The sequence below is a fragment of the Dipteris shenzhenensis genome, chromosome 27 (assembly GCF_047967505.1).
Source record: "Dipteris shenzhenensis isolate YYH24624 ecotype China chromosome 27, Dip_SZ_1.0, whole genome shotgun sequence".
Lineage (NCBI taxonomy): Eukaryota > Viridiplantae > Streptophyta > Polypodiopsida > Gleicheniales > Dipteridaceae > Dipteris > Dipteris shenzhenensis.
In genome coordinates, this window is record NC_141622.1 from 34,078,677 (window position 1) to 34,150,765 (window position 72,089).

The window sequence follows — 72,089 nt, forward strand, 5'->3', positions numbered from 1 at the left end:
AACCAAATGCAATTTCAAATCAGCAAACTCTGCCATCAATTGTGAGATATTATGATCTAACTCAGAGGATTTTGGTACCTGAGGAGTGCCCATTACCTCCACCTTAGAAGTTGAAGCTGTTGAAGACACAAAAGAGGATTCGATCTTTAGAGAAGCTTCTTTCTTGGTTGCAATGCGAAGCGCCTCCACGTATGTTGTTGGATCTTTACTCATTACCTTTGATCAAAGACGAGGCTCCAAAGCCATAACAAATTTGCTCATCTTTAAGTGCTCCATCCCTGAGAGACTTTGAGGGGCCGATGATGCAGATGCCACAGCTCGCAAAGCTGCCCTTTCATACTTTGTCCATAAAGTTTCATATCGGATTGCCAATGCAGAGACCAACTCACCCTCTCCTTGATGACTCCACTGCCCCAAATCTCTGCTTCATTGCTGCCACCACTTGGTCCGTGTCCTCCTTGGTAGAGTCCGGCAAGGTCTCATGCCAACTCAAGGCTACACCTTGAAGAAAATCAAGCAAAATATCCGCCCGATCCTTCATGGATCATCCAGAAAGCCGGCATCCTCGAACAAAATCCCAAAGATAAGACTCCGGGTCTTCCCCTTGGGTCCCTCGAAACACTGGAATCTTCACCATGATGAAACACAAAAAGGAAACACCAAGATCCAAATAATATCCCAAACAAGATCCGAACAAGATCCCACAGAGCCTTAGTATACCAAGACCAATTGATTATGCATAACCACTTGTTGAAAACCCTCCACAATGTGATCCTCAACAAAATCTTCAAAAATAAGTGACCAACCAGTACCATGAAAACATTGTGTATACATGCATTCTAGAATCACCCTTCTCACAATAGGAAGTGCACATAAAAGCTTCAAGATATTGTAATATTCATCATTTGCATAGCAAAAGAAGTCGAAAGCATTAAGAATCACCACTCCACTGTTATAGTCAAAAACTACCCAAAGACTCAACTCTTCTTCACACCAAGCTACCAGTGCATGGAACAATCCCCAATTTATCATTGTGCCTGCTGTCGACGTTGTCGATTCACCAACATATTCAACAGTGCAAACATAAAGGATATGATCATGGTGACTGTGCGAATGGCTTGAGCATCACCTTCACAATCTGCAAGTTCTCTTAAACGGGCTACAATCTCTTCAAACGGAGTTCTTCTAGGCATCTTCTTTATCACATCAGAAAACACATGCTATACTAGGCATAACATGCAATCAAGTACACCCGAGATCGTTTAGTAAGGTGGGATGAATCCAATACCAAACGTACCCGGCGTCTCCACCAAAAGATGTGACATGAAGTTGGGGGTAATAAACTTCACGCACCTCTTCACTTCCTGCAGCATTCGAACTGACTGCCAAAGATACTTATCATTGAGAATGAGACATTAGAAAAAAGATTTTATGCCAAGATACCACACCATACTTTCCTCCCTTAGATGAGAATGAAGATGGTAACATCCCAAGTGATGTTGTAGTCAAGCATAGGGAGAAGGAAAGGATCAGCAGAGGCCATAATCTCAACGAGCCGGTCTGCACCAAAGAGAAGAGCGATACGTTGTTGAAAGAAGATCTTGCGGCTCAACATGACATGAACTGATATATATCGAGGAGTTTGAAGGGGCTGATTAGGTCGGATGGGTAGATTCCGAGGAAACATTGCACCTCCTTCATAGACACCTTTATACTTAGCTCTTAACACTCTACAAACTATCATTAGACACAGAGGCCTATAACTTTCAGTAGAGACATGATATCAAAGATTCAAGTACACAAAGAGATGCGCCTTGAGATGGGCTTTGCGCTGATATAAGTTTCATTGAAAACAGACAGACGGTTGAAGAGAAATCACTTGACCATCAATGATCACATCAACCATAGGTACATCATCACCAACATCTATATCTACCTTTTGAACAATAGGATTGGCACTTTTCTTCTTTTTCTTCTTTGACACCCTTGTGCTTGCTAGTTTTCCCCATTCCTTCTGTAGTTTTGGAGACAAAGCAAGTAATTGACCAAAGGTGATATGAGCTTCCTTTTCTTTAAGGTCGGACAACAAGTCATAGCTTCCAATTCCTTGTCCTAAAGGAAAGTCTGACTGGCTAATTCTCCTTCTAGATGCCTTCTTTTTCTTACTACGGTGTTCCTCTTCCTGATGTTCCTCATCTACTTCTTCCTTGCTTTCTTCTTCTTCTTTTGGTTTACCACGCCCCCGTTTAGCCATCATTACCTCTCTTTCCTCATCCCCTGAAGAAGCTTCTAACAAGGATACTTGTTTTTCTTCTTTCTTTCTCAATCTAGGACACTCGGGGCGATAGTGACCTTTTTCATTACATTCATAGCAAGTGACCCCACTCCTATCTCGAGGCCTATCTTCACTCTTTGGTGCTCTAGGTTGTCGTGCATTAACCAAATGCAATTTCAAATCAGCAAACTCTGCCATCAATTGGGAGATATTATGATCTAACTCAGAGGATTTTGGTACCTGAGGAGTGCCCATTACCTCCACCTTAGAAGTTGAAGCTGTTGAAGACACAAAAGAGGATTCGATCTTTAGAGAAGCTTCTTTCTTGGTCGCAATGCGAAGTGCCTCCACGTATGTTGTCGGATCTTTACTCATTACCTTTGAGCGAAGACGAGGCTCCAAAGCCATAACAAATTTGCTCATCTTTAAGTGCTCCATCCCTGAGAGACTTTGAGGGGCCGATGATGCAGATGCCACAGCTCGCAAAGCTGCCCTTTCATACTTTGTCCATAAAGTTTCATATCGGATTGCCAACGCAGAGACCAACTCACCTTCTCCTTGATAGAACCGGTCCAACTGCAACATCAAAGCATTTGGCGACTCCACTGCCCCAAATCTCTGCTTCATTGCTGCCACCACTTGGTCCCAGTCCTGCTTGGTAGAGTCCGGCAAGGTCTCATGCCAACTCAAGGCTACACCTTCAAGAAAATCAGGCAAAATCTCCGCCCGATCCTTCATGGACCATCCAGAAAGCTGGCATCCTCGAACAAAATCCCGAAGATAAGACTCCGGGTCTTCCCCTTGGGTCCCTCGAAACACTGGAATCTTCACCATGATGAAACACCAAAAAGGAAACACCAAGATCCAAATAATATCCCAAACAAGATCCGAACAAGATCCCACAGAGCCTTAGTATACCAAGACCAACTTATTATGCATAACCACTTGTTGAAAACCCTCCACAATGTGATCCTCAAGAAAATCTTAAAAAATAAGTGACCAACCAGCACCATGAAAACATTGTGTATACATGCATTCTAGAATCACCCTTCTCACAATAGGAAGTGCACATAAAAGCTTCAAGATATTGTAATCTTCATCATTTGCATAGGAAAAGAAGCTGAAAGCATTAAGAATCACCACTCCACTGTTATAGTCGAAAACTACCCAAAGACTCAACTCTTCTTCACACCGAGCTGCCAGTGCATGGAACAATCCCCAATTTATCATTGTGCCTACTGCCGGCGTTGTCGATTCACTAACATATTCAACAATGCAAACATAAAAAATATGATCATGGTGACTGTGCGAATAGCTTGAGCATCACCTTCACAATCTTCAAGTTCTCTTAAACGGGTTGCAATCTCTTCTAATGGAGTTCTTCCAGGCATCTTCTTTATCTCATCAAAACACATGCCTCTTCTAGGCATAACATGCAATCAAGTACACCCGAGACCGTTTAGTAAGGTGGGATGAATCCAATACCAAACGTACCTGGCGTCTCCACCAAAAGATGTGACAAGAACTTGGGGGGTAATAAACTTCACGCACCTCTTCACTTCCTGCAGCATTCGAACTGACTGCCAAAGATACTTATCATTGAGAATGAGACATTAGAAAGAAGCTTTTATGCCAAGATACCACACCATACTTTCCTCCCTCAGATGAGAATGAAGATGGTAACATCCCAAGTGATGTTGTAATCAAGCATAGGGAGAAGGAAAGGATCAGCAGAGGCCATAATCTCAGCGAGCCGGTCTGCACCAAAGAGAAGAGCGATACGTTGTTGAAAGAAGATCTTGCGTCTCAACATGACATGAACTGATATATATTGAGGAGTTTGAAGGGGCTAATTAGGTCGGATGGGTAGATTCCGAGGAAACATTGCACCTCCTTCATAGACACCTTTACACTTAGCTCAAAACACTCTACAAACTGTCATTAGACACAGAGGCCTATAACTTTCAGTAGAGACATGATATCAGAGATTCAATCACACAAAGAGATGCGCCTTGAGATGGGCTTCGCGCTGATATAAGTTTCATTGAAAACAGACAGACGGTTGAAGAGATATGGACAATTTACTGGAAGGGGATAAAAACTGTCATGAAAACAAACTGTCAAACACAGAGACTCATAACTTTTTGCAGCAGTATTTGATTCAAGATTTGATTATATAGGAACATGCGCCTTGAAGAGAGATTCGCGCTGATATAAATTTCATTACAATCGGACTGTTGAGTAGAAAGTTATGAGCAAAACACTAACAGGGGGTCAAACTGTCATGAAAACTACCCTCCACCCAGGCTAATTTCGCCTGAGCAGGATGCTCCCTCAAGACTCTACCTTCATCAACGATCCACACCTCATAGATTTTGCCTAGAAGAGGGGAAGAAGTTTGCATAGTGGCTCAGGAAACAAATGGACCATGTGTGCACAGTGAGCAGCCGAATAGAAAGAACTTTTAAGGCTTTTAAAGAAAGAAAAGGGAAGAGACACTCAAGAGAGAGAGAGAACCTGAAGTGACCATTACAAATAGAGTGAGAATCCACCTCAACACTACAAACACAAGGGAGAAGAAGAGGTTTCATACATACAAGAGGGAGCGGAAGCTCCAAGACTACTCATAGAGAGAATAAACTAGAGAGAGAAGGACTCAAGAGTCTACATAAGAGAATATCTACAAGAGGAAGAGAAGGCTCATGGAAGAGGCTTGGGGAGACTAGAACTACAGCAACATAAGGCCCAATGGTGGAAGAGATTCTGATGAACAAGGGAGAGGAGGGCTCCTTTTATAGAGATTTTGTTACCCTCCTTCACCCATTTACAATTGCTGCCTGTAGATTCCTTTCCCCATCAATCACATAAGCACGTATGTCACCATCCATGTCCTTTTTGGCTACTCTTGCCATGTGTCCCATCAAAAGATGCTCAAGACTCTTAAAATATTGAGAAAGTCAAGAGTCTCCTCACTTGGAGCCCATAGGGACCCTCTCTTTTCCACATGTCCACATCCTTCTTATTCCACATAGGAGTTCTAGAAGGATTCCTCTTGACTTCACACTCCTCCACATGCCTTCCACACACTTGGCATGTGGCCTCTCTTATATTATTGGAACACATGGACATGAGCCCACCTCTTTATATGACTCACTCTTTCTATCTTCTAAAAAACTCATAATATCCCATACACAAATAACTCTCACCCCATACCAAGGTATTTATAATTCATACCTTTGGTATTTACAATGAGCCATTCCACTCATCCTCTCAATCCCATACAATATCATAGAAAATAGAAATAAGTGAGAGCCGCTAGGCTATCACTTGATACTCAAACCCTTATCAAACATAGAGAAAAACAATATCAATGCCAAGTTAAAAATATCAATTTTTGGCATCACAATAGCATGGTAGTAGTGTAGGATAAGTTATCCCCAGCGTGGTGGTTGGTTTGCACTAGGATATGAATAGCCACCTATGAAGAGAGTGGGAGAGAAGTAAGGAGTCTCACTTGCAGCTTTCTCACATACACAACAATGGGGGAATATACACAAAGGTGGAGGCTGAAAACGGTTTTCCTCTTCTTAGTTTTGAAAGCCAAAAGAACTCTCTTAGTACAAAAGGAATAGGTGAACCCTATATGTGGGTCTCAAACCAAACTCAGCTAACCTAGGTGGCATACTAACTGAGCCACTAACTAGAGTACATAAAGATAGCTGTCATCTAGCTATTATTCATGGGCGGTGTACCAACCGCATCTGCAGCTAACAAGTCGGTGACATAAATGCACAACGGTCACCGTGGCATATCATGAGTGGAGATCGAGATCTCAACACTCCCCCTCGAGTTCAATCCCAATTCCTGCACACCAAGCAAGTCTCAGAACTTGCGTAGCTTCTCTATGCCCAATGCCTTCGTGAATATGTCAACTACTTGATCCTCTATGCTGACATAAACTAGATCAATAAAACCTGCTAGAACCTTCTCCCACACATAGTGATAATGCACCTCAATGTGCTTTGTTCTAGCATGATAGAATGGATTATTTACCAAGTGTATACTACTCATGTTGTCACAATAAATGACAACTGGCACATCTATAGATTGATGCATATCACAAGTAGCTTACGCAACCAAGCTAGAGTCACATGCAGCCATTGTTGCACCCCTGTACTCAGCCTCTATGCTCAACAAGGCAACTATAGGCTGTTTCTTGTTGCTCCAAGTGATTGTAGCACTCCCAAAACAGAACACATATCCACTGGTAGATTGTTTATCAGAAATACTACCAACCCAATCAACATCAGTGTATCCATGCAATTGTATCTGAACACCAAGTACTAGGGAACATTGAAGCTATGAGGAGGGGTAGTGTCGAAGAAAGAAAAAGCCAGTGGTGTGTAGCATAAGGTACGAGTAGAAGTAGCAAGAAGTAAGAGCAATGCACACTGAAGAGTTGCGAAGCTAGGTGAGGCCAAGATAGAATAGTAGAGAGGGAGGTTGGTAGTTGAAACACTAGATGTAGTAATTGGAAAAGATACGTAGGGAGCTGGCAGTTGCTAAGAATAACGAAGACCATTCAACCAAAGACAAGGAGATGGCAGTGCATAATAGCATGGGTTGGCTGTGAGGGGTGGTGCAAAATGGCACTAATTGGTGGTTAGGTGGCAAGACACCAATTAGCATTGTTTAGGGGTTTTGGTCTCATGATGGTTAGAATAGTTCACAGTAGGGTTGGGAGGGTTGGTTTTAGGTTAGGGAATGGGGTTAGGTGACTGGGGTTAGAAGATACAAATAGAAAATTTACTTAGGGACAAAAAGGGGGGGAATGGGGTTTTGGGTTAAACAAGTAGTAAGTGTAGAAACAAAGGGGGAAGGTTAGTTTAAATAGTCAAAGGAAAGAGGGGAGAGAGAGAGAGAGAGAGTATAGAAAGAGAGAGAGAGAGAGAGAGAGTAGAGAAAGAGAGAGAGTATAGAAAGAGAGAGAGGGAGTACAGAAAGAGAGAGAGAGTATAGAAATAGAGAGAGAGGGAATATAGAAAGAGAGAGAGAGAGAGAGGGAATATAGAAAGAGAGAGAGAGAGAGAGAGAGAAAGTACACTTACAAGTCATATAAGCCCATAAAAACTCTTAGCATATTAACAACCAGGAAATCGAGCAGTAAGTAATAACGAGGCTTATTAATCTAGGGATTAAATACTACTTAAAATAAAAATAATAAGGAGGAGGAAAGTTTTGACTAGGGAAGTGTTGACAAGAGAGGTAACAAGGGGGGGGAGGGATTTCAATAACTAAATGTCAATAACTACATGAATGTGTGTAAGAGTGTAGAAAATGTGTGTGTGTGTGTCTATTATCCCTCACCTGAGGGGACACAACAAGATGGGGGCAGGACATGTGGTGTCTTGCCTTGCACCAAAAAGGTCCAAAGAGGAAGCCTCTTTGTAAGTGTTTGTAAAGGGGATTATATCATAATTGTTTCCAAGTGGATAAGACACATAGCAAAATTTCCATAGCTATCTAGACACAATCACATACCAGGCACCACGGTTGTGTAGCTATATCAATTCCAACAAAAAGTAAAATGTGGAAGGGATAAGTCATTCCTGAAGTAAGGTTGTACAAGAACCTCATTCTTGCATAACCCGGTAAGAGTTTAAAGAGCAATGTGGCACATGGCATATGTCATGTGGCTAACCCAACCAAGGATTAGCAATGTGACACATGGTTAACCCGGCCAAAGGTTAACAAGGTTTGGTGTGTGTGTGTGTGTTTAAAAAAATAAAACCTTTTAACAACACGGCACACGATGCTCAAATAAGGGTGGATAATAAATTTTCCATATTATGAATGCACATAAAATATGAATATAAATGGTACAAAAAGTGTCGAATCCATTCGGTAGTCCAAGCTCCAAGGTCAGGGTCCACTTACTTGCCACCATCCAAACCAACCAATTGTTAGAACAATGAAGTTGAATTTGGGTAGACAGATAATGCCTATATCCCCTAGTGGTGGATCAGAGCACTAAGTCCATCTAAGGACCAAAAGAAGTGAATGTGTAAAAAGACCCGCCACCATGAAGGGGTGGGGTAAAACGATGTAGGCAAGCATCATGATGCCAGTAGAAAGAAGAAGGTGGGACATTAAAACTATGCGTGTAAGGACGCCATGCATCACGATGGGTTCAAACACTTACTACTGCATTGGGGAGCAAGGAGAGGCATAGCTAGGCACAGCAATGATAGGCGATCAACACAAGAAGGAAGTGAAGCATGTAAGTTGAATCAATGAGCGAGAAACTAGCGGCCATCAGTAGATCACACGAGTTGTGTCCAATCCAAAGGTAAGGGTAGTGCAAGTAAGCTAAAAGGTCATCAATAGTAGAGAGTAAGTAGGAGAGCAAGAAACCAAAGAGGTTGAAGATGTTAAATTACACGACACAATGGAACAGAGATTGAACAAAGAATAGAGAGTACACATCAAACTGGAGAGGAACAAACTTTTCCTTCAATATTGATGTAGTACAAATGATGGCTCCGTCCACCTGTGCACTCCCACAGTGGAGCTTAGATGGCGATCTAGACAGATACTAGGTGAAGAACTACTAGTTGGAAGGTATGATATAATCTAAAGTGATCTGATACAATGGACTGGGGAGGTGGCCTCTTTATAGCTATGAGGGCAGTAGACAGATCAACGTAGTCGATGGAGTCGACTAGTCGACCTAGTCAGTGGAGCCGACCACTCAACCTAGTCGGTGGAACTGACTAGTCGTCCATGGAATATTTAGGGAATATTTCCTATACCATTGCCTTGGGGGCTCCCGCCCCCGAACCCCCACTAGGCCACTGGTGCCAGGCCCCAGCAACAATAAGGGGCTCCCACACAATCACCTTTCTACCATCAACAGTCTCATTGATAGACCTCATCTGACATGCAAGTCATGATCCATCCAGTGTCCCAAGCTCACACATGGCTTCTCCTCATATGGGGGCCTTACAACTTGAGCACCTTGGACCACTGGTGGTTACCAGGAGGGTGGGGCATTGAGCATATCTAACACCCCCCCTCAATGTCCATCCGTAGGTGAACTACCTTCTTGGCCCAATGCCGAGTCTCTGAAGATGACCCTGAAGCTGATCCTTCCCGAGTGCCTTGGTGAAGATATCTACTCCATTTTTTTCTATTGGACTGTAGAGAAATTCCACTATCCCATCCTCGATCAAATCATGCACATAGTGATACTGAATCTCTATATGTTTTGTGCACGCATGAAACATTGGATTTTTAGCAATGGCCATGCAACTTTGATTGTCGCACCTCAGCACAGTTGCCTCATCCTCTTGCACTCCCACGTGCCATAAGATCCTCCTCAACCACACTGCTTCACATGTAGCAAAACATGTTTCCTTATACTCAGCCTCGGTAGAAGACAATGCCACTGTTGGTTGTCTCTTACTGATCCAAGAGAAGATACCTAAACCTAAAGAGAAACAATATCCAAAAACTGATTTTCTGGAATCAACATCTCCAGCCCTGAGTCACAGTGACCAACCAAGGAAGTGCTCATACCATAGGTGATGCCATAATCAAGAGTGCCCTTCACATACCTGAGCACCCGCATCCCTGCATTCTAATGATTCTCTCAGGGCTTATTAGAGAACCTGCTCAAAATGCCAACAACAAAACTGATGTCCGGTCTGGTGTTGCATAGATAGATGAGACTGCCGACTAACTTCCTATACCTCCCAATGTCTACTGGTGGTGAGGCATCCTCCATAGACAACCTCGCATTTACCTCCATAGGTGTAGCTATCTCCTTGCACTCGGACATACCAAATGCCTTCAAGATCTCCCTTGCATATTTTTGCTAAGATATGAAGATCTTGCCTGGCTCTTGCCACACTTCAATCCCCAAACAATAGTGCATCAAGCCTAAGTCTGTCATCTCAAACTCCGTGCTCGATGACTTTCTAGTCTGCTGGATCATGTCTTCATAGTCACCTGTAATAAGAAGATCATCCACATATAGAACAATAATAGCAATTTTTCCACCTCATGGTCAAGGTCAATTATGGAAGCAATTGATAGCAAATTTCTCTTGATTTGTGGAACATACAGCACATTAGATAGTTTCTTAACATCTCCATTCACAAAAACAAATGAAACCATACCTGTACCCTCAATAGGGCATTTTGCATTATTACCAACCTCATGGTGATGGGTTCCTGTAGAGGCTACATGGAAGAATATAGAACCTTCTTACAGGTCATGTGACGGGAGGCACCACTATCCAACACCCATGAATCAGTGGTTGAAGCTTCTTGAACTGAGGAACACTCTTCCTCAATGGCCAGAAATAGATCCAACTCTACTTCCGCTGTGTTAGATGTCTCTTTCCCCTTATCTATCTTCTTCAGGATACCATTCTTTTCATCTACTTTCTTGACCTGGCAATCTGCAATCATATGGCCCTTCTTTTTGAAGTAGAAGCATTCTCCCTGAAACTTCTTCTTGCCACCCTTCTTCTTTTTGTCACCACTAGTAGAGGACTCACCTTTGGTGGAGGAACCCCCTTTGCCTTTCGCAGTGGCAGAGAAAGCAGCATCCCCATTGCTGCCTCCATTTTGAGCTTTAAGCCTCAATTCCTCCTCCATAAGTAAAGCACAGAACTCCTCAAATGACAATGGTTGGGGTCTCACCTGAGTGTTAAGCACTGTTACCAATCCATCAAACCTTGGTGGACATATCCAGAGACACCGCCAAGCTAGCTCTCTGCTAGTCTTTTGTATCCCAGCACCAGCCATCTGGTCACACAGATTTTTTATTCAGCTTATGAACACCTCCGCTGTCTCTCCTTCATTAAACTTCTCTGCTGTGAGCTGATTCTCTAGGTTCTGGATCCTTGTCTGATTTTGCATCTCATACTGACTCTTGAATATGTTCCAGGCCATAGTTGCCTTAGGAATCAAGGTCAAAACACTATCAGTAGTACTTGTAACCAGGGCACACAGAGCATCTGCATTCTTGTGTTTCCAATCTTGTAGAAGGTCGGCATTAGGAGGTATCATACTCCCTGGATTTGTTGGGTTGGGGGTTCCTTGTGGTTCTGGGTCAGCAGTCCCCAGTATTATCTCTAGAAGCTCATATGAATCAAGAATAGCAGTAATTTTAAACTTCCACAGAGTGTAGTTCATACCATCTATAGCTTGCCTTCAGTGAAGGCTAGTGGGCGAATCCTCAACGCCTGGATTGTTGGTGCAATAGCGGCTGCTGAACTCGAGCCGCTTCCTATGGAGCCGCTTCATATTGCCATCACTTTGTATGCTATTGAAGCCCTCGCCTCTCTTCTATTTTTCGATCCTTAGAGCCACCTAGGCTCTGATGCCATGTTAAATTACACAGCGCAACGGAATAGAAACTGAACAAAGAATAGAGAGTACATAGCAAACTGGAGAGGAACAAACTTTTCCTTCAATATTGATGTAGTACAGATGATGGCTCCGTCCACCCATGCACTCCCATAGTGGAGCTTAGATGGCGATCTAGATAGATACTAGGTGAAGAGCTACTAGCTAGAAGATTTGATATGATCTAAACTGATCTAATACAAGGGACTGGGGAGGTCGCCTCTTTATAGCTATGAGGGCAGTAGTCGGATCAATGTAGTCGGTGGAGTCAACCAATTGACCTAATCGGTGGAGCCGACCAGTCAACCTAGTCGATGGAACTGACTAGTCGTCCATGGAATATTCAAGGAATATTCCCTATACCATCTTTGGAAGATAGGTCCTTACTTTTAGAAAAAGTAAGGACCTATCTTCCAAAGTGTTAAGAATAGCTTTGACAATCCAAGAGGCAGCAAGCTTACGACCAGATTGCTCAGTATTAACTATCCCATGTCCTCCCTTCCCTTTGGGTTTAATGCAAAAAGGCTACCTCACTTTAGATAGTCTAGTTGGACCTTCCCATAGAAAGAATCTACACAGCTTAATGAAACTCTCAAGCCCACAACCCTTGATGGCACCCAATAGGATAAGTGGAAGATGGCTACAGGGTAAAGGCAATGATTAAGTAACCTCCTTCTAGCTAAGTTGGCTTGGTAGCCTCTCCATCTATCAAGCTTCTTCTTGAGTTTCCAAAGTAAGCAATCCCACCATCTTTGTTTCATTGAGATTTGAAATCCCATAGGGATCCCAAGCAAGTGAAAAATTGAGCATGTTTCCTCAAACATCCAAGGTCCCTCAAAACCTCCGATTCATTTCCACTTAAAGTTGCATACCCAGTTTTTGAGTGATTGATAAGAGATCCCGAGACTTCACAGAAAACATCAAGGCACTTCAACACATTTGGATGTCATGTCTTGTGTTCTCAAGAGTGAAGTTAATGTCATCTGCAAACTATTGGCAAATAAGTTGTTGACCTAAGGGGAGCTCAATGTCTTTAATGGTCTTGTTCATTTTGAATAAGCCATCCTACTGAATCCATAGCAATGGCAAAATGGAGGGGAGCAACAGGGCAACCTTGTTTGAGGGATTTTTGAGGGAGAAGGAGTGACTCATCTCTCCACTCACACACACTTTGTCTAAAGTAATGTAAGGAGTAGTATCACAAAAGACACAAAAGTTGGGGGAAGGCCCATGTCCTAGAGGTTTGAACAAAATCCCAATCCAAGCAGTCATAAGCCTTGTCAAAATCAACTTTGAGAAAACAAATGTCCTGCTTTGAATCCTTTTCATACTCACAACTTGTAAGAAAATAATACAACGTCTGTGCTCAATAGATAACAGGATCTCATATGCAAGAGAGAAAACAAGATAGTATGGAGAATCAAAAATTTGATTACTGTAGAACTGATACAATAGATGGCGCTGCCTCCCAACCATGCACTCCTATGAAAGAAGCTTCGATGGCATGCTGGAAACAGTAGAAGACGGAGGCTGGATGCTAAGGAATCAGGGTTGCTGTAGCCAGTGATGAAAAGGGCTTCATGAGCTTGCTCTTATATAGCCACCAGTCGTAGTCGGTTAGGCTCGATTGGGTGGCTGACCCAGTCCACCCAAAACGGTTGACTGGGGGTCGGCAGTCCCGAAATAGGCCACCGACCATACTATAGAACCAGTGCGCAAAATAGAGCAACTGTCCTACGGTCTTCGTTCGGCCCAAAGCCATCTGGTATCATCTGAGGCTCCAAACGGGCCCCGCAACCCGAGAGTGGGCTGCCTCGGAAAATGCTCTATCTACCCTCAGTGCGGTCAGTCAAGGGATGCCTTCCCACACTTGCATGTAGCCTAGTTGGCGGTGTGCCAACTCTATCTAAAGCCGTCCAGCCATTAGCCATCTGAAGTCGTCCAGCCATCAGGCCACACATGGCCCCCATCTGGTGTCCAATCCAGGACCTACCAGATAATCGAGCTACTCAAATGCCTTCTCCTCATAAGGGGGGGCTTACAAGTAGAGTTAGCTGGTTCCCACGTAGTTACACAAGAGTGGAGCACTGATATCCAACACCCCCCCTCAATGTCCACCCGCAAGTGAACTTACTTTTTCGGCCCAATGCCAAGTCAATGAAGATGCCTCTCCAGCAAGTCTCTTCCAAGAGCTTCGTGAAGATGTCCGTAGCATTCTCTGTAGTCGGACAATAAACCAAGTCTACCTCTCCATCCATGATGAGCTCACGTACAAAGTGATATTAAATCTCAATGTGTTTTGTGCAAGCATGGAACACCGTGTTCTTTGCAATAGCTATGCAACTCTGATTGTCACATGATAATTGCGTAGGCTTGTTCTACACTGCGTCCATGTCCCCCAAAATCCTCCTCAACCACACTGCCTTGCAAGAGGCAAAGCATGCAGATTTGTACTCGGCCTCGGTAGAAGAAAGAGCAACTGTGGGTTGCTTCTTGCTGACCCATGACACAACTCCAGATCCAAGTGAGAAACAGTACCCTATCACTGATCTCCTACTGTCCACGTCTCCTGCCCAATCCGAGTCACAGAATCCGGTCAACATGTTGCCCTTGGTATAGATGATGCCATAATCAAGTGTTACTTTGATGTATCTCAGAACCCGCATCCTTGCCCTCCAATGGTTCTCCCGGGGCTTATTGGAAAACCTGCTTAGCAAACCAATCGCTATTGCATAGGTAAATCAAGCTGCCCACAAGCCTTCTGTACTTCGCTTCATCCACCAGTGCTGATGAATCCTCGTTTGAGAGCTTTGCGTCAACCTCCATAGGCGTACCAACTGTTTTGCACTCAGCCAAGCCAAATACCTTTAGTATCTCTCCAGCATACTTCAGCTGTAAAATGAAGATCTGTTTCGGCTCCTGCCAAACTTCAATCCCCAAACAAAAATGCATCAGTCCGAGGTCTATCATTTCAAACTCTCTTCCTAGCAAATGCTTCGTCTACGACATCTTCTCTTCATGGTCCCCTATTATGACAAGGTTGTCCATATAAAGGACCACGATCATACACCTTCCTCCTTCTCTGAAGATATACAAATTCGCATTAGATGGGCTCCTCCTAAACCCGTTTTGTAGAAAGTAGGCATCAATTCACTGGTACCACGCTCGTGGGGCCTGTTTCAGCCCGTAAAGTGCCTTCTTCAGTTTGCAGACTTTACCTTCTGAACTGGGGATCTCAAAACCTGGTGGTTGTTCCACGTATACCTCCTCCTTGAGATCTCCATTCAGAAAGGTGGATTTCACATCCATCTAAAACACGGGCCAACTTCCCTGGGCAGCTAAAGCCAAAACACTGCGAATTGTGGTTAGTCGAGTTGTGGGAGCAAAAGTATATTGATAATCAAAACCATGTACCTGTGCAAATCCTTTTGCCATGAGCTGAGCCATCCACAAAGTCCCAAGTGCTGTTCTTCATTATGGAGCCATACTCCAACTGCATAGCCTCCATCCACCTATCATCGCCCTATGGAGGCCCTATGCCTCTTCAAGACACTTGGGTTCATCAGCACGGATCACTTCTGTCATCAAAGCATAGTTGACCAAGTGTTCATGCGCCCTTCTTTGCTCCTCTAATCTCTTGGACCGGCGGTGTTCGGATGGTTCCTCCTCAATGGTTGGAGGTTCTCTGCCGTCCAAAAGCTACTTTACCCACTTCAAGAATGGCCGTTGCCATTGTGGTTCTACAGGCTCCTCTTCATCTGCTTTGTCTTGAATCCTCCCAAGCACCATTGGGGGAGTTCGGTCTGTTGTTGGTGGCGGTACTGGATGGATATGCTGGTCCTAGTTGTATGGGAAGGAAGCATCCTCCTCCAATTGATGCGGCTGTTCTGAGAAGACCACATCACGACTTACAATTACCTTCTTGGTAACAGGGTTATAAAGACGGTAACCCTTCACCTCTTCACTATAACCCATGAAAATACACTTCCGACTCTTCGGTTCCCATTTGGTCCTAGTAGCATCAGGGACATGCACAAAACAGTCACATCCAAAAACTCTAAAAGGTGCAGCTGAAGGTTTCTTACCATAAAAGGCTTGCAGTGGAGTCATACCGTTTACAGCCTTCGTGTAGCTATGATTGAGAATGTAAACTGCAGTGTTACATGCTTCAGCCCAGAAAGTCTTTGACAAATCTTTCCCTTTCATCATACTCTAGCCTATTTCATAGATGACACGCATCTTGCATTCTGCTACTCCATTTTGCTGTGATGTATGTGGCAGGGGTTTCTGCCTCTTAATTCCGTGACTTTTGCAGTAACTTTTGAATTCAGTCGATGTGAACTCTCCACCTCTGTTTGATCTCAGCTTCTTCACCTTCCTCCCCGATTCTTTCTCGACCATTACATGCCATTCCTTGAATGTACTAAAAGCCTCGTCTTTCGTCTTCAGGAAGTATATCCATATCCTTCTACTGTAGTCGTTGATCAGCATCATGAAGTAGTAGGAACCACCCAAAGCTTCCATCTCCATCTTTCCACAGAGGTCCGTGTGAACGAGCTCTAGAGGAGCCTTTGCCCTGCTGGCCTCTTTAGGAAAGGGCTGCCGATGCCACTTGCCCATCATACAAGCTTCACATACATCGAGTAGATCTAAAATTTTTAGTAGGTTTGCAATCATTCCACTTTTATGCATCTCCTTCAAAGAACTAAGGTTTAGATGACCAAACCTCTCATGCCACATCTTAGTGTCCTTTTCACATCCGCTTGAGCACTGAAAGCTGAGAGTTCGTAGATGTTGTTGTGTCGTGTACCTTTACCAATGACCTTTCCTTGAAGATCCAGGATCTGTGCACCATTCTTATCGAATTGAACTTTGAGGTCCCGATCCATGATTGTAGAAATGAACAACAAGTTCCTCTTGATATCTGGCACATAAAGAACATCGGACAACTGTTTTACAACTCCATCTGGCTTGACAACAATCGTATTTTTTCCTTTTGCTGGACATTTTGCATCATTGCCAACTGCTACCATGATGTCATTCCCTACCGACTGTAGAGAGGTATACCAATCCTTCCGACTGGTCATGTGGCACGATGCACCACTGTCAATGATCCACGGTTCATCCGCAGGTACATGAACTGCCTCCATGCAAATCTCCTCAATTGCGACGAACAGCTCTATTGGTACTGCCTGCGCGCTATTGTTGGACTCTTTCTTTACTCCGTTCTTCTCATCTGCAATCTTCTTGTGGCACTCATTCTACTTGTGCCCTGCCTTGTTGCAATAGAAGCACTTGATCTTCTTCTTTCTCTTTTTATCATTAGAAGAAGATGGGTTACCAGAGTCCTTACCCTTACCTTTCTTTGATCCAGTCTAGAAAACCAAATCTTCTCTAGTCCTCGTCTTTTGACGCATCTCCTTCTCCAGAAGCATCACACTGAAATCCTCAAAGTTGAGGGGGCGGCGAATTTCTATTTAGCGTATTCAGTGCCGTAACAAGACCATTGTACTTTGGTGGGAGAATCCGTATGCATCTCGTGCTAGAGTCTCACTAGTGATGGTGATGCCAATCGCAGTCATCTGATCACGCAGATTCTTCACCCTGGTGATAAACTTCTCTGCTACTTCAGACTCGAACAATTTTTTGTTCGCGAGTTAAGTCTCCAGATTCTGAATCTGCATCTAATTCGTGGTCTCGTACTGATTTTTCAAGACCATCCATGCCTCCTCCGCTGTAGTGACATGTTGAATTAATGCCATGATGGAATCACTAACACTGCAGACAATAGAACACAATGCATCTGCATTTCTTCTTGTCCAAACGAGAATCTCATCCGCAATTGGTACTATCTGTTGTCCTGCATTGGCTGGATCCGATCTCGAAACCGGCCTCACATCCACCCTAGTAGCAGTGTCCCAAAGCTCATATGCGCTTAGGTCTTTATCTTGAACTTCCAGAGAGGATAGTTAGAGCCGTCCAACTTTCCGCTTTCGTCGAACGGTGGGATTCGCAGTCTTGCGAGTTGGGCCATCTCTCACAATCTGCTCGCAAACAGAAACACACTACCAAATCTTCTTGCTAGAGTCCAGGCTCTGATACCATGTAAGGAAATAATACAACGTCTATGCTCAACAGATAACAGGATCTTGTACGTAAGAGAGAAAACAAGATAGTATGGAGAATCAAAAATTTGATTACTGTAGAACTAATACAATAGATGGCGCTGCCTCCCAACCGTGCGCTCCTGTGAAAGAAGCTTCGATGGCATGCTAGAAATAGTAGAAGACGGAGGCTGGATGCTAAGGAATCAGGGTTGCTATAGCCAGTGATGAAATGGGCTTCACAAGCTTGCTCTTATATAGCCAACTAGTTGTAGTCGGTTATGCTCAATTGGGTGGCCGACCCAGTCCGCCCAAAACGGTCGACTGGGGGTCGGTCCCGAAATAGGCCACCGACCATACTATAGAACCGGTGCGCAAAACAGAGCAACTGCCCTACAGTCTCCGTTCGGCCTAGAGCCATTCGCGATCATCTGAGGCTCCAAACGGGCCCTGCAACCCGAGAGTGGGCTGCCCTGGAAAATGCTCTCTCAGTGCGGTCAGTCAAGGGATGCCTTCCCACACTTGCATGTAGCCTAGTTGGCAGTGTGCCAACTCTATCTGAAGCCATCCAGCCATCAGGCCACACATGGCCCCCATCTGGTGTCCAAACTAGGTCCCACGTAGTTACACGAGAGTGGACCATTGATATCTAACACAACTTTCCCAAATATTAATGATTGATTCTAGAAGGTGCCTTCCTTTGATAAACCCCTTCTGCTCCTTGAGGATCCATGATTCCATTCTATTTTGAATTCAAAGGGAGAGGGCCTTAGGAAAGATATTTAACTATAGTACAACATGGTGAGAGGTCTTCGGTTTTTAAGTTTTGCTCTAGGACCATCTTTGGGGATAAGTTTGATAACTCCCTCGTTTATATGAGCAGGTAGGGAAGGGGAAGCAAGGATTTCATCCCATACCTGGAGCAGAGGAGGGCCTATAGTTAACTAGAAGGACTTGTAAAATTCCACAAGCAATCCATCTTCACTTGGCATTTTCCCTTCTACGATTACATCTACTACTTGCTTGAGATTATTTAGAGTGAGGGGTTTTTCAAGGTATATACTTTAAAAATTTATGACACTCTTTGTCTTGGCCTCTTTGCATGATTTCTTGGCTTGCATGTAGACTCATTATGCTGAATAGCATCAGACAATAGTTTTTGAAAGCATTGGTGAATGAACTGAATGTTCTTTGCTGAATTGACTGCTGCTATTGTGTTGTCACCCTTCTTCAACAAAGGGATTTCTTCCTGAGCTCTCTTTCTTCTAATTAGTTTGAAAGTTTCCTTGGTTGGTCTATCAATTTTACCTTCCCGCCATTCTCATAGATAAGTTTTTGACTCATTGAGCTTTAGTTGCTCTTGGAGTCTTAGATCTTGTCTAGCTAGAAGTAGTTTCTCTTGAGTTCTGGAGTCTCTTGATCTACCTACCCTCTCCAGTTCATTGATGGTCTCTCTAATTTTGTTCATTCTATGTGCTTTAATTTTGGCCCTATCTCACTTCACTTGCATTAGTAATTTCTGGATTCTTTTTATTGCATCAAGCTAGGAGACCTCAATTGGCCTTTGATTAGTGAAGAAAACCTCCCAAATATGTGTAATTGTGTCATGAATAGTTCTAAGACAAAAGAGTTTAGGATCAGCCTTAAAGACCAAGAGGAGGAAGGTCTCTCCATTCCAAAGTCACATTGGAGGGTAACATGCTTATGGTCTAAGAGGGAAAGGCTAGAGTGAGTCTGTTCACTAAGAGAGGAAGACTCCCTTAGTAGATCCTGATATAGATAAATTATGTCTAGTCTTCCTTCTCTTCTATTCATCCCTGTTTGGCTATTGCACCAAGCGAAAGTGCCCTCTTTACCCGTGTCTACCAACTAGAGTTGCTCTTTCATGTTTTCGTAGGCTTCTCTTTCTAATCCCTTTACAACTAAACCTTTTTCCATCCACCTATCCTCCCTACCAAATTCCACCAATTGCATTTAAAGAGTCCCAAGTGCTCTTTCTATCTCAATAACCATTGGTGGCATAGATGGATGTGACACTAAAGTGTTTTCCTTCAATAAGGATGGTTAACGAGACCCATCTGCCCTGACTGTCAACCTTCTCACTAAGGATACAACCCACAAAGTGGAGAGAACTTCTAAATCTATCCCACCTTTGCCATCCTCATGGTTAGTGACAAACTAGATCTTCTTTTTGTCTATTTTGTTAAGTCTATCCTCAAGAGTGAGGCTAGTTGCTTTGACCTCCTAAAGGTCTAAGAAAAGAGGAGAGAGGGAATTGGCTCACAGCTACAAACCAAACTCCTCACTTCTACCAGGATCAGTTAGACCCCTGACATTGTAGGTGAGGAGAGAGTACTTTACTTAACATTCTTCTTGGATCCCTTTTTAGCCCTGGGGTTCGGGCTATCACTTTGAGAACTTGCTATTTTGGACTCTCTTCCTGAGGCATTCAATATGTGGAAACCCCCTATATTACGTGTGTTTAAAAAAAGGTCTCTTAAGTACCCCTTATACCTACTCTTTATGTGTAGTTTCTGTAACTCCACAATGAAATAAAACCCCTTTTGTTGAACTCACGTGCTATCTTACATATGGTGTGGTGAACTCCTTGAGACTATCTTGTAATAGCAATGTTATGCAAGGGGGGTTCCTTGACCTCTTAGGTAGACTTGGGGAGATCCTCTTCTCAGTCAATGCGTGCCATGTTGTCTGTAGCCAACTTCTAGAAATATCCTCTTTGAAATATTTTTCCCATGTAGGATCAAAATCATCATCCTACGTCTTGTCCTAGTTTCCTACGATCCACCATTCAGTCTCATCATCAAATAAAGCTTCAAAAGAGTTCTTAATGAGAGGAGCTTGAAGCGGCTTAATTAGAACTTTTTTTGGTGTAGCTTTGGAACTGGAGAGAGATCCCGCACCTATAGAAATTTTCTCTACACTTATAGCAGGGGACTTAGGTACCCATATCTCAATTAGTGCCATAGGAGGCTTGGGCATGAGAAGGGTCTGAGGTTTGGGTTAATTTTTCTCCTGAGGACAGTTCTTCGTAGAATGGCTTGCCAGTCCACACAAAAAATAGGAATTAGGGAGGTTTTAATACAACAGCTACTGTTCTCTAAATAAGCTCCCATTCCTATTGAGAATCACTAACAAGCTAGGAAGTTCTTGAGCAATGTCCATCTGAATGCAAATATGGAGGTTCCCCATCGAGTTTATAATATTTGCACCTTCTACACCTAGCACCTTACCCAAATGTCTACAGAGAGCTGGAAGTTGATTATATAGGACAAGGGTAAATCAGGTAGTTCAACCCAAATGGGTATTTTGGTGGATCTTGGTTTGTTTGGAGAGAAATCATGAGACCACAAAGAGAGGTAGAGCGGTTGATAATGTATGGTCCAAAGACCATAATGTAGCACTCTTGTAGCCATGTCAGCCCTTTCAAACAGCAAGACAAAGTATCCCTTCCTAAGGAATTGGATGTTTGTCAGCACTAACCCCTTCATCCTATTCTAGAGCCTACGGTGGATGTCTTGCACTTTCGTTGGGACTTCAGCTACCTTGGCAGTATTTCCTTCATCCTTTCTTTGAAACTCTTCTATGTTTCTTGGCCTTCTTTCATTACCAATTTCTTCTTCAACTCCTCTGTCTTGTGGCTTTTGCTGGACTCTCTTGTGTTTATTTCTCCTCCATACACCGTCTCTTTCAAATCCATCACCATTACCACCTCCATGTCCTCTCGCATGGAGACTGTTTCCCTCTCTTTTACTTACTGGAGAGTGACTTGAGCTAGTGAACAGAGGTTTTCTGTCATTTTTAAATAAAAAACCTACATGCGAAGACTGAAGCCCATTGGTGAAAAGGATTTGTTTGTCTTTCATTAGCGTAGGGGAGGGAACTCAGAATCGTTAGCGAGTAGGTTAGTCCTTCAACTCTCAGATCCCGTACTAGTTTTGTCTATAGTTCATGCTGAAGATGAGAGAGGGTATGATGTAGATAAGCATTCCCATCAAGATCACCTCCATCGCTATTACCGTCTTCCATATTTTTCCTATTACAACCTATTTTGGTATTTTTTGAATCGTATACATTAGTTGTATTATTGTTTGGCATTTTTTGAATCCTTTACATTATTATCATGTAGTCAATAGAAAAATGTAATGAGATGGTCATGGTTCAATTTTTCTTTAAACCAAATGATTTTGGTTTATTAAAAGAAAGAAGAGTGTGCACAAAAGAAATAATTACATTTTTCTTTAGGAAAAAAATAACCAAAGTTTAGAATAGAAGGCTCTCCTATAGCTCCAAAAGTAGTTGAAATTATAATTTTATTGTTTCAAGATTTTATAGCACAATCTCTACATTAATTACAAGAAAAAAGAGACAAAAAAGATTATGCAATAATGTTAGACAAGAAAGAAGAAAGATAAGAAGATTATACCATGTTCTATGCTTTTAAACCATCCTTAGCGAGAGTAAATTGTCTTGTATCTAGGTCATTACAATGAGATAGGGATGCTCCTCATGCTTGTGAATACAAAATCTTACGTATGACATTTTTATAATAGCTATGTAGGGGTAACTAAGAGTTAACTTTTGAAACAATTTGGTAGCATTGTCTTAATTTTCTATTTGAACGCAATACATTATTTAAGGAAAATTTCATGTTTGCCAAATATTAACAAGATTTACCTTTGATATTGTTCATTCTATTTCACTTATGCATTTAAAGTAAAAGACTTTGTTGTTAGTTAAAAAAGGAGCCATTCCAATGATGCAAGGGCCTTTATATGTAAGCACCAAGAAATTGGAAGCATTTGTGATGATACCTTGGACATCATTTGAACATCCATGTTTATGGGGATTCCTTAGACATGTTGGACACCATTTGAACATCCATTACAAGAAAGAAAAGAAATTTACAACTCCCAAACTAGGCCTAATGAGTATGATGGCCCCTATAGGTTGTTAAAATAAGAGAAGGATTGAGCGCAATGCATTCCACATACTTGTGAACATAGCATCCTTTATATGAGCATTTATAATAATTTCTGCCAATGAAAAGTAACACGGTATGTTAGTAACTTAATAAAGACACAATTTTACCTTTGAAAAAACAAAGAGGCTCTAAAGTAAGGCTTAAGTACATAATCGATAATGGTAATAAAGCTGACAATATGAGAACATGAATACTTGTGGGCATTATTTAATGGTTTGAATAATGTAGGGGGGGAATGGTGAGATAACAACAAGGCTAAGAGAAACAAAGGAAAGTTTAGCAAGTGAGGCTTTAAAGGGCTATTTTGAAAAGGAAAACTAAGAGTAATAACAAATCAGAGTGAGCATGAAAAAGAAAACAAAAAACTAGCAGTGGATATTTAAAAACAAAAACTAGAGAAGACGGAAACTTGCCAAGTGGCTTCTAGAGAATTAAAAAAAGTAATGGAAACGTTCCAAGTGGCCTCATGAGAAGGAAGGATTGGATGATGGATCTAGGGTAAAAGAGGCTTTAAAAAGGCAACCAAATAGGCAACCAAAGTAGTTCTAGACTCACTCAAGTCAAGTACAAACTGAACTCACGTTGTACCTCGGAAATATATTGGTTTTGACCTTCTTTTGGCCGTATTTGCGCCATTTGTACCCGTCCTTGAAGACGTTGTTTTCTGTCAAAACTATGTGTTTAGGCTCGCCAACAACCTCTAGCCTTTTCTGCTTTTTCCTACGCAGGCAATGGCGAACAGAGCCCATGAATGATGACTTTTCGAGTCCTTTACAGTCATATGCACTTCCTCGCGATTTATCGTGAACAATAGAAGGAAAATAATAACGTATGTAATGTTACCTATGAGAAGGATGGTCGGGAGTGAGATCAGGGCTGGAGCGTTCGTGGCAGCTCGTCCCTACGGGATCCTCCGACCAAATGGCGCCAGACCTGGTTGCATCCTCTTCCTTGTAACACGGAATCTCATCAACCGCTGGACTTGTGATGGACAATAGAGCGGGTAAAAAGTCTAGCCAGCTTTCATCAATATCTTTCAAGTTAGCGAAGCTTTGAGGGGAGTTCAGGTCCACCCAGGGAGAAGAAGTGTCGGAGTTCCCCGGGTATCCTTGGGTCTGGGTAATGATTTCGTCTACCTCATCGACAAGTTCATGCACCTCGACACAGTTTGCAGCACAAGCCAAGCCTCCGTGAGAGAAACCTGGTAGCGTGTCCGACGCTGCAACTTGGCAGCAATGATCCAAGCTGCGACTAGGAGTGCAGTCATCATGCAGGTCTTTCTGCAGCGAAAACAGCAGGTCATCATGGGGACGGCAGTCGAAGAGGGAGGAGGTATTGCTGTCAAGAATTGGCGGGGCATGAGGCGAGTTATCAGGAGCTCTAGCCAACCGTGAATGAGAGTGAACAGGCAGTGGAGATTCGATAAGCTGAAGGTGAAGCCACAGTTCTTCATGATATTTACCTACACTGCCCATAACGACCATTCTACCTTCCAAGCTCCATAAGACACTCCCCCTTATATATACCAATCCTTGCATCCCTACTTTCCTTCTCTCTACATGCACCTAAGTGAGCGAGGCACCTTGCCTAGTCAACGAAGGTAGCTTGCTTAAACACTTGCAATTTCCGTCTTTAGCAAACATGGAGAAGGGCATGAAACTCTTACGAATATATCTTTAACCTTTCAAAGTTAATTCTTCTTTACCCTTTAGATTACTCTAGCTAGTGTATTTCACCATTATAATATCTCCAAATGTTTTGATGATATCCTACAAAAGACAAACACAATCTTTACTCAGCTTATGGCTTCCTTTAAGCATTTGAAAAGCAATCAAAGATACCTTCAAATCATGTATTATCAACTCACTTATAGCTTATCTCTTTTCCCATAATTGTTTATATTTTAAAATGATGTAATAAATGAAGAATAAGATGTCTTAGCTTTGTTTTTTTTTTAATCATACGATGAATCTATACATAAAAAATTTATTCGATCTAGTGATTTATTCGATCTAGTGATTCATTCGATCTATTTTGGGAGGAGTGAAGACCCCACCAAGCTCATGTTTTTGTCAGCCTATGCATGCTTTTTTGAAGATTGTGAAAAGTGATGCCCGTATTGGAACCCCTCATGACTAGACCTCCAAGGGAAACTAATCATTGCACACAGTATTCTAGAGGTCAAATGATAAATCACCTCTTATCATGAGCCTCAATCCATGGCCTTCAATGCTTGTATTGTAGCTCAATAATGTCAATGCATGTACACCATTTACAACAAGTCCACACATAAGAAGTGATAGGCATTCCGCTCATGGGATATTAAAAGGGAAAACTCTAGTACTGTAACCATGATGTCTTACTACATTAAAAAACAAGTGTATACAGAAATCATGTTATATTTTATTGATAAAGTAACACATGCTTTTGTAACTTTACGTACAAAGATGACTTGAAATTACCTTATATCATCTTGTAACACACCTAAATTAATGGATATAACTGAGACCCTCCTAGCGTGAACGAATTTCTTTTCAAATATTAAAAGATGATAAGATTAAAGTTCAAAATATTTCTTATTGTAGGTTATAATCCAAATTTCAAACAATCCTTGAGAATTAATTTCAATTATAAGGTTCTATATTAATTTGATCTCAAGATGTTTTCTTTAACAAAGTATATAGCCTTATTGTGATTACTTGTATATGCTCTATTTTTATTTTTCTAGATATGATTAATTACATCGCTTCAGCCCAAATTATTAGTACATCATCAAGCAAGCACATTGGGTCCATAAGATGTGATGAAACTTAAGCTTTGATTGCAATGGATTGTAGAAACAATAAGAGATTTAAGGAATTATCCACACGATGAGATTGCATTGTGATTTCTAAAAGTGAAAAGTATGTATTGTTGCACAAAGTATAGGGTCAACCATATAATCTACCATAAAGTGGGTAGTACCTAGCTCCTTCATATATGGAAAAGGGATGGAAAATCCACAAGATATGCGATAGTGAAACATGTATCGCATTCCACTATCTTAGTGGAATTGATAGAAGGAACCTTAATTATACCATGTGCGAATATATGAGCAAGATTTTTCCAAAAGTTAGACAGCATAATTGCAACCTTTGTGAATTACTCTATAAAATAAATAAGGAGAGGATAGACCAGGTATTTTTAAAAATCTCGCATCTCAATTGATAACTTTAATTCTTATTATTTTCATGCATGCATGTAAAAGTATATGCAAGAAAAGGTTGGATCAAAATATAGAACTATCATGTAGCCATAACTACTCTTATTCTAAAATTTAACCATGAGGAACTTGTTTTTGTAGGTGCTAGCAAGATTTCAAAGTAAAACTTATTAGTTATAGTGCTATACTTGATCTTTCCTTGGCAAGCATGAAGAAGTGTACAAAGTGAATGTAGTTGAATTGCATAGATTTGAACTTGAAAACTACCTACATAGACTCTGGGCCAAGTTGACCTAGAGTTAGCAAAATTCTTTTCATGATGATGTTGTACTATTTTTAAATAATTAATCATAAAAGTTCATTAAGAAAGATTTTTATTTAAAAAACTAATTAAAATATTATTTTTAAAGTATTAATATTCTAGTATATACTATTGATAATAGTTTACCCAACTTTCATGTTCTTATTTTTTAAATGTGTTTGTCTTATTTTATCAAAAAACATGCTAGAAATTTATTGGTAATAAAAATCACTCGTGTAGATATTTTGAGTCACTATACAAATAAGTTCTTACAAGAAGATCATCTATTTCTTTAATGGGTTAAGGATGGAACAATTAAAGAGACAAGATTTCGTCAATCTCACAATGCAATCATTCATAAAATGTTCTTTCTAATCGTTTCGACATTTGATTGCTAGATTTTGAGTTGATATGCAAAAGTTATCAAAGATGCATTGCAAATCAGCACTGTGATCATGATTGATGAAAATGGCTCATGCAAGATTTTTCAAAGAGTATGGGCTAGTTATTTTGACTGGCTAGATCACTATATTTCAAGTTCAGGTAAGAAAGTTATGGTTATTTCTTTTTGCTGCCTACTGTCAATAAACTGGTAGAAGAGTGTTTGGATAGGAAGATGAACAGCCATAGCCAAAGAGGACTTGATCTTAGGACATGAGGATGGAAAAGGTTCATACTTTTATAGAATCAACAATATTTGAAGTAAAAGCAAAAGCAATGAAAAATTAGACTTAATGATAAGAAGCTTCCTGATATGGCTTTGCCCTCCCGCTTTCAGTCTCCACCAACTAATCACACCATCTTGCACTCAGTATTTGCGTTCCCTTAGATCTAACACACTCGCATATCATGCTTTCACATTCCCGAATGGAGCAATAAGAGGCTCAATCACATAAAGCAAACTTCTTTAGCTACATGACCCCACAAAAATTTAGATAAAGAGGAGATCCAACGTCCACCAGCCATATCCATAAAAACCAAGAGCACAGGATCATTGTTGCAAGCAGAGTCAATCTTTAGGGATGAAGATCTTATCTAATCGATGCCAAGTAGAGTCTCAATCTTGTCGTTAAGAGTAAGGTAGCCCAATCTACATGCTTTTGCAGTGATAATTATATACTTTCAATAGACTAGAAAGTTGATTGGAAAAATCACTTGGACAAAAGGTTATCTATAAACCTACTAATTGTGGCTGCATGAGTTTCGGAAAATCTTTGTTTCAACTACTTTTGCATCTGATAAACAAAAGAAAAGCACATCGCCCACACTGTTTTATGTACAGCAATGATTTTATGAAAAGCTAGCATGCTTTATTTTGCTACCATATGAAAGCAAATTTTGCTTTCTATTAGGTCATCAGTGAAAACAAGAGTTTAATGCTTCAGCACTTATGGTTTCATCCTTCTTTTGCAAAAGTAAAATCCAATGATGCTTCAGATTTATTAAGCTAGTTTTTATTTAGCACATCCTTTACTGACCAGCTTCTTATTTAGTGCATCGCTTGTAGAGTCTTTGTGTAAGTACTTTTCTACTCAGCATTCATAGAACGTCCTTTAACCAAAGAGCTTTGTCAATATCTATGCTTAGGTAACTCACAAAACCTGATTGCTTTTCAGTGAGACAATGATGGTTAATTCCAAGATCACCAACCACTATGACATACATCTATGTGTTGGAGCTTTTCTTTACCTATTGGTATAGAGATAAACCATCTTCCTTCAATGTTGTACATGATTAGGAACCATGATATCATCATAATTCAGTACAATGCTCCATCCTTGATATTTCACTTGAAAGGTTATGTTATTTGTATTCCACTACATTCATATGCTTGATGTTTTATTCACAATGAAAATACATGTATTATTATGTTCTGCCAAAACAAGTTTAGCTAAAGCTTCAAGTTTCCATGAATCTTGGTTAAAGAGACTTGCCAAATATTCTATATCAAGCTTTACGTTCAGCATGAGCTGATTGATTCAAAGGAGCTTCCAAAATGTTTTGTATTATTTTGAAGGCTAGATTTTCTTCTATTATCTTATTCTTTACTTTGGATTTCCTAAATGTTTTGTGTTATTTTGAAGGTGAGAGTTACTTTCAATTATCTTCTGATTTTGAAAGCAAGTTATCTTTCATCTTTTGTCAATTAAGCATGCCTATAAACCATCCATTGTATTTAATCTAGAGTAGGATAAAGATTTGATATTGGGGTCAACATTTGCTTGGGTCTAGCCAATTGCAAAACTATTTTCGAGGCCATTTTGGGGCCGCAACGCGATGCACTCTCGGGTGAATATTTGAATTTTGCACGGATCTGACTGTTCTCTTGCTGGAAACTTCTTCGACATCATGAAGGCACACTAGCATAATAATGAGACACAATCTATTTGTTCTAAACACTGCATAGTTTGATACATAGCATCTATGTAGTACTTTGTGCAGTGCGTCTCTGGCCTACACCACCTGATCACTTATCATCGTGCAGCCTTTTGCCATAGCTTTGCCACCTATCACTAGGCATCGCACCCATGTAGATCATTAAAATTGAAGGTTGGCTTGGAGAGCCCACCGCACTAGTTCTTGGCATAATAATTAGATGCAATCTATTATTCTGAACACCACCGCAATGTAGCCTCTGGCCTAACCACCTGTCATCATGTAGCCTTTTACCACATCTTTGCCCACAGCCCAAGCAAATCATAGGTTGGCTTGGAGAGACCATCGTGCTAGTTTTTGGCATAGTAATTAGATGCAATATGTCATTCTGAGCATCACCTCAATGCAGTCTGTGGCCCGACGACCTCTCATCACCAAGAATTCATGGTTGTCTTGGAGAGACCACCGCATTGTTTCTTGGGATTATAGCTCCGTTACCTATTTTTATGTATTACAGGAGGAGGTCTATGATGACTAGTGCACTAGCAAACAGAAGGAGATCTATGAAAGCCACCGCATTGGTCCTTTGAGTTATATATTGGTGTACCAAGGAAAATGTATTCTATTGTGCAACCAAGCAAAATACAATTGATGATATGTCCCTTGAGGGGTCCAATTCAGGGGCAAGGGCCATATTGACATGCCATTTCTATCCAGCGGCATCCTAGATGTTGTATAATGCATGTCAATATGGCCCTTGCTTCTAGAGGGGATCCCCCAAGGGCCATATCGTCAATTGCATCTTTTGAAAGTTTAATTGTAGTTTTCTAGATGTATCTCCATGCAACCACAATGGTGGGGTCGTTGGAGTTATTTTAGTGCTATTTTGGTCGTAAACAAAGGAAATTGTAGCCCTTCTTTCCTGGTATTTAGTCCTTGTTGTAGTAAATATAAATAAAGGAAAAAGTACAATTTATCAAGTGCAAAATGAGCAAAAGAGATTACAATGCACATCTACGTCCAATAACAGGTTATACAAAAACTTATACCAAGCAAAAATTGAACAAAAGATCTTACATTTATAACAACCTGGCAATGGCTGAAAGCCTTAAAGGCCAAAAGATTATAGGTAGCGGCCATAACCATTCAAATATAAAAGTTAACAACAATGCATACTGAGAGCCTCAAATTGAACAAAAAGAGATTACATAAATACCTTAGAGACCAAGACATTACATCCAGTGAGCCAAAAGATCATTGAGAGAAGCCCAAAAGATTACATTTAGCCATTGTTGAGAGCCTCATCTGAGCAAGAGGGAATTTGTACAACTCAATTTTTTGCCAGTCTAGCTTGTTACATTAAATATTTTTCGGGGAGGATACAATGGAGAGGCCAAAGACCATGCACATTGCCAGGACTCAGATTATGGCCCCCCCTAATAAGTCGAGAGTACTCTGCTCTAAAAGTATTGAGGCCTTCATCAACATCTAGGGGGAACCCATACATCACAACCATAAAGAGGCCCTCTGTGAGCATGTAATCTAAGGTGGTGACATGCATATGTGTGGGGAATCGACCTTGGGAACGAAGGGTCTCCACTAGTCCTAGCATTTCTACTCTAAGTGAGTGCAACACAATCACCTTATACGAGAAGGAAGATAACATTGGGATCAAAGAGCATCGAGGGGGCGTGGTAGTAGGCATGTTGAAGATGAGTGGGTGAGCAATAGATGAGTAGGGGAGCAAATGAGTGACAAAAGTTAGAGAAGGGAGCATGGAGAAAAGTAGAGCAGAGGTGGAAAATGGCTAGAGGAGGGATGTGGAGAAAAGTAGCAGAGTGTGTGGAGCAAAGTAGCAAAGTATGGGTAGATCAGAGCAACGGAGTAAAATGCCAAATGCCACGCATCTTATATATATTATAAACTTTGAGCCACCATGGTGACTAGAGCCTAGGGTTCCATCCATATTAATTGTAGGCCATTGCTGTGGAATCTTAGGTGCCACCCTAGACAGGCTGGTAATCATGAAGAAGATGCCATGTGGTGCCACTCTGGTGGCTTGTAATTAATTTCCAACTCGGTGGAATCTTAGCCATGACAGATGTGGCTGATGAGAGCCACCACCACGAGGCAGTAATTCCCACAAAGGTAAAGCATGAAGCTCTAATCACTCATAACCATGCACTCTAGTTCTCTACTGAGCATGCAAGCTCGGTGAGTGGTAATTTTTACTACACTCATAGTGATCATGCATGCTTAAGCCCGATGGTGGGCTAGCGGTAGTTGGTAATTTTAACTACTAGCCTGGTGGAATTGTAGCAATGACAAACGTGGCTGTAATCACTCATTACCATGCACTCTAGTACTCTATTGAGCATGTGAGCCCGATGACTAGTAATTTTTACTACACTCGTAGTGACCATGCATGCTTAAGCACGGTCGTGGGTGAGCGATGGCACAGTGGAATCATAGCCACGACAAACGTGGCTGATGATAGCCACCACTATCGAGCAGTAATTCCCATAAAAGTAAATCATGAAGCCTAATCACCTCCAGTCCCTCATTACCATGCACTCTAGTACTCTCCTCTCGAGGGGTTCACCTCATGAGTCAATCATGTGGCACCAAAATATAGTAAAAGACGATGAACAACTAACCTCGTTGGTAGACTCTGCCAACCATGCCTCCAAATCAGCAATACATGCGTCATGCTCATCTATGGGAGGTGGAATCTGTAGTGTGCACATGCAAAAATCATTCTAACATGACTTTGCAATGAAAAAAAACATGGCAAATTTTCTAGATCAAGAACAATGATCTCTACCTATACAACAGATCTCGACAAGGCAGAGACCATATCGTGCAAGGATGCGGCTACAAAATGAACGTCCAAATGTAGTTGTCCTCCGATATATCATAATGCTGGTGCAGGGACCGTATGGCTCGGGTGCCTTGTGTTGACATTGTACACCTAATGTCTAGCTACTAGCATCCCATCCTACCACGTCCAGCTCCTAATCCAAGATGCACACTGAGATAGTCCACCCTATGCCCAGGGATGAACTCAGCATATAGCTACATCGCAAATGAGTGAGGGATTTGGCGGTTGTGAGGCAACTGGTAGCGATATACCTCGGATAGATATGCACTGTCATGATGGGGTGCGTACACTGCAATATGTGAAAAGGCTATCCTGAACAAGGTCATTGGGACATTGTTTGAACATCCCAAAAAATTAGATCTAGAGCTACCCTTCTATGAGGAGAATCACACTCAAATAGGGCATGTATGGCTCTCCAATCCATGCCCTAACCTCCTACCTCGTTCTCTACCTGCAACTGAAACTTCTACTGAAGGTCCTCGTGACCACCTAGTCGACGTAGGCCATCAATGACTACATCCACACTCGCGACCAAGTGAGGGGGAGGCCTAGCATCCTACACAGTCCTCATCTCGACTCTCAAAATCTCAATCTGCTCATGTACACTTGTGGGAGCTACCTCAGGTCTACACAAATAAACACATGTCTAAGGTCACTAACTCAAGTTGCATATGTACGTTTTCATGTGTCTACTATTAGCTGGAAAAGAAATCAGGACCAGAAGCTAGAGGCTAAGCATGGCGACGCTCGAGGGCCATAGAGGAAAGGAGATCATGAGGGCGAAACGTTATCATGGGAGGGGAAAAGGAATTAGAAGGGGAGGGAATGAAGAGGGAGACTATGACACAAGGGAAAAGGAAGAGGGGGAAGAGAAGCATGTACATGATAGGAGGAGGAATGTAAAGATGGAGACATCAAGGGAAGAGGACCATACTTTATTTGAAAGAAAGGATGAGAGGGAAATATCAAAGTACTAGCTAGGTGGCTTTACAAGAATCAGCGTGTCTCATCAAGGAATAGCCCCCTCCTTTTATAGCCAAAAGAGGGGGTCTCTCCCAATTAATGCATCCTCCCACATGCATGGTGTGTGTGGAAAAGTCTCCCATGTGGGCTAGGCGGTTACGCACTCTCAATTGTGTGGGACAACCCTTTGCCTTAATTTTCCACATAAATCAAGCCCCATATCTCAAGTCTATGATACTCCCTTGGTCTCTTCCCAATTTTATAATATGTTCAAACCTCTAGGAGGACAAGTGGAGGGTTGGCACAAGGAATCTTGCCACCTCATCCCCATTATTTAACTTGCTCTCTTGGACCTTCTATACCTCCCCCACATGGGCCTATCCTATACGGAGGGAATAACCCAATATAGTATCCATCTCCACCTATTTTATATTACTTCTCCCATGGACTTTGAGCCATATCTCACTAAATGCAGCCTAGGTGGAGGGGTGGCACATGCAGGAGCCATGCCACCTTACATGTTATAATATTACTACCATGGATTATGTACAACACACCTTATGGGTCCTCTTACGTGGAAGGGTGGCACATGGTCATGCCCTGCCACCTCAACGCTAGGCCCTATGCACACCATATTTTATTATACTATTGCCACATATACAAACACACACACATATTAATGCCTTTTTCCTTAGACAATTTTACCCATAACAGGTCACCCCCCCTAGGCAGGGAATGCACAGCATTTCCATGCTTGGGTCCATCACGCACAAAGAAAGGCTTGAGGTAATGCTTGTTGATCACCTTCTTGCCATATGGTTCATGCAGCTCCTAAACTTGTACAAACCCATTGCTATGTTCCTTGATGACTTTGTATGGACCAATCCACAGTGGCAGAAACTTCTTATCCATTTGGTGGTTCAATTTGTTATCAAAGCATAGCAAAACATCCCCCTCAGCAAAGTGTCTTTCCCATCCCTTGCGAATCTTAGCATCGAAGTGGGCCTTTTGTTGATTCTTTTGGATCTCTATTTGGTGTAGTGCAAGGTGTCGGGTTTCATCTAACTTCTCAAGTTGTACCATCTGGCCTCTACATGTTCATCTTCTATCATCCTCTGTTCCTGTACCAACCTCAAGGCCGGAATCTCTATCTCTAGTGGTAAAACTGCCTCAGTACCATACACCAACTCAAAAGGAGTGTGACCTGTAGATGTTTTATGAGAGGAGCTCCCATATGTCCTGATTTCAAGATCAGTGGAGGAGGGGCTCTCGCACTGTGCTGCAGAGGGGGAGGAAAGATTGTGTGAGGAGATCTCAGACTGCTATGCAGGGTCCATTATGAGAGGGGATAGAAGTTGCAGGAAGATTGCAAGGGAGATATTAAAGGTTGAGAGGGATAGAAGATAGGAAATGGAATAGTGGAGGCTTGAGTTTGCAGTCCAATTGCAAGGGAGAAAGAAATGGTTGAGAGGGATAGAAGATGAAGTAGTGAAGGAAATGGACTAGTGGAGGCTTGAGATTGCAAGGGAGAATGAAATGGTCGAGAGAGATAGAAGACAAAACGGTTAAGGGATTAGAATAGCGGTTTGTAGCATGACTAGACTATCAAGGTGAGAGCCACCATGGTGGTTGTAGCCCAACTATTGTCGATGTGAGAGCCACCACAGTGGTTGTAGCCCAACTACTGTCAAGGTGAGAGCCACCATGGTGGTTGGTTAGAATTTTGATTAATTCAAGGCGGCAATACTGACTTGCATGATGGTAATGAATGATTAGAGGTGGTGTCGTCTAAGATTCCCAGCCATGTCTATGGTGGCAATGGCTAAGACCCATTGGGCTAGCAATTACCAACCACCATAGTGGCCTACAATTACTCAGCTTCTAGTTACCACCATTTGGCTTACATGCATGATTACTACAAGTGTAGTAAATTACCAGCCACTAGGCTTGCATGCTCAGGAGAGTCTCAGGGGGTGCACTACTAAGAAATCCTAGGTATCATGTGTGTTCAAGGGATATTTAAAAAACCCCACAACTAAATTCCCCCCCAATAAAACCACCCCTCTTTACTTTTATGAACTAATGGATTTTTTCCTAAAGTCGATTCTAAAAATTACTCCCGTTAATGTAAGGGTGGTCACAAGCTAAGGGTGTCCACTTTTTGACCACTCTAGGCAAAGTGTGACACCCCAAGTCACAAATACAAAGGATTGCACTACCTCGATCGTGGTACTACATGCAATTGAGCTTCAACACGTGGAGGTTTGGGAGTTGACGAGTGGAGGTTAGGGAGGATCAATAAGCTCGATTGTGGTATTGTGCAAAAGTCACAGCTCAACAAATAAACCTCAAACGTGATTATGTGCCATCCAGAGTGCCTATCTCGTTCGAGGTGTGTGGCAGCCTATGTGCACATCCGAAAACCTCGATTGTGGTATCTGGGCACAACACTCTGGGTACCCATGGTAGCACTAGTGGCAGTGAGTTGGCAAGTCAAATACCATGATTGAGGTATTTCATATCGCGATCGTGGTATTTCCTACCTCTATCATGATATCTTATACCTCGATCATGGTATTTCATACCTCGATTGTGGTAGGCATGGATAACACATCTTGAGCCCGTGACAATGAGTTGGCATTCCAACTACCTCGAATGAGGTATGTTGATGTGGCATATGTTCAGCATTTGGCAAGGCAAATCCTACGTGGTATTCTTGCATGGTCGCAGAAGTACCTTGATCGAGGTAAGTTGGCATGTTGAGTTGGCAGAGAAAACCTCAATCATGGTCGTTTCATGGATCCTTCACATGGATAGGTGTTGCATGTAGACCTCGATTGAGGTATGGTTCTTCATGCCTCACATGCATACGTGTGTGAAGGAAACCTCGATCGTGGTATGTTCATACATCCCTCGCATGCATGGATGTCACATCAAATCCACTATTGAGGTATTGATTATATGGTATGCCCTGCCAATTACCACGATCGAGGTAATTGACTATGATAAGCCATTGTGATTACCACAGGGAGGTTGACACGTGCCTGAAGTTTAGTCCAAAACCAAGATTGAGATGGTAACTGCAACTTTTTGATAGAAATCCTTGATGGACATCTCAAACAGACATGGCAAGTGGAGGCGATCCAAATGCAAGGCAGCATGATGAGGGGAGGGGCAAAGCGACAATGTGAGGGGCACCCGAAGATTCTAGGTTGGCCCTCATGCATAATGTTTTTCAATAGGGCGCTTCCTTATGTGTTTTTTTACGATGAGACCCGTGGCTAAGGGACGGGGGAGGTGGAGGGAGTGGGGAGGGAGGTGGAGGCGTATGGAGGGAGGTGGAGGTGTATGGAGGGAGGCATAGGGAGTGGGGAGGGAGGCAGAGGGAGTATGGAGGGAGGTGGAGGCATAGGGAGGGTGGCTATGGGAAGGGGGAGGCGGAGGGAGGTGGAGGCGCAAGGAGGGTGGATGAGGGAAGGGGGAGGCGAAGGGAGTGGGGAGGGAGGGTGGTGGAGGGAGTGGGGGGCGAGGTGGAGGCATAGGGGGGGGGGGAGAGACAGATGGAGGCAAGGATGTGGAGGTGGAGGTGGGGGGGAGTGAAAGGCATGCATTGGGGTGAATTCTGGGTGGAAATCCCAATCGTTGGGGGCATCTGCATGTCCACTTGTTATAATATGTTGTTATGATGCATGCACTCACCAAAATGCACGTTATCATATTGAATGTTATCAATTGACTCACCAAAATGCTGTTATTTATCAAATGCATGGGCAACCATATCGGACAATGGATACCACTTGTCTGTAGGTTTAGGCATCAGTTTTATTTTCTACATGTTAATGTTGCATTTTTCATGTCCTAGTTTGGGAATTGTAAGCTTAAAAGTTCGTGCTATGAATTCAAATCCCAATGGCAATCTATGCTCTTATTTCTAGTAAGCGATATTTTAATTCTTGAAAGGGCATAAAGACAGTGAATAATATCCAAGTTTAGACAGTTTAATTTGGTTCTCTCATAATGTATGATTTGATAAGGTTTATAAGTGTAGAATTCCATGGTATATGATAACAAATACATAGTCTTGTAAGAACTTTTCTTCATAGCTGGAAATTTTATAGAACCAAATCAAGTATAGTGGGGTAATGAGAATGGGTTGTGTCTTTTCAAAGCATCCTCATGTACCCCAATGAAGTGACAACATCCTTGTGTACCCCAATGAAGTGACATATACTAATAATAATGGTGAGAAACATTATCCAAAAAAAAGATCTAAAAATGTGTGCAGAGGGTTTCTCTCATTTGCTCAAAGAGAAATGTGGAGGGTTGTTTTGCTGGATAGTCTATCTCTTCTCATCTCTATTTATTATAAAATTTAGAACTAGTGAACATGAGATTTTGAGATGTACATGTTAGTCATTGGAATTTGTTAGGCATAGAGTTATGATGTTTAACAAGTCAACGAGTCTGTTGGATGGTATAGTGATGGAATGAACTTTTATAATGAATTGTACGTGAGTCTATGGGTTTAGTTTAATGTTACAAGTATTTGTCTTTGAATGCTTAAGCCTTTTGTTGACTCACATCTTTATCATCAATGCAATTATAGTCATGAGTAGAATGACTTATTGGTAGATAGGCTAAGCATCCAACACCTTTGTCCAATTTAAAGGTTTGCATCCTAGGTTGCCTTAATTTCTACAAATGGATTACATGATGATTGCAACATGTATCAAGAATAGAGGTCCTCCATGTAGTTTTGTTAGAATGTGCAAAATAAATAAAGAGGCAGAAATAGGCCTTGTTCTCTCAGAGCATATACCTCTAAAGTCTTTATGCGACTTTGCTTGCTCCTTTGTGTGACTTTGCTTAGCTCAACAGACACCACAACTTCTATATTAATTCCATTTTAGTATTATTAGTTTAGGAGGTTAGCATAAAGGCCACATGGTAGTGCCATGAGAGTGCTCTCAACAAAAGCAAGAACGAATACCGGCTAACAACTCCCATTGCAAATGCAATGTCTGGTCTAGTAGCTATCATAGCATACATAAGACTCCCAACTGCTGATGCAAAAGGAACCTTGGCCATCATGGCCCTTTCCTCATCTAATTTGGGGCTATCTGTATGACTCAGTCTCACATATGGAGGCAATGGAGTACTCACTACCTTCCCCCCCTCCATATTGAAATGCTACAATACTTTTGTAACATACTCTTTTTGTGAAAGCCAAAGGAGTTTCCTACTCCAATCATGCGTGATGCGCATACCAAGAATATGACCTGCAAGTCCCAAATCCTTCATATCAAAGCTAAGATTATCAGGCTATTATCCTTAGCCCTTCAGTGTAGAGGCAGTGATCAATTTCACTCCTTCTATAACCCTGGGACCGAATGAAAGCATCAAACTTCTACTACCATTCTCTAGGCGCTTGCTTAAGACCATAGAGACTCTTCTTTAGCTTGCAAACTAAATGCTCTTTGCCCTTTTCTTCAAAGCCTTCTGGTTGCACCATGTAAATTTCCTCATGCAAATCCCCATGCAAGAAAGCTGTCTTGACATCCATCTGCATAAGCTCCAAATACTCTGATGCCACTAATCCAAGCATGCATCTAAGTGTGGTCATCTTCACAACCGGAGAGAATATCTCATCAAAGTTCACACCCTTCTCTTGCTTGAACACTTTAGCGACCAAACGGGCCTTGTACATAGCCACATCATCACCTGTGACCTTCATTTTGTAGACCCATTTACATGGCAATGCTTTCTTTCCATGTGGCAAAGAAACCAAGTCCAAGTCTTATTCTTCATAAGTGAACTCATCTCTGATTGCATAGCATACTACCACTTGCATTGATCCTCGCGCATCATAGCCTCTCTGTAGCAAGAAGGCTCCCCACAATCAGTAAGCATCACATAGTCTACCCCTGGAACAAACCTATCAGGAGGTCTAGACATTCTGGATGATATTCTCTAGGGCATTTCAGATTGCTGTCCCACCTAAATATCAGCCACATTTGGCTCATCATTTCCACCAATAGACGATCCATCATCTACCCTTGATTGTATACCTCTGGGAGTACTTGGTGGTACCATTTCTTGCACATTTGGTGCATGGACAGCTTGCTGTCTAACAATATATGCAGGTGGATTCACATCCTGGAAAGTGATTCGCCTCATTTTCACATCCCTCATGGGTGCCTTATACATCTCCTTCTCATTGAAGACTAAACACCTTCTCCTTCTCTACACTCCTTTAGTTATGGCAGCATTCGAGGATGTCTCCAACAAGTACCATGTTCCCTTAGGGTTGGAGGCTAAATATGCAAGCACATGTAATCTAGGATTGAGGGGAGCTTCCAAAATCCACAGTCTTTGTTTGCAAGGAAAGAAGCATCTCGACCTTTTGGTAGAAGGATCCTTGTATCCTTTAGATCCTACCAACCAAAAGAACCCTCTTTTTCATACAATGTTGGAAATGGACATGCGAGGTTTCTTGGTTATTGGAATCGGTTAAAGAATGCTCAGTCAATGGCTATGCAAGTAAGTGAGATGCGTAGAGCCCAAGCAGAGATGCTAGCACATTTAGCAAACAGCACCATTTTTGCAATGCATAACTCTATGCAGGATCTTCAAAGTAAGAACCAGGATCTTCATGGTAAAGCCAAAGCATTGGACTTGGACTGAAATGAATTGTACTTGGAACGACATAAATTAGAAGAGTCACTCTGTAAGCTAGCTGAGTCCAAAAAAGCCTTGGAAAGATCTATATACAATCAAGTTCAATGAGCCGTAGAGAAGAAATGAGAGAAGGTATAAGAACGAGTGTAAAAGATGAAAGAAACACCTTTGGGATTGAAGGAGAGGAAAAGAAGGTACTTACATAACATGGATGCATTAGCACCCACTGGTGGTGCTAGAAAGAGGAGAGTTTGGGCTACAAGGTTGGTTATCAAATGTTCCAATGAAATTACACTCTTTTGTGCTACACTATTTGTGACTAAGTTTTTATTGTGTCCTTCTTTAGGAACTTCATGGAAGATGTGATGGGAAGAACGGACGGGGATGATATTGGCTATTCATATGCTCTAGCTAGTTTATTGAAGTCAAGCAATGTCATTGGGATACAAAGGGACCCAAGACACAAGCGCCCACCTGTGCAAGTTGCTGAAGAGGTGATGAAGGACTTCAAGGATATTGTGGATGCAAAGGAGATGCTTATAACTTGTGATACTACCGGTGTAAGTCGTGAAGCTTACACATCTGTTTTCAAAATTTTCAAGTCTGCTATTTTGGGAAAGTATAAGAAGTCTACAGTGCCCCTACCCACACCTTGGTCTATGAGACGTGCATGGCAAGAAACAACCAATGTGCAAGAGAAATGCTTGGAGGGTACCATTGCAAAAGGGGCACAATGACTTGGAAGAGTTAAAAAAAATCTAGCTTGCAAACCTTGAGATGAATGCTTTCAACAATGTCTACTTAGATGTTGTGAAACTGCAACAAGCAATGGTCAAATTCTATGGCATGAGAGAAGATGGTAAGAGAAAATCCATTATAGCATTGCACTTTACTTTGTTCATTTCCTATATCATGTTTATCCTAATGATTTCTCTCTTTTGTTGTACAGATTGGGATGGAAAGCTCATATTTGTCATCAAAATGGATGAAGTTCAATTGGTGAAAGAACACAAGTTAGAGAGAGTCAGCATCTACATTATGAGAATAAAGCCTTAGCCTTTGTTCAAGGGAACAAATAAGTACAGCAAGATTTCTCAGTGCAATCAGAGAAAGATATATGGTGGCTTGCAGCATTTGAGATTCCGAAAGAGTGCCATGAGACATTGAAGCGATCCAAAGACAAGAGAGAGGGCAAACATTGACAGTCGATGGCCATGGAACCTTTCAAGTTGAATGGCATCTTGTTGGTGATTTTAAATCCCTCAATGTGCTTGCATAGTTGTGATACAAGGGCAAATGCAATGAACACATGCCTTTATTGCATGTGTTTGCAACATAAGCAAAAGGCTGGCTTACAATGGGAGAATGGCATTCTATCTTGCATCCAAATGCAAGCTCCCAATCGCAACAAGAAGGATTCAAACTGGGATCCCATCTTGCCCATCCCACTTGAGAGAGTACACATATGTACTTTACACATAGAACTATGCATACTTGATAAGTTGTTGTATTTGCATCTTGTTTATGCTTGGAATTTAATTCCGCAAGAAGTATTTGCATGGTGCATTGCAGAAGCTGAGAAGTTGCTATCAGAGATGGGATTCCATGGAGGACATGTCAAACTTAAGGAGGATAAGAAAATGTCTTGGGAAACACAGAATCTTTTTGCAAAAGGGTCCATGGGTGGAGGGAAGGCAAGGAGATTCCTATCAACCACAATCTTGACAAAGACAAACATACATTGTCTCAAAGTAGTTTGGGTTGGGAATACTGGAAAGCATTGTGTGAATGCATGACCAATAAGGCTTCTCATCCTCAAGTAGCAACTTTGAGAGCTAAAGTATGGACAAAGGTAGATGCATTGATAAAATTGCTTTGCCAGGTTTAAATCGATGAGATGTATTATGAAAGGTTCAGGATGGCTGCGAAAGAGTTTATGCAATTAATGTGGTTAAAGCATGGGGGGAGTCGCACATTATGCATTACATGGTAATCTTGGCACCATCATAACATTTAGCACTTGCTTTATAAACAAATTTTTGTTGCTGAAATGATTCTCATCATGTTTGCAGCATATTCTCTATGCACACGAACATCAAAATAAAAAATATTATTCAAACTTACCACTACAACATCGTCGGCTTCTATCCCTTCCCCATTTGCAATGTTGATGGAACCAGGTGCTGTGTGATGAAGGACCACATAGTTTTTGTTCTATGCATATGTATATTTTGAAATAAAGAAGCAAAAATGTGCAGAGGCATAAACCAAGATAACCTTGCCCATTTGGATCCAAATGTAAACTTCATGGCCATGCCCACATCCTTTGTAATCTTGTCCTTGTACGATTGCAATGTCCTCGAGTCCACATTGCTGTAATCCATGTCTTGAAGTTGTGGTGGTGCAATGGTTTGTAGACGGCCATAGCTTGATGATGTTGTTGGAGTGATGTATGTTGCATTATACCAATACACATTCTTCATTCGCAAGGAGGACAACTTCTCCCCGGCATGCATTTGCTTACCTAAATCCTCATGAATCGCAATGAACTTGCCTATGAATGATTCAAATGGTTCCCACTCCTCAAAGTCCGAAGGGAAAACAATATGCCACCATGAATAAGAGCTCTTAAAAACCAAACACAATTTCCAAATGGAGTCATTACACTTACAGGTGAAAAAGGTACATAGATAGAAAGGCTCACAATGTGATGGTATCCTAGATTGATTGAATGATGGAGGAAGCCGCATATCTTTTCCCATGTAAACATGTTGCACTTTTGCAAGCCATCCTTTCTTCCCAAACTTGAACTTCAAGATGCACCCTTCCACTCATGCAAGATGTCACCTCTCTTGCTCTTGGGAAGCTATGTGGACCTTTGGCTGATCCTCTCATCATTATCCAGTCATTTAAGCTGTAGGTGCAAGGGATCCACTCATCCAATGCATTTTTGGTGTTGTGGAAGACACAAGAGTGTTGAGAGTTCACGCTCAACATCATGTGATCATGTGTGCATAGCACATCACGTGATCATATGTGCATAGCACTAACCTTATAGAGTGCTATAAAGGAAAGGGTTAGATCCCCTAACCCTAACCCTAAAAGGGTTTGTATATATTCTATTTTTTTAACTAATTCTAGTGTACAGTTAGTCATTTGTGGTGTGCTCTCTAGCTGCTCCCTCTCTCCTCATCTCCACTCTTCTCCTCTCCCCTCTTCATATTTTGTCATGGTATCAGAGCATGGTTCTGCCTTCCGTTGAGGCGCCATCCTTCTTGTGAGAGTGATTGAGAGATTGAGAGATCGAGAGAGATTGAGCGTTCCATTCTCTTCCAGCCCATGCAAGCTCTAAATTTCTTCCCAAATACTTGACCTTTTTTACGCAAGCTAGCCCGCGAATGACATGGTCAGAGGTGAAAGTATTACTTGAATAATTTATCCCTCAAGTTTTGGAGATCCAATAGGACAATGGGGATTATACGAGAAGGTGAGCAATGTAGCCTTACCCGACAATGGAGAGTGAAGCTTGCACTCTGGACGACTGAATGAAAGGTGTCGCAGATATCTAAATTTATAAAAAACCAGAAGGAGAAAGGGTCCGTCGGAAAGGCAACAGCTAGTGCCCTGGTCCATATGACTAAGATGGCTAGTGGTCCAGAAGCAAATGCTGACTTAGGTCAAGTTGAAGGGAGAGCACATATAGAACTCTGTACTACATTTGCCGACATGTGCTCCCACACAGTACACTTTCCATTGCATGCGTTGACCTTGCACAAGTCGGTGGGAAAGGGAGGAGAAGGGAATCTATTTAGGATACAGGTGCAGGGTGTCCCAACAGTTCTGTCTGAGTGGGGATTATCAATTGGGGAAGAAGCCTCCACTAGACTGAAAGTCTATATCCACAAGTCCTGGCTTTTGCTCCTCCTAGGGCATTTCCATGGTTAGCACCGAAATTATATGTCAATACTACTACTCAGGCAAATTCGAAGGGTGCATGGGCATCGGAGTCAGATTGCTTTGCCATTGGATGGCTATTTCAGCAAATTGCCAACTTTCTCATAGATTCTGTAGATGCTCTCAGTGACGTGGGAACGCGCTTTGCAATATTGATCCAAAGGAGAGACCTCACATGGGAGCAATTTTAAAAAAACTGCATAGTTTCAATGTAAACGAGGATGTGGCAATGCGACCCATTGAGGAAATGAAGACATGTTGAATAAAAGCACTATGATTGCCAAAGTTTGATGTCTTTGAAAAATGTTAATGTGGGTTTTAAAATGTGACAATTTGTTCGATTTTGACATTTTTATTCGTACTGTTTAATCGATCGTGATCAATCCTTAATTCTGTTAGTTAGATAAATTATTATATGGTATGGTTGGCGTAAGCATGTTATAATTATATGTTTCAATAACAAGTCGCTCACTCAATCTCACATGGTGCTTAGATCTTTCTTGCTCCCTCCTCACGAGTCACCATGGCATCCGCATCACAATGTGGAATGCAAGTTGCATACACATCTCAAGATCCAAGCATGAGGGGAAAGCAAGCCATGAAGCACATGATGGATGTGGCTGATGCTACCCTCCTGCCGACATGAAGAGATGAGGCACGTGCAATTGCCAATGCAAGTGTATTTCATGATCCAAACGGTTGGAAATGGAACCGTATCAACACAGTGGTGACCAACGCGGACATTGCAGTGGTATGGGATTGCGGTGATGCCTCACATGGACGGTGGCCCATCAAGAATGGCCGCCACCCTACTATGAGGGATAATGCATATACTATATATACTGTATGATCAAGTTTGACAAGCCTCATAGCGGGGCTATGTGACTTTACTTTACAAAGATGTTATATGAAAAGTTTGTGTTGGACGTGCCTATAGATTTTGCTGACAAACCCAAGACATGGGGCAAAAGGCTAGCACAACCACAAGCCACCGTTGTTCCCATTGTTGCAACACCGCCTGCTAACATGGGAAGCCTGACTTCATGTAAGTGAAGTACATGCCATTTTGTTACATGTCCATTGTTATAGTTGTTATATCATATAGAGTGTACTCATTAGCCATAATGTGCACTTGTGTAGTTTCCATGACGAGTTCTAAGTTATTTATAAACGTGCATGAAGTCACGAAAGATGAAGGTGTAGAGGGCCCACATGCTGAGGGTTCACAAGCTGCAATGCAAAGTGATGTGCAGGAAGATCTCACCTTTTTGAGCATCATAGTGCATGATACAATGATCGAGTATCGGCAGGTGATGAGTGAGAATGAGTGCCTGCAAGCTGAAGTCAACCGCCTAAATGCTGGTGCATATTTTTTGATACTCATCTATGACACATGGTTAAAAATGGGAAAGTATGCATGTCCAACCATACAAACAGTGTTTGATGACATGATACTTTGAATAGGTATTAAATTATATAAGTTCCAGGTGTGCACAAAGTATTGTATCCATCGTACAAATGAACATGCGATAGGAGCATGCCTATGCATAGTTCATTTCATACTCATGTATGACAAGTGTTGAGAAAGGGAACAATATGTGTGTCCAACCATGCAAATGGTTTTTGATGAGCATGATAATTTTAAGGGGATTTAAATTAAATAATTTTAAGATGTGTACAAGTTATAGTGCCCATTTGACAAATGCACATGTGATAGGACTACACTGATGCATATTTTTTGATACTCCACTTTAACACGTGGTGAAACATGAAAAAATGTCCATCCATGAAAGCGGAGTTTGATGAGCATAAAAATTATCAAGGGACTTAAATTAAACAAGTTTAATGTGTGTAAAAAGTATCATACTCATCAAACAAAGGCGCATGCCATAGGAGCACATTGATGCATTTTTTTGGGGTACACATATATGATACGCAGTGAGAAATGGGAAAATATGCACATCCAACCATTCAAATGATGCCTGATGAGAATTATACATTGCAAGGGACTTAACATAAATAAGTGTAAGGTGTATGCAAAGTATTGTACCTATTGGGAAATGCACATGCCATAGGAGCATGTCGATGCATTTTTGTAATACTCATGTATGATACGTGAAAAATGGGAAAATATGCATGTCCAGTGATGCAAAAGGTTTTTGATGAGCATGACACTTTAAAGCCATTTGAATTAAATGAGTCCAAGGTATGTGCAAATATTGTACCCATCGAACACATGCACATGCACTAGGAACATGTTGATGTGTATTTTTTGATACGCATCTATGACACGTGGGAAAAAAAGAGAAAATATGCATGTCCAACCATGTAAATGGTGTATGTTGAGCTTGATAATTTGCACAAGAATTAATGTAAGTAAGTTTAGGTGGTATGAAAATTATCGTGCCCATCATACAAATGCACATCCAATAGGATCACACTGATGCATATTTTCTAATATCGTGACCTTGAGGACGTGCCACGAAATGGGCTGGACAAAATGGGAGCCTACACCATTTCTAGTCTAGATGGCAAATCAGAAGCAAGTTCGCCCATTGGGAATATTAAAAGCAGTGTGCATGGAGGTCGCCGATATTGACTTCTTCGTGTCATTCATTGTGCTCAATATGAAAGCACCTAGTCCAGAGTACCGCTTTCTATTGGGATGCCCTTGGTTATGATGGCAAGCTAAAGTCAAACAAAATTGGGAGCTAAACACTATCGCTATGGGGGGTAAAAAGAAATTTTGTGTGCTGATGGGCATAGTGAGTGTGCTTGAGGGGGCAATGAGGCCAATCATGGTAGAGATAGTCAATATGGTAGATGGACTAGAAGATGAATAAGAAGAGGAATTCTTGTGAAAAAAGATGGACCTGGTGCCATTGTTCATGATAGATGTCATGGAGATCTCTTCTTAGGGGGTGCACTACTAAGAAATTATATGTATCATGTGAGTTCAAGGTGTAATTAAAAAACCCCTCATCTAAAAGTTTTTCCCAAACAAAAACACCCCTATTTACTTATAAACTATGTGATTTTTTTCTAAAGTTATATTTTAAAACCCCTCTTGTTATTGTAATCCTATTAAATTTTTTCAAAAAGTGGAATTAAAATATCTCTCCTTTGGAATGCACATGGTACACTAAATTATTTTGAGGTGAACCCCCCAAGGATCTCTTCCCACTACCTGCTTGTAAGACCATTGGCTACCGGTCTAGTGATATCGCAGCTGTAAATGGAACCAATGAAGGACATATTGACTGTGGATAGGACATGGAGGATGCTCTAGAGAAATAGTAGGAGTTTGAGGAGTGCATGATGCATGTGACACTAGTGTAGGAAGATTCACTAGAGATGGTATTCTTGGGAGTAGATGGGAGTTCAAAGCAAGTTAAGATCAGTATGCTCCTAGAGGTGGAATTCATAACAAAGTTGGTGGCATTGTTGATAGAGTTTGTAGATGGATACCACAACCAGAGGGTAGTTTTCTCCCATTTGGAGAGCATCCAAAGGAAACTACTCTATTGGATCTCCATCGCATTAGAATCAACCTCTAGAGCCCCTATCCTGAATCAAGTTTTATGAGCCTCTACATAGTGTATCACATCATATCGATGCTTTTTGTGCCCTTGTATTGGCCACTCAAGAGATTGGTATGGCTAGCCGATGGCACACATGACCCGAGGGCTAAAGTGGCCTAGGCACTATCATTTTTCCCTAGCATGAGGGAGACCTCTTTATTATCGATCCTGACATGCAATGCATGGCCTTGCTAGGCAAGTTGTTAGACTCCTTCTTGGCAATGAGCTCTGGTGGAAGGGTTTTTTCTCTCAGCTGATTCATAGGGGATGATTGGATATCGAGCATTAGATGGATCTTCATAGATGTTAGACTGCCATCTTTTCGCTTGGTATTAATTTGACATGCAGGGGCTGGATCCAAGGTTCTACCCAACACTGCATAAACCTGAAGAAGGATTAAATGCCAACTCAAATGCAATGATACCATATGAATCTGCATGTTGCAAAGCAAGTAAAGATCAAATAAGTGTGGCTCCTATAGGTAGGGTTCATTGCACCCATTGAGAACTTGAATTGGATTTCTCCAATTGTGATTGTTCTAAAGAAGAACAAAAATCTACAGATCTATGGTGACTACCACAAACTCAATGCAGCTACTATACCAAATTCATTCCCAGTCCCTTAAATGGATTCAATGCTCGATGAGGTGGTGGAGCATGAAGTCTACTCCTTCCTTAATGGTTACAGTGGCTACAACTAGATCCGGATTTCTTCGGACGACCAACTGAAGACCATGTTCATCACTGCATGGGAGGTGTATGTATGCATAGTAATGTGGTTCGGGTTGTGGAATGCAACCTCCACTTTCCAACGCACCATGTAGGAAATATTTGGTGATGGACTTCATGAGAATATTTTGGACGATCTCAATGTTTTTGGTGCCAAATGAAAAAATTTGGGACACTTGTGTCTTTGTTTCCAACACTATCGGGAGGTGTAATTCAGTGTCAATCCCATAAAGTGTGCATTTGCAGTCCACAGTGGCTGTTTATTAGGGCATGACATCAGTACTGAAGTGATTGCGGGTGGACCCTAACAAAGTGGCAACCATCATGTAGGCACCAAAACCAATCAATTGATTAGAATGCCTATGATTTTTTGGCTAGATTAGATGGCATGGCAAACACCTATTATTTTTGGCACACATGGCAATGCCGTTGAATGCAATTGACCATGTTGAGCTCAGAGCCTTTGTTTGGTTGGCAGAGTGCTTGAGAGTGTGAAAAAGCTTATTGATAGTTGAAGCTTCAACTTTCCTAGGCACCTATTTGGATAATGCTCGATCGACCATGAAAAGCATATCCGATGGTGACAAGACTTTGCATGCATCTCAACCTAGTTGAAATGGACTTGCGTGCAAAGTGGAGCCCCCATCCGATAAGTACTTGTTTGAATAACACACCTAGGACCGTGTTCTTTTATGATTGTGCATGACACTAAGGCAAAAACAGTGTTTTATGCTTGATCGACAATGCAAAGCATATCCAATGGGCACAATACTTTGCACACACCTTCAACTAGGTGGAATTGACTTACATGCAAAGTGGCATTCCCATCGCATAAGTACTTGATCGAATAACACATCTAGCAGCGTGCTTTTTTACGGATGTGCATGACACTAAGGCAAAAATTGTATTTAATGCTTGATCGACCATGCAAAGCACCTTCAACTAGGTGGAATTGACTTACATGCAAAGTGGCGTGCCCATCCCATAAGTAATTGATCGGATAACATACCTAGCATCGTGCTTTTTTAGAATGTGCATAACACTATAGCAAAAATAGTATTTAATGCTCGATCGACCATGCAAAGGATAACTTGGCGTGTCCATCTGATGAGTACTTGATCGGATAACTTCTCCCACCAATAAATTAAGTACTAATTAAAAATTATAATAAATGATTAGATTATTAAAAAGAGACTAATATTTATGTAATTGTTGCTACTGCAGCTTGCTTGCGAAGGACTCTCACAAAGGAGATGGCTATAGATTTTGTTCTAGGGATGGATGTGATTTTATGAGAGAAGTAGTTGCATTTGCTACAATCCATGATAGTGATCCCAATTCAGTTTTCCACTTTTGAAGACTTGGCGAAGATAATGTGGCAATTACTATATCAAAGATTCTTAGCTCACATGTTGAGCTAAAGTATAAATGTGGAGATATGGAAACACTTGGAGATGTTATGTCCTACAATACATCCAACAAATCATTTATAGCATGGGACAAAGATGAGACTTATGCAACAGACATTATCAAGAATACAAAGTGCACCAACTTGGATTTTACTATAGGGGACATTTTACAAATGAGATCATTTGCAAATAAGACTGTAGCAGAAGGTGAAGTATTGGGATTTGAACAAGTGGAGCAATGGTCATTTGCACAGATGAGGATTCTAAAAGTCATTGATGATGGTATGGTTGATAACATAACATCCTTATGTGATCCCTACTATGAGGTAGGCAAGAATATGAGATGGAGCATGCAATTTTTAAACATGAGAAAGAGGCATGTGGTTTTCAATGATAAAGACAAGGTATACTACAATATCAAAGGACCTAAAAAGCGTGCCCATGTGCCAGGCTCTATCACTTCAAATGTGGATGATTTCAATGTACTCAATTATAGAAGTGACATCTTATTTGGAGTGGATTAGTTCAACAAAATGATTTTAGAAGCGAAGCCTTATTTGGGGTGGATGAATTCTTGCACAGTGAGAAGGGCAAAGGTTTCAATAGCGATGTCTTGTCAAGTGTGGATGAGTTCATGCATATTAACAAACCTGGTGTCAATCAAGCTTGTGGATTTGTCAAAGCCATGCAAGATGTCCCAATGAGTGATGTTCTCTCAGGAGTGGAAGAGTTTCAAGGTTCTCAATACTCTCGTAGAATATTGAATTCATTGAATGGTCCTAAGAGTATGTTAAAAACGAGGATGAGATCAACAGAGGATTATTCAATATTTAACTTTGATTGTGATATGGCCAAGGATGCAACGACCAATCATGGATGCTTGGTTACAAACAAATGTGAGCAGAAGAAGTGCATAAATACAGATAACAATGTGCAGAGGAACAAAAATGGTCATACATATGCATGAAGAGAAATTGGATCCAGGCAGATCCACAAAAGCAACCAAAGAGGAAGAGAGTAATGAAGGAGGAGAACATGTTAAATGCATTGGGATATCTATGTTGCAAGCAAAGATGTATGCACTTCATTGATCTTGCAGACAACATCAGGGAATGTAGAGGACACGTGTGGCAAAGAAGAGGAAGTGAAAAAAATGAATACCTTCTCACAAGTCTCTCTTGCTTTCTTCAGAATGGCAATAAAAGGCTAAGTTCAAGACAAAAGGTAAAACCTCTCGTAAATGGAAAAAATATTTGCAATAAGGCATATCGCAATATTACTAGATTATCCCATGGTACATATTGGGATTTAGTCACCAAGGCATAGGGCGGCAACAAATTTAGCATTCACGGTAATAGAGGAAGGTCCAAATTAAGAATCTCAACTGTGCATGGGATATGAGGTAGAAGGAAAAATAAAAATACCACAGCAAAGTATTTTGCATATACACGAATTTTTAGGGATGCTCGCCATGGAGGAAGTAGAAGGAGACAGCACAAATGAAGAATGTCCATGATTAAAGCTTTGTATTGAAGTCCATTGAAGGATTTTATTTGGGTACTAGGCAAGAAGCCAATTCAAGACAATTATAATCAGAGTCATCACTTCCTATGTCAAATGAGAGTCAAAATATGCACTGGATGTCACCCAAGGGTCAAGGCTTGGCAAGACAATAGGGAGTTAATGCAGATGGCACCTGGCAAGGGACTATCACATTGAGCAATAAGACAATGGGGAATCAATGCACCCAAGGGGCAAGGCTTGGCAAGACAAGTGGGAGTTAATGCAGATGGCACCTGTATTTTGCACTGGATGTCACCCAAGGGTCAAGGCTTGGCAAGACAATAGGGAGTTAATGCAGATGGCACCTAGCAAGGGACTATCACATTGAGCAATAAGACAATGGGGAGTCAATGCACCCAAGGGGCAAGGCTTGGCAAGACAAGTGTGAGTTAATACAGATGGCACTTGGCAAGGGACTATCGTGACATTGAGCAATAAGACAATGGGGAGTCAAATTATGCAGATGGCACGAATTGAGGCTCTTTAAGAGCAACAATTTAAATTGTAAACATATGTTCAATCTATATCATTTTGGATATAAAGACTCTAGCTGAGAGTAACGTCTCTCAATGTAATCATATAATAATAGCTATAATTGGGTCTTATGGCATCATGTCTTTTTTCTATTTATTAAAAGTTTTAAAAATTTTGTGCATATTGCGAGTGACAGTGTTATTTTCATGAAATATTTAAGTCTCCTTTCATGGATTTATAAATTTATCACGTCAAGGAAAATTATTAAAAATAATTAAATTAACAAATAACTTAGGTATAGCTAGAATTTCTAATATAGGATTATTTCAAATTCTTGCATGTTGGTGCAATATAGATTGAAAAAACAATATTTTTATGTGAATATGATAGTGCCACAAAGTGAACTTTTATTTGGGAAGAATATTTTCAGAAAGTAAAATTTTGATTTGGGAAGGATATTTTCACAAAGTAAACTTTTCATTTGGGAAGGATTTTTGGGCTTCGTCCAAAAACAACAAAAAAAGTCCAAAATTAATGAAATAGGTGTTAAAGAGGACTAAGTAAGAATGAAGCAAGGATATAGTAAAGAAGGAGATGAGAAAGAATGTAGAGGAAGTGCACAACTATAAGGTGAGATGGAACCACCAACTATAAGGTGAGATTAAAGTAGCAACTACAAAGACATGAAAGTGAGAATGAAGCAAGGAGGCTGCAAAAAAGGAAAGCCTAAGAAGTTCATAGCTATAAGGTGAGCTGGAAGTAGGCTACAACAACTAAGCAGGGCAAGCATGATGAGACTAAATGCTCTACATACAATTATGAGGCTAGAAAATATAAGGTACTTTAGTTTGTCAAGTGAGTCAAACATTTGAAATGAGGTGCTTGGAGAAGTGATTGACTGGTATTATATTCCCAAAGTTTATCATCTTGAGACATTTAATATGATTATATTTTTAAGGATCATCCTCATCCTCATGGTGCATTGGGAAAATAGTTACATCTCCCAAAAAGCATTAAGACAATGCACACATTGCATTTTTAGTGAGGGTTTTGGAATAAAGACTACAACAATGCACACATTTAATTGTACTTTTAATGAAAGATTTGGAAGAAACTCTATGATGATGATGACACATTTTGATTGTATTTTCAGTTAAGATTTAGAATAAAATCTAATTGTATTTTTAGTGGAAGATTTGGAATTAAATCTATGATGATGCATTAGTGAAAGAAACATGTTGATTGTATATTTAGTGAAAGATTTGGAATTAAAACTATGATGATACATCAATGGAAGACATTTAATCTAACTGTATTCCAAAGGATCATGTTCATGGTGCATTGAATAGGAATAAATTTTCGAAAACCTTTACCACAACGCATTTTAAGTAAAATATTATTAAAGCTATGAATGATGATGCAAACAAATATACTTTACATTGACTTTTATTTCCTTACAAGACATTTTGGCCGTTTTAGATGGATTTTAGATTAAAGCCATGCACATGCTCTAGAAGGGTACCTTCATCTATACAAAGTTCAAGAACTTTCTTTGGGCTCAGTACTTCTATCACATGAACTAAATAACAAAATTCTCCTATTGGATTCCAATTCAAAGTTGAATCCGAATCTTTGTAGAACAAGTTGTCCTATGCTATGATCAATTAGTCGCTACTATAAAACATTTATGTTGTCCCCAACTTTGATAATTTTCATTAGCACAAACAATGCTTTGGTATATCCAAGAGATTTTTTTGGTAGAGCCTGCACTATAGATTCTCCATGCTCACAATGGCATGATCATGATCTAAAGCCTACACTTTAGCTTCCCTATGATCAATGGCATGATCAATATCTAGAGCTTGCACTATAGCTTCTTTGTGCTGAATGGAATAATAAGGATATGGATGCTACACATGCTACACTATATCTTATTCTCTTAATACAAGAACATTATCTCAACAAGAATCTATGATTACAATATTTATATATTTTTTATATATATAAGAAACCGGGATGCACCATCAAGGCCAGGATGAACAAGGGCAAGGATCGAGAGAAAGCGCCCTAGACAGCTAGCTACCAAAAAAGCTCAACATCCAAGAGGGAGTTGGATAGCTAGCAACATGGACTAAGAGTATCAAGGAAATAAGACCAAGAGCAATGAACCAAGGTAAGAGCAAGCAAACCAAACAAGCCCAACACCCACAAGGGAGTTGGCAAGCTAGCAAACTAGACTAAGAGTGGCCTAGGAAAAAAGACTAAGGGACTATGACCCAAACTAAGAACAAAAGGAGATGAGAAAAAAGAAAAGAAGCTAATCTTAAATAATCAACATGAGCTAAAGAGCTTGATCCATGTAGCGAGAAGAAGGGCTCAATCTAGCAAAGGAAAAGCAAAATCAGAGAAGGAATAGAGGGAGAGTTAAGGTCCCAAGATGACTATGACCATTATCACCTCTAACAAGAGAGCTAAGGATAGCCAAAAAGCTAGGGAGCGAGAGCCACAAAAAAAGTGTAACACTAGGGAATGCATGTAGATGAGTAAAAGAGTTGAAGTCATGAGGGAAAGGGCCCTCCTAGTAAAAGAGTCACCGATGAGAGGCAAGAAGAAAGTGAAGTTTTGGAACAAGCAAAAGCTTGCAAAGTGTAACTTCCATGGTCATTTCACGTAGGCTATCGGGCCAGCACCTTATAGAGCTCTATGTAATAATGACAAGGAGGGACAGTACACGAAGCTTTTGAATTGCATGTACATGAAAAAGGTAAGCTTATAGAGAATCATGTGGGAGATCCATGGAGAGAATGTTAAATACAAGAAGTACGTGAAAGGAGAACAAACATCAAGGGTAGGATGGCTTGTAGAGAGCCTGAGAAGCCATGATATGCAAATGGAATATTTTGTTGAAGGATTCGTGACTGTAAGGAGGAAGTCTGATGTAGGTGTGGGAGGAAAGGGAGTTGAGATAGTGTGGTGAAGTTTGGCAAAGGAATTGGATGGGTTGGGAGTCAAGAATGTCTATAAGTTACAAGCAAGAAAGATTCCATTAGCTCCAACTTGAGAATTCATGGCCATTCAAGCATGGGAGAGATGGTAGAAGCATGCATGTGTGGTGGGGGTTGGGGGGGAAATGAGGGGTATGGTTGGTTGTATGTCATATGGGAGGCAAAGGAAGGGTTGTGCGAGTGCTTGTGCATTTGCATGCATGTGGAAGGCATACAAATCCATGTGGATCTGTGTGTGTGTGTGTGTGTGTGCACGCAAGCACGCGTGTGTGTGTGTGTTCATCCTATCTATCTATTCTTCTTTCTTCCCACTTCAAATACAACCCTTTTCATTCTGCAACATTCCCATGCTATTGGAGTTATAAACATTGCATCATTAAATACTCCCCCACTTTTGAGAATTGACCTCATAATGTTCCTAGGACTATATAGAAGTTACATTTACTTAAGCTTTTTTAGCCAATATACAAGAACCTATGCTGATATAAAAGGAGACATGGCTTGTGCCAAAACTTTCATGTCCATTGTGTCCCTCCAAAATCTATTATAATATATGATGGAAGGGCATTATTCATGAAAATGGCATATATCTATAAAAAACTAAGGCAAAATGACAGTAAAAAGGAATCTTAGTGTTCCTTAAAATCCAACCAACTGTGAAGAAGTTCCACATGTGAGAATGGATATCCTCCAAAATTTTGGGTGACACTATAGAGCCATTCTTAGAAGGATAGCATGTACTATAAGATATATAAAAAGACCAATTCGCATTGCCAATGTTAACTTCTCCTCCAGTAAAATATACGAATACATCAATCCACAAATTTGGTTGAGAAGTGTGCCAACTCACCTGCATCCATCCACATAAAGGACAAGTTATAACAAAGGCATTTAAATGTGGGATTGCAGGCATCCATGCTAGCACACAGTTGTTATCCACGTCACTCATCCTAATTTGCAATGTTTAACAATTTGTCACTGAGATTTTTAAAAATATTTAGCAATAAATAATAAAATGCCAGTTCATAGAACAATTTTAGTAAGGGAATAATTCTGGAGTATAACAAAATTTATACATGTCTTTATCCCTCATGAAAATTATTAATAAGCTAATAAGTCTCCTTCCCTTAGGGAAAATTCCAAAAGGTTCTTGTTCTCTCAATAGGTTAGTACTAAAACTTCTCAAATATAATAGAAAAATAAGATTGCATTTTCATTGGAGGAGGAAAAGCAACAAAATACTCAATAAAGATCATTTTTTCCTCTTCCTACTATTGATTTTTGCATCTCCCTAGTATTCATTTATGCAATACAATGATCATGGAATTGTCACAAATGGTAACCCTATGAATTCCATTTTTTGTTGTCCCAATATATCTCTTTTATCATTTTATATCTAGCACAATTGTTATTATATACATTCATTGCCCCACCTCCCCCTCCCCCCCTCTTCCCCTTCTCCCCCCCCCCCCTCTCTCCCTTCTCCCCTCCCCCACCCACTCCCCCCTTCCCCCGCCCTCTCTCTCCCCTCCCCCCCCCCTTTCCCCCTTTCCCCCCCTCCTCCTCCCCCCCCTTTCCTCTCCTCCATTCCATTAATTCCCTTTTTTCCCTACCCTCCCCAAGATAAATTTTTAAGGGCAAATAATTTCCCAAGGACCGAATTTAGGACCTTCTCCAAACTAGTGTGGCTAATATTTCAATCTTGAAATTTGATAAATTTGCCCAAAAATTTACAGAACTATCTCATATGAGGTCCAGATTTAACCCTCTAAGTACTCAAATCGATCAATATAAGCCATCTAAAGTCATCTATAGGGTTAGAATTTTCAAATTCTAGCTTATTAAAAAATAAGTGAATGAATTTAAATTATATTTAAACCCATTGAAGCCTTAAAAATGGTAGCATGGCTAATATTTGTAACTCTACCTCATACCCTAAGTCCTAAACCCTGATCCCTATAGCCTAAACCCAAATTCCTATACCGTAACACTATTTCCTATAACTTAAACACAAAAACCTATACCCTAAATCATATACCCTAAACCCTATACCCTATACCCTATACCCTATATCCTACACCTTAAGCTAAAACATAGTATTTGAGGTGTGTTATTCGACCATGCACATAACCGATGGGCATGATCCTTTTCACATGAGTCAATAAAATCTATGTCAAAGCACGTTCAAAGTATCATGTCCATCGATTATGCTTTCAATGGTCAAAGTCCCCACAAATCCCATTTTTCACCAAGTGTTATGCACAACCATCAAAAAATAGTATTTGAGGTGTGTCATTCGAACGTGCACATAACGGATGGGCATGATACTCTCTACATATGTGAATCTAACCTATGTTAATGCATGTACAAATTATCATACCCATCATATATGGTTTGAATGGTCAAAGTTGCCACCACAAACCCCATTTTCCATTAACTGATGTTATGCACAACCATCAAAAAATAGTATTTGAGGTGTGTTATTCGTACACGCACATACCTGATGTTCACGATAATCTTCACTTATGTCAATCCAACCTATGTTGAGGCCTATACAAAGTATCCCACCCATCGGATATGCTTTGGATGGTTAAACTTGCCACAAACCCCATTTTTAACCGTGTTATGCACAACCGCCAAAAAACATGCTCTGAGGTGTGTTATTCGAACGCACACATACCCAATGGACACGCTACTTTGCACGTGTATAAATCTAACCTATTTTGAGCTGTCTGCAAAGTATCATGCCCATTAAATATTTTCAATCACACCCTCCCTCTCGTCGTGTTCCCCTCTCTTCCTCTCTCCCTCTCCCTCTCCCTCTCCCTCTCCATCTCCCTCTCCCTTCCGTTCTGCTCCTTCTCCCTCATGTTGTGCTCTCATTCCCCTCCCCCTCTCCCTCTCCCTCTCCCTCTCCTTGCTCCTTCCTTCTCTCCCTCTGTCTTCCCATTCTCCCCCTTTCTCTTCCTCTCTCTTCCTCTCTCTCTCTCTCTCTCTCTCTCTCTCTCTCTCTCTCTTCCCCACCCTTTCAACCTTACAAAGTCAATGAATCACATCATGTGCCTGAGGAATTGCACTACTGTGGCAGTGTGACGTCAATAGCCGTGACTTTTTTTTTTTTGCACTGATGCGATAGCGCAATCTCTTCCCCTCCTCCCCATCACCCACCTTCCCCTCTTCTCTAATAAAATGTGTTTTTAAAAAAGTATTTCTCGCTCTCCCTTTCTCCCCTCCCTTTCCCTCTCCCATCCCCCTTCCTCCTTTTTTGTGTTAAAGTTCTTGCTGCTGTAGCAATGTAACAGATCTCTCCTCCCTTCTCTCTTCCCCTTTCCTCTCCCCTTTTCCCTTCCCTATCCTTTGTCCTCTCTATTCCCCTTCCTCTCTCTCTCTCTCTCTCTCTCTCTCTCTCTCTCTCTCTCTCTCTCCTCCCCTTTCCTCCCCTCCCTCTCTCTCTCTCTCTCTCTCTCTCTCTCTCTCTCTCTCTCTCTCTCTCTCTCTCTTTCTCTCCCTCCCTTCCCCTTCCCCCCCTCTCCCTCTCCCTTCCTTTTTTTAAATTTCTTGCTGCGACAATGATAGTGCATCCCTTCCCTCTCCTCTCCCTCTCCCCTTCCCCTTCGCTCCCCCCCCCCCCCTCTCTCTCTCTCTCTCTCTCTCTCTCTCTCTCTCTCTCTCTGCAGTGGCAATGCAAGGGCCTACGCAAAAAAAAGTTGTTGCAGCAGTGCAAGAGCTTCCTTACCCCCTCTCTCTCTCTCTCCCTCTCCTTTCCCCCTCCATTCCATTGTGCTCCCCCTTCCTCTCCCTTTCCCTCTCTTTCCCCCTCTATCAAGATGCATCATTTGAAGGTGTGCTTAAAAAACCTTTGTAACTATTTCAAGGTGTTTATTGGCACCATTATACATTTCTTTAAGATTATAAAAATTTTTCTTTTTGAAACTCTGAAAGATGTTTATTGGCACTGTTATTAACTCTTGGAGATTTTAGAGTTCCAAAACTCTAAAAGGTGTTTATTAACACCATTATTAAGTCATGGAGATTTTAGAGGACTCTTGTGGTAAATTAATCTCATGCATGGACCTTAACACTATATATATATATATATATATATATATATATATATATATGTACATGCGTACCTACACACACACACACATATGATTCACAATTATCTATCTAGAGTAGCAAGTCCTCTAGAAACTTTTGGTTGATGGCTCAACAATAACATTTACATCTGAAGAAGGTGGGTTTTTTTGTGTATGCAGCGGTAAGGAATTATTGCATGTGGTTGTTATGAAGATAGTGGGAGAGAAGGAAGGAGTCTCACTTGCGGCTTTCTCACATACACAATGGGGGAATACACACAAAGGTGGAGGTTGAAAACAGTTTTCCTCTTCTTAGTTGTGAAAGCCAAAAGAACTCTCTCTTAGTACAAAAGGAATAGGTGAACCCTATATGTGGGTCTCAAACCAAACTCAGCTAACTAAGGTGGCATACTAACTGAGCCATGAACTAGAGTACATAAGGATAGCTATCATCCAGTTATTATTCATGGGCGGTGTACCAACCGCATGTGCAGCAAACAGCTCTGTTTCCAAAAACGTTTTTCAGTCCGTGTGTTGGACCCAGTGATTGAGACCACGATTTCCAAAACTGTCTGTCCCATTGCATTCCAGATGCCCAAAAACCCCTACCTGTCAGTTCTTGTGCGATTCGGTGGAGGATTTTCAGAGTTATAGATCTCTGTGTATTCGATTTCGTCTCTCTGTTATGCATTTTTCATTCTAAGGTTTTGAAACCTTAGATTTATGCCACATGGCAGTGGATAAGTGTTGACTTCCATTTCTCAATCATCGGTTGGGATTTTGGAGTTCTGGCAGAAGAGAGATATTTGCAGATTTTCTGCTGAGTCCGATTATGCAATGGCGCCCATGTTTTGAGGCATCTCAGGTTCTATTTTCAGTAGCGCTCATTACCGTGGGACTATGATTTCTTGAGCATACCTTATGCAGATCACTCTGGTTGCAGTTTGAGCAGTGTGCACTCATTCGTGGTATGCATTGGGTTGCAGTGGATGATTTATAGGCCATTTGGATGCATTGCGGTCCTTATTGGATGCGCTGATAGGCCCAAATTGCCTTGTGGGATGCTATTTTTTATGGACGCTTTGCACATGGATGCTATTTTATGCTGAGGGATGGCTTTGACACATTGCAGGTGATGCACTGATAGTGCTATGCTCTCTTGGATGAGATATTATTGATGCATATACCAATGGAATCACACCAAATACCAGGTGCACCCAAATGTGTATGCCACAGTAGAGTGAAATATCACCAAAACTCAAAGCTCAAAGCATCAAAAGATGCATCTGACACATGTGCATATACTATGCATCCATATGAGCAAATCTGACCCAAAAGAAAATGCCAATAAGTGCACTAGCATTTGGGATTTTGTTTTATTTGCATTATGGCATCCTCTTCCATGTTTGAAAAGGAGTTTTTCAGCATTTAAAAGTTTGATGGGACAAAATTTTCTTTGTGGAAAGAACAAATAAGGGATGTGCTTATTCAAAAGAAGCAGATTAAACCCTTGGCAAGGATTGAAGCTGAGCCTGCAAATATGTCTGAGGATGATTGGAATGAGTTGGATGCATTAGCAAAGTCTACTATTAGACTTCATCTTGTAGAGTCAGTTTATTTCACAGTAGTAAATGAGCAGACTACGGAAGATTTGTGGAAGAAACTTGTGCCACTTATGAGAAGGAAACTGCCTCTAATAAAGTTTACCTCATGAAGAGGTTGTTTGAGCTGCAGATGAAGGAAGGGGTCTCCATTGCTTCTCACTTGAATGAATTCAATATTATTTTCAGCCAGCTTCAGGCTCAGAAAATGAATTTTGATGCGGAGACTAAGGCAATATTTCTCTTATGTTCATTGCCATCCTCATGGGATACCTTCCGTACAGCTGTCAGTAACTCTGCACCTGGTGGAGTACTGAAATTTAATGATGTTGTGGGTAGCTTGTTGGCCGAGGAGATTAGACGGAAGTCTATGGATGGCAACAAGCAGGATGCAGCCTTAAATGTACAAAGGGGTAGATCACAGTTTAGGGGGAAGTCCCAAGAAAGAGGGAAGTCTCGTAGCAAATCCAGGGCATGGAACATTGAGTGTTACCATTGTGGCAAGAAGGGCCATATGAAAAAGGATTGCTACAAGTTGAAAAGAGAGCAAAAGGATAAGAAAAAGAATGCAAATTGGGGTGCAAATCAAAAGGAAGAGAGTCCAAGGGAGGACAAAGGAAAAGTGAAGATCGAGGAGATCAATGCAGTCACACATGATAGTGACAATGATGTCCTCTTCATGTCTACTTTATCTGCAGAGTTGCTTACCACTTCAGATGATGCATATTCCCAGGATTGGATTTTGGATTCTGGTGCTTCATTCCATGTTACTCCCCATAGGGAATGGTTCTCCACTTATGATAGTGGAAAGACAGGTTGTGTGCATCTTGGAAATGACTATGCATGTGACATAGTGGGAGCAGGTGACATAAAGTTTTCTTTTGCAAATGGGTCTGCATTTGTTTTGAAACATGTGAGACATGTGCCTAAGCTGACCAAGAGTCTTATTTCAGTGGGTCAGCTAGATGATGCTGGTTTTCACACCACTTTTGGCTTTCAAAGTTGGAAAATTCAGAAGGGCTCTATGCTTTTGGCCAGGGGTGCCAAGTGTGGGACTTTGTATCCCTTACATGTATCAGGGGTATTTGATCATGTTGTTGCAATAACCGAGCAACCAAGCACTTCTTTGTGGCATTGCAGGTTGGGGCACATGAGCCAGAATGGAATGAAACTCTTATGCCGTTTGGGTTATGTACCGCATTTGAGTTTCTCTGATTTTGAATTTTGTGAGCACTATCTCTATGGGAAGCAGACTAAATCAGCCCATAAAAGAAGGGGAAAGAAAGAGTTTGAAATGCTTGATTTGGTGCATTCAGACGTATGTGGTCCCATGCCTACACGATCATTAGGCGGGGCTGAATACTATGTGACATTCATTGATGATGCAACTAGGAAAGTGTGGGCTTATGCTATAGCTCGGAAGAGTGATGTGTTCCAGGTATTTCAGAAATGGCTGGCCTTGGTTGAGAATCAGTCAGGTAGAACGCTTAAATGCCTACGGACTGACAATGGTGGAGAGTATCTCTCTAATGACTTTCAGCATTTCTGTGATACACGTGGGATTAAGAGGGAGCTCACATCCCCTTGTACTCCAGAGCAAAATCCAGTTGCAGAAAAGATGAACCGTACCATTCAAGAAAGGTTGCAATGCATGCTTTCCAATGCAAGTCTTTCTGGTGGTTTTTGGGCTGAGGCAATGAAGACTGCAGTGCATGTGATCAATAGATCACTAGTAAGAGTTTGGATGGTGGTATTCCTGAAGAGGCATGGAGTGGCAAGAAGCCCTCTTACTCTCATTTGCGTATATTTGGGTGTGAGGCATATGCACATGTGCCAAAAGAGCTTCGAAAGAAGCTAGATCCTATGTCTAGGAAATGCATCTTTCTAGATTATGGTGAAAGTGGAGAGAGGGGCTATCGTCTCTGGGATCCAGAAGTAAAGAAGATCATATGCAGCCATGATGTGGTCTTCAATGAGAAGAAGATGCATAAGGCACCCATGAGGGATGTGGAAATGAGGAGAATCACTTTTCAGGATGTGAATCCACCTGCATATGTTGATATGTTGATAGAGAGCAAGCTGTCCATGCACCAAATGTGCAAGAAATGGTACCACCAAGTACTCCCATAGGTATACAATCAAGGGTAGATGATGGATCATCTATTGGTGGAAATGATGAGCCAAATGTGGCTGATATGCAAATGGGACAGCAAGCTGAAATGCCCTTGAGAAGATCATCTAGAGTGTCTAGACCACCTGATAGGTTTGTTCTAGGGGTAGACTATGTGATGCTTACTGATTGCGGGGAGCCTTCTTGCTACAGAGAGGCTATGATGCGTGAGGATCAACGCAAGTGGGAGTATGCTATGCAATCAGAGATGAGTTCACTTATGAAGAATAAGACTTGGAACTTGGTTTCTTTGCCACATGGAAAGAAAGCATTGCCATGTAAATGGGTCTACAAAATGAAGGTCACAGGTGATGATGTGCCTAGGTACAAGGCCCGTTTGGTTGCTAAAGGGTTCAAGCAAGAGAAGGGTGTGGACTTTGATGAGATATTCTCTCCGGTTGTGAAGATGACCACACTTAGATGCATGCTTGGACTAGTGGCATCAGAGGATATGGAGCTTATGCAAATGGATGCCAAGACAGCTTTCTTGCATGGGGATTTGCATGAGGAAATTTACATGGTGCAGCCGGAAGGCTTTGAAGAAAAGGGCAAAGAGCATTTAGTTTGCAAGCTGAAGAAGAGTCTCTATGGTCTTAAGCAAGCGCCTAGAGAATGGTATCAGAAGTTTGATGCTTTCATTCGGTCCAAGGGTTTTAGAAGGAGTGAAATTGATCACTGCCTCTACACTAAAAGGGCTAAGGATAATAGCCTGATAATCTTGGCATTATATGTGGATGATATGCTATTGGCTAGCAAGACTACTTATGAGCTAGATGCATTAAAGGCCAAGTTGCATGAGGCCTTTGATATGAAGGATTTGGGACTTGCACGTCATATTCTTGGTATGCACATCACGCGTGATCGGAGTAGGAAACTCCTTTGGCTTTCACAAAAAGAGTATGTTACAAAAGTATTATTGCAGCATTTCAATATGGAGGGGGGGAAGGCAGTGAGTACTCCATTGCCTCCATATGTGAAATTGAGTCATACAGATAGTCCCAAATCAGATGAGGAAAGGGCCATGATGGCCAAGGTTCCTTATGCATCAGCAGTTGGGAGTCTTATGTATGCTATGATAGCTACTAGACCAAACATTGCATTTGCAGTGGGAGTTGTTAGCCAATATATGGCTAATCCAGGAAAGAGGCATTGGGAGGCAGTTAAGTGCATCATGAGGTACATGAAGGGTACCAAGGAGATGTGCATTTGTTTTGGTAGAGGAGACATGCGTGTACTTGGATACACAGATTCAGACTATGCAGGGGGCATGTGGATAGTAGGAGATCCACTTCTGGTTATGTGTTCACCTTTGCAGGTGGTGCAGTGTCGTGGATGTCTCATGCACAGAAGTGCGTTGCTTTGTCTACCACAGAGGCTGAGTATGTTGCAGCCATAGAGGGTTGCAAGGAGGCTATATGGCTTGATCGGCTAGTGGGAGATTTGGGGATTCATACAGGTGTACCGACATTGCATAGTGATTCCATGAGTGCTATTTAGCTAGCACGAAATCCGGTCTTTCATGCAAAGACCAAACACATTGAGGTCAGGTACCATTTCATTAGGGGAGGTACTTGAGGACAAGCGCATAGAGCTTGTCAAGGTTCATGCAGATGATAACCCTGCAGATATGCTGACGAAGAGTCTACCTAGTCAGCGGTTTGAGTATTGTCATGTATTGATGGGCATTGGATAGTATGCTCACTGGTTGTTCGCCCTTAAAGGCACATTGTCCTTTAAGTGGGAGGTTGTGGGGGTTAAAGATCACTGTGCCTTTACCCCAGTTATGTACAATACTCAAACACATATATAAATGAATGAAAAAGAAGATTAGGGTGGTTCTGCACCCACCAAACTTGTGTGGCTCTCTGTCTCTCTCTCTCCCTCTTCCGTTCTTGCTTCCGTTGAGAGCACTCTCACAACATGCCTAGTCAACATGCCACATGGCGATGCCACATCATCAATTTCCATATCAGTAGTCACTGCCATGTCAGCACACATCCCCTTCTAGGCACACCTAACATATGCATACATTTTTTATCACCATCTTGGGATCAAAGTTTGGCCTATCCTTCTGAGAGCCATAGTGTTTGATCGAGGAGGAATTTCGCGGTGATCCAAAAAGAAAAAATGATCGCCAGATCATTCTCAATGTGCTAAGCACCTCAAATCTACAATTTAATTGCTAGATCATTCTCTATGTGCTAAGCACATCAAATATATTATCTAATATTTCCACAGGTCAGCATCATTGAATCCTCTTCATCGGAACCACCTCCTGATCTATTGCAGCGCACCCAGCACATAAAAATGAACAAAATAAAATCATTTGGCTGCATTTGATGCTTTGACGTGTAGTCTAGCTATAGAGTAGCTCTATGACCTTTAATGCATGCATGTAGGACTTGGAATAAGTGGGTACCATGCTTGTCCTAGTTAGAATGCTTACTATCATATCACCTTGATTATATTTCATTTAATTTTAAATGATCAGCAAAGAATTTGGAATCTTACATGGGCGCGCATGAAATAGGTGGTCTCTAAAAAAGAGATCTTTGTATCGAGCATAGAGAAAGCTAAGGTGGATTCTATCAAAGCTATGTGTTCTTGAGAAGCACTTTCCTTCAAGCATTATGACAACTCAGGTGAACTTGCTTGTACATGTAAGTGATGAGGTCACCATTGCAGGAAACATTCATAGTTGTTGGATGTTTTTCCTTGGATAGTTTATGACTCTTTCAAGGGATTTGTAAGGCAAAGAGCTAGACCTAAAGCAAGCATGGAATAGTGCTAGCTTGTGCAAGATTCATTAGTATATATCACGAAGTTTCTTGCATCCATGCATCCTGATATACAACACACTTGGAATACCAAGGATGATGATCATATCATTTCAGAGGTTCCCCAAGGAAAAGGTATTGAAAGAAAGATGAGCGAAGAGCAATGGGAGAAAGTCAACAAGTTTGTATCATCAAGGAGATGCAAAAGTGGATCGGGAGATATGAAGAGGCCAAAGCAAAAATAATCAATGCAAGGATGATATTTACAGTCATGCATAGGCAAGCACAACCATATCCATGGGACCTTGGTCTTCTCCCCAGAGACATGTCACGTAATTGGCTACAAGAATCTCTTCATAAAGCCAAAGATGATGGATAGATAGTATTCGATCAAGAGAGGGAGTTGGCATTTAGATGTATGGTACATGTAAGTTTCTTACTTTTCTACTTAATTTGCATATTCATGTTTCACAATCACTACAAAATGCATCCTTATTGTTTTAATGATGTTCTCTTGTTGTACAAAAAGTACAGTGCATTATGGTCATGTGGATGGAATTTTTGTGTGGAATGCATTGATTGAAAGAGAAACACATATGATTGTGGAGTCATGGCTAACTTTATACAATATAGCCAAGCAATTGCTTCTAATATCAATCTTCTCTCCTCATAGTTAGATTATTGTGGTACCATATGCAAAATCTATGACGTTGATTTTAAATGATTTAGTATTTCCATTCTTGATGTGAAATGGTTTAAAACTATCTACAATGGTCCCAATGCTACAGTCAAGAGAGACAATAATGGTTTCTTTTCCATTGACTCCAAACTCTGGACTGATGAAAGTGATACCTTTTTCTTCCTGTGCATTATGAATAGCTATGTACTAATGAATTAATTAAAATCTAATGCCTTTATTTTTAAAGAATTGTTGGTACATGTTCATATATATACTTTAGTATTAATTGATATAATTGATGGCATTTAATTTGCATCTTGAACATCAGTGGTCTTTCATCTAGATCGTTATGATCCATGATGGTGGTATGTGGTCCGAGTTTCTCCTCGAAGCAAATAGAATCATGAATATAGGGATGTGGATATGAAGATGCCACCAATGGATCCAATTGATGCCAATGGATCTAGGGAAGAAGATAAAGATCACAATGTGGGCTAGAAAGAAGGTGGAAATAGTGACACTATAATGGAGGAAGCTAGAGATCACGACATTGGGAAGATGATGGAAATCATGTATGACTCGATGTTATTGAAGAGGGTGAATTACAGGATGAAGTCTTAGGTGGATGTACATGGACGATGATGATATAGGTGATCAATTGACCATAGAGTTAGAGATAGACTTATTTGGGCACAGAACTTGGCTCAAGACAAAGACATTAATGTAAATCCTACTCATTGATTATTTTATCATTGACAAGGCTTCGTATATTTGCCCCCCTCATTTGTATGGTGGCATTATGTAAATTTATATGTTAAGTTCACCATGAATATATGAGTGTTTTGATCTCAAAATTGTTGTACATACTCTTATATTTTTTATGTTTCAAAATGAACAAACTTGCAGCTATAATTTTAAACATTTTTCCTTTTTACAGCTCCTCAATCTGAGCTAAGGAGAAAAAGTTATGACCCCTTTTGTGTAGGCTCTCTAAGGGTATCCCGCGGATGGAATAGGGTTGGGGCAAACTCTTTAAACCATATTCCTCTAGCAAAATACACTTAGAGGGTCTATTAAAAAGGTACTATATATTTTTCTTAGGTCATCCTGAGGAACTATAAAGAGGATATTTGCTCAAAATCTCATGATCCAACCAATGGTGAAACGAAAAGAAAGGATTTTTGAAAGTCATTAAATAAGTCACCACTTGGACATTATATATGTATATTATATAAAGGTATATATATATCTATATCTAATTATCAATATTTCATATTTGCTTACATAATCCTTGAAATAATTTGGAATTTTTTGCTCCCCAAAAATGACTTGAGCCTATATATTTAGACTGTTGGAATAACTGAAAGGAAAGCAAAGAGTGGACACAAACTCAGAATACTTGCATTACTTGGTTGTAGAATGAAGAAGAGTGAGGTCCTTAAGTAGGCACCTCATACATGCTCACTGACATCACTGATGACTGCAGAGCTCCACAATCATCTCCTCAATCTACTCCTAGATTCTCTCAATCATCCTATGTGGCTTTTCCACCACCTAACTGTGCTTGTGGGCACCTAACTGTGCCTCTAGCACTCACACATAAAAACATAAGGTGTGCCTGAGGCATACACCTTGAGATATCCCAACAAACCCCCCCTCAAGGAAATGCCTCAGGCTATGTCAAGGATACATCTAGTCTCATAGTTTCTCATGCCATCTCATGGTGGTCAAGGATCAATCTATGGCTAGGTTCTCATGCTAGCAAGGGTTCCCTTGGGTGTAAGGTAAACAAAAAAAGGGATACAAAAAGACCTTCCAATGTTTATCTCCCCTGCATGTACATGCACACAATGTCTGCAGGAGGTACCATGGAGCAAAACATACACATGGCCTACATCATAAGGTGACCAGAGGTGTTTACAAAACACACAAAACACAATAGTTTATTTTCATTCATTTTGGAGGACTATCCAGGCTGAGTACCTTGACATAAAAAGAGAGATCTGGAGCATACATAGAGATGATTTAAAATGCATAATCTTCAAAGAATGCCTCATCTTGTGGAGGCAAAATATCCATGTCAAGGCAAGGTCTTACCACATGGGCAGTGTCTAGTGCCTTATAAGATGGTACTATGATAGAACAAGTGGATCTGAAAGTCATATCCTTCAAGAGAACAATTATCTTGTCATCTCCATAGTTGTGTAGAGAAGCATATCTTAGGTATCTGACCTTCATTTTTTTCTTATACTTGGAGTCAAATAAAAGTGCCATGAGAGGGTAGATCTCTGTAGTTGCTTCCTTTTTGGCAACCATTGTTTTGGCAATCTTCAACAAGGAAGTCATGTTGGCATTTTCATCCTTTGTAGCATAACAAGACATTGCTTTATGTTTTGGCTTTTCACATATTTTGCATAAGCAAGCCAAGAGAGGCTCTAACCCAGGTATTGGGTAGTGTCTTCTCTCTTACAGGGCTTAGAATAACAACTGAAATGCTTCAAAATATAAGCATTTAATGTAGCAAAGTCTTGTGACCAAATTTCAAACAATGATGCTTTCACGTACATGCTTCATAGAAGTGGCTAAAATGAATACTTTCCAATCAAAACCAGGTCTAGCAATTCAAAACAAAACTGAAGCCACACTTGTACTGAAGTTATTGAAAGCTTCAAAAAACCAGAAATGCTAGAGTAGCATTTTATGTAGCATCATCTTCAAAAACTTGTCCAAAACTGTCAAAACTAAAAAGCTGAACTTGGAGGGCTTGTAGCTCACTCTTCAAAGCAAGGAAAAGAGGGCTTTCTGAAGCAAAAGAAAGCTCATATACCAGAGAAGGTCCAGCATAGAGGTTGGATGAAATGGTGCGCACTTTTGCCCGAGAGAGTTGCTACAGGCTGAAACTGAGTTTTGACGATTTCTCCCTCGTTACTGAACCAAATGACCTGAAAAATAGCTCAAAATCTTTGTCTTGAGGTCGCCCATCTACTCCTAAGAGGGCTCAGGCAATGGCAGAGCAGGCAGGGAGTATTGAGCAACAGAAGAAATTCGCTGTTTGGAAAATGGCAGCCACCACAAACGTTTTTTCTTCAATTGCTTACAGGTGGAAGTTCGCCCATACTAGAGGAGTTTCCAGCTCAGAGGGTTTGGGCAATGGTCGTTTGTAGGTGGAGAACCAAGCTCTCAAAGATTTTGGGAAGAAAGAGGAAAATGGAGAAGAAGAAGATGAAGAAGAAGATGATGATGTGGCAGAAATGGGCTCAAGGGGGATCAAATGGCTCTGATACCATGTTGGAATAACTGAAAGGAAAGCAAAGAGTGGACACAAACTCAGAATACTTGCATTACTTGGTTGTAGAATGAAGAAGAGTGAGGTCCTTAAGTAGGCACCTCATACATGCTCACTGACATCACTGATGACTTCAGAGCTCCACAATCATCTCCTCAATCTGCTCCTAGATTCTCTCAATCATCCTATGTGGCTTTTCCACCACCTAACTGTGCTTGTGGGCACCTAACTGTGCCTCTAGCACTCACACATAAAAACATAAGGTGTGCCTGAGGCATACACCTTGAGATATCCCAACATAGACCCCTGCCACCTTTTGTCCACTCATCGCTCGGGGGTTTTTGCTCAGAAAATGGAAACCCCCTTTAAATTGGAATGAATGATGTAAGGTTAATCATTCTACCAACTTTAGCACCTTGTATTATGAATTTTCACTGTTATATAGTTCTCCAACTGTGCAATCAAGTTTCATTTCCTTCTATCATTTGACTAATTGATAGGAATTTTGAGCTACTAGAGGCACAAAAATGCATCACCAATACTAGTGGTAGAGGTTCAAAAGGAGGTTCCAAGGTTTAGAAGAAGGTTCCAAGGTCTAGAAGAGGTTTCGAGTTCAGAATGAGGATCCAAGTTTCAGGGTAGAGTACATGGCGGAGAACTCGTCTCCCTCGTAGATCATGGAGGTCAAGGGTTGAGGAAATAAGGGTTTAGATGGAGCATAGGAGTGGGAGAGGAAGAAGGTGTAAGAGCAGAAGGGAGGAGGAGAGGGTGGAGAAGAAGGAGGAGAGGGTGGAGAAGGGAGGAGGAGGAAGGAGGAGAAAGGAGGAGGAGGGGGGAGGAGAGGGAGAATATGGGTTGCAATGTTGGAGGAGAGGGGACGAGTAGTTACAAGGTTAGAACATGCTTTTGGACATGGAGTGCAAAAGATCCCCCTTGATCTTTTGCTAATTCCACATTGCACTAGGAGAGCACGATCTACACTTTCACATGGTATCAGAGCATAGGTTTAGCTCTCCTAGTTTAGCTCATTAATAGTTCACTAAGATTGCTCCCATTCCTATATTAGTTTCATAATGAAAGATTAGTTTTAGATCACAAGAGTTCTTCATTTAGAGAGATTCATTCTGAATGAGAGATATGTTTAGAGGTTCTTAGAGAACTTCGAGCTCAAGAGAAAGATAAGGAGAGTTCTTGAGATTTTCGAGAGGAAATCTGTCTTTGAGAGATAGGTTTTTTGAGTCCTAGTTTGAGGAAACTCTATTCTAACTGAGCTTCCTCGACTTCCTCCACGGCTCTCATACAGAGATCTCCAAGTTGCAAGGCTGAGTTGAGGACTTGGGTCGAGGACTGCATGCAGTTGGAGATGAAGCTACCCTTGTGGACTTTGGGATTGTATAGTAAGACCAGGTCACCTTCCTTGATGTCTTTGGCTTTGAGGTTTTGTTAAACCATGCCTTTCTTCTATGTTTTTCTGTTGTCATGGCATGGTAGGTGACTAATCTAGTCTCTGTATACTTCTCCAATTGATAGAGTCTTTCTTTCGGTGATGCATGATCTCACATGCATTTTTGTACTGCTAAGAAAAGGCTTGCTATTAACACTATATTAGAGAAATTGGGAATCTCTCAAGTCACACTTTCAAATAAGGGGTTAAGATTTAACCATGTGGCTATATCTTGACCCCTTATTTGAAACTGGGACTTAGGAGGATTCCCTAATAGTGGATACCACTTTCAAGTAAGGAGTTAAGATTTGACCATATGGCCAAATCTTAACCATGTTGGTACTTCCCAAGCTATCTACAAATTTCCAAATTCTCTAATACAGTGTTTATTTCAAATTCTAGTGGGACCACAGCTTCCAGGATGTACACCAATTGAAAAGGTGTATTCCTTGTACTAACCTTGAGTGTGGTTTGGTATGGCCATAAGGCTGCATTTAGTTTCTTCTCCCAATCAGAACATTGTGGTTCTACTACCTTGGTGAGGATAATGCATAATATTTTGTTGGTGGATTCAGCCTGTCCACTCCCTTGGGGCTAGTATGGTGTGCTTTTTCTATGGATTACCATAAAGCCATATAAGAGTTCTTGGATAACCTCATTAACAAAATGTGTACCTCTATTCGACACAATTTCAATGGGGCATTTGAATCGGGTGATCATATTCTCATATAAGAACCTTGTTGTGCTTCTGGCATCTACCTTTCTAACTGCTTTAGCTTTAGCCCATTTGGTAAAGTAATCAGTGGCCATAATGATGTAGCATGCCTATGTTCCCTTTGCTAGTGGATGCAAGGGGCCCACATAATCAATCCCCCATTTTTCAAATGGTTTTTGTGCAACAACTATTGTTAGGGGATTGAAGTCCTTGTGTTGTTGTTTAGTAGTCCGTTGGCATACATCACAGCTTTTGACATATTCATAGGCATTTGCCCAAAGTGATGGCCACCACCAGTAGCCTACAAGGAGGACTTTTCTTGTTGTGGCTTCCCCTTGGAAGTGTCCTCATGCAATGCCTTCATGGACTTCACTAAGAATTGGCATGATCTCATGAGGCATTACACATCTTCTTAAAACCTAGTCCTTGTCCACCTTATATAGTTGTCCTGCAATGAGTTAATAGGGTGCACCTTTTAAAATTAGTTTTCTAGCATCCACTGCTTTCATTTTAGGGTAGTCTTCTTGCTATTAAGTACCCAATGATATATGCACACCAATCTGGAACAGCATCTATCTGAAATAGTGTGGCAGGTGGCAAGTCATCTTCTACTCCTGTGGCTTCTTCTCCCGACTTGACACAAGACATGTGATCAAAAATGAAGTGTTGGGCACCTTTCCAGACCACTATTTTAAAGTTGAATTCTTGAAGCAAGAGGAGCCATGTGGTTATTCTTCCTGTTGTACATGGATGCTTAGCAAGATAAAGCAATGCTTGATGGTCGATGTAGAAGACAAAGTCATTTGCCAATAGATAGTGTCAAAATTTCTTAACACTATACACCATTGCTAGGGCTTCTCTTTCTGTGGTGGTATAGTTGATCTCTACATCATTGAGTTGTCAACTGACAAAGTAGAATGGGTAGTTTTTCTTATGTTCCCCAGGTTCACAAAGCACACTCCCAATTGCATAGTTGGATCCATCAGTATGAATATGAAAATCAATATCCCAATTGGGAGATATAAGGATGGGTGTTGTGATTAGGCACCACTTTAAAAGCTTAAAGGCTTGGTCGCACTCTTGTGTCCATAACAATTACATCAATAATTTGTAAAGTGGTCTGGCTATCATGGCATACTCCAAGATAAATATTCTATAATAGCCAAAATGTCCCATAAAGATCTGTACGCCTTCCGAATTTGTAGGAGGAGGCAATTCCATGATGATTTTGATATTTTCCATGTCAGTTTTGCAATCCCATGTTGAGAAACAATGTGTCCGAAAACAACTCTGTGGGTGACCATGAACTGGCATTTTGTTGGATTTAGGGACATGCCATACTCCCTGCATTTGATTAGAACTGCTTCAAGACATTTGAAGTGGTCTTTTTTGTTCGAGTGGATGCACAAATCATCCAAGAACAGCT